Source organism: Dipteris shenzhenensis, chromosome 18 (genome assembly GCF_047967505.1).
Source record: "Dipteris shenzhenensis isolate YYH24624 ecotype China chromosome 18, Dip_SZ_1.0, whole genome shotgun sequence".
NCBI classification, from domain to species: domain Eukaryota; kingdom Viridiplantae; phylum Streptophyta; class Polypodiopsida; order Gleicheniales; family Dipteridaceae; genus Dipteris; species Dipteris shenzhenensis.
Genome location: NC_141613.1, coordinates 10,483,853 through 10,555,941, shown reverse-complemented (window position 1 = coordinate 10,555,941; position 72,089 = coordinate 10,483,853). Strand labels below are relative to the sequence as shown.

Below are 72,089 nucleotides of genomic sequence, written 5' to 3'. Positions count from 1 at the left end.
CCTTTGGATTCTTCAATACGGTCATCTTTAGGATCTGCTTCATGTCTAGTTGCTACTCTCCACCTCTCTGTTTCCTTATGGATGATACATTGTGGCCATATCATGAACTACCATATGCACATTTGTTAATTGCTTCACCATCGCATTGAGAAAGTGAGTGCCCTGATTCGACACCAATTCAATCGGGCAATCAGACCTTGTGATGATATTCCAGAATATGAACTTTGATAGCCTAGCCATTGTATTATTCCTTGGCGCATGTGCTTCGACCCATCTAGTTGAATAATCAGTGGCCATCACCACATAATTTTTGCCTGTGTATTGTACTACTGGCTTAAATGGACCCATGAAGTCTAGTCCCCTTTTTTGGAATGGCTCCATAGGAAGAAATAGATTTAGATGCACCATGTTTGTGTTCTCTGGATGACCATCTCTCCGACAATACGAGCACTACTTTGCAAATTCATGTGCATCTTTCATGATAGTTGGCCACCACAACTCTCAGCTTGGAAAACTTTCTTTTATGTGATGTCTCCTACAAAGTGTCCATCGGATATACCCTAATGTGCCTCTATCACCGCATTTTGTTTATGCTCTGGTACACATCGCCTTATCACCTAATTTTCTCCTCTACAATACAACATGCCAGCAACCACCATGGAAGTTCATCTCTTCAATGCCATCCTTTTCTTTGATCCAATGTTATCTCCTTCGGGAAAACCCCATCTATCAGAAATCGATCATACCAATAGATACCCCAAATAGGTTCTACCTCAAACAATTTTGCATTTGGTAGGTCTTCCGAAATGCCCTCTAAAGGTGCTTCTGTTGGTTGCACTTTATTCACCAAGTATAGCATTGCTTGGTGATCCACATGGAACACAATCTTATTTCTCAGTAAATAGTGCCAGAATTCTCCCAAGGAGTAGATCATTTCTAGACCTTCCATCACTGATTAATTTTTTTCTACAATGATGAGTGTCCAACTTGCATAATACACCAGTCGTGATACTAGCCCTTCTACCATTTATGCATCAGCATTGTGCCAATTGCAATATCCGACGCATCCACAAACACCTGGAAATCCAAACTCCAATCCGATGGTTGTAGTACTGGGGCGACTACCAAGATATTTTTTAGCAATCGGAATTCTTTTTCTTGTTCCTCCCCCCAAATGTACGAAGCATTCTTCTTTGTCAACTTGGTAAGGGGATGGCAAACATATGATAAGTAGCACACGAACCAGTTGTGCCATTTCACTTGGCCCACAAACCTTTGCAAGTCCTTGACATTATGGGGAAACTTAGCCTTCTAGATGGCTTCTACCTTTTGGGGATCAATTGCCATTCCCTCTTCCGAAATGATGTTTGTTGATGTTCAGTTTCCTCATCTGATGAACTCAAAAAGGGGCTTGATGAAAACCCAACCCGATGTTGTGCTCGGTGAAGATGCTGACTCTTGTAGTCCTAAGGTAGATGTGCTAGGGTGCTAAAAAAAGATGCCAACATATATACACTCAGAGGTCAGGGTTAGCTATCATAGGATAATCATGTGATGATGGAAAAATATCAAGTCGTATACACACTTGAAACAATTAGAATGGAGTACAAACAATAGAGTTGAATAGGCAACCAACATTCGCTTCTACTGAATTAAACCGACCTAATTACAACCAAGATACCTCAGCTTGTAGTTAACACTCCCTATCCTAGCAAGCTCAGGTCAGCAGAGGGAGAGAAATCAGCACACTGCTCTCTTGTTCTCTTCTCTACCCATTACAACCATTTCACTACCTAAGGAACCGCCTTTCAAAAAGACATGCCCTCAACGTACATACCTCCATCTGTTGATTGGTCATGACACTACGATTGGGAACAAAACTATGTTGCTAGGCCAACTCCATCGCTTCTATCCAAGGTCGGCACACGGTGATCATGCACAGCTCCAAGTTAGCCTTAACCTAGGGCTAACATCTCACCTCGACTACCCTTGGCCGTGTCCTCATGGACTAGCAGGGATGATCTTCTAATCAAATGGAAAAGCTCTAGGGTTGAAGTCTCATGGTCATCGATGATGCATTTGACAGAGGGTAGCGACTAATTGTCGAGAGGGACCAGCCTCATCAGTGGTAGAAGCACGAGGAGGGGAACGGGGTGGCTCAGCTTCAATTGGCACCCCCTAGTAGGTGGCCAAGGATAGATTTCATTAATGTACATGGGAGGCTACTCAGGGTTGGTGATCCACTCCATTGTCTGAGATTCGACTGCTAGGTCTTAGGATGGCTCGTGAATGTCCAATACCATTGCAAAATTTGTCTTATAGTGCTGGACCTAGTTGACTTACTCCTACCACTTTGTGCTAGAATCCTTACATAGGTCACATATATTGTCACACATGGACTTAGCTTCTGTCACATGGCTTCTTATTAGCTTCTTCAACTCCCACAAAAGATAGCTTGCGGCTTTGGCACCTAGCATACACTGGCGAGAATCAACCTGCACTCAATTTTGAAGATATTGTGTTGGTGTAGAGTGCATTATTCAACAAAATGGTTGAACTCCCTTATTTCACTGGATCTTCTACTATTACTATATGAATCTCCATGATGGGTTGTTTCCCTTCTAAAACACTTCTTCCACATCTATCTCAAACAGTGGAACCACCTACATATTCGCATCTAGGAACTTTTACTCATCATCATCAAGTTCTGTCACCATGTTCACCCCTTGGGCCATGATAGTGTTAGATATCAATGCCCCACTCTCGTGTAACTATGCGGGAACCAGCTAACTCTACTTGTAAGCCCCCCATATGAGGAGAAGGCATTTGAGTAGCTCGGTTATCCGGTAGGTCCTGGTTTAGACACCAGATGGGGGCCATGTGTGGCCTGATGGCTGGACGGCTTCAGATAGAGTTGGCACACCGCCAACTAGGCTACATGCAAGTGCAGGAAGGCATCCCTTGACTGACCGCACTGAGGGTAGATGGAGCATTTCTCGGGGCAGCCCACTCTCGGGTTGCGGGGCCCATTTGGACCCTCAGATGATCCCGGATGGCTCTGGGCCGAACGGTGTCCATAGGTTAGTTGCTCTGTTTTGCGCATCAGTTCTATCGTATGGTCGGTGGCCTATTTTGGGACTGACCCCTAGTCGACCGTTTTGGGCAGACTGGGTCGGTCACCCAATTGAGCCTAACCGACCACCTGGTGGCTATATAAGAGCAAGCCCGTGAAGCCCATTTCATCACTGGCTATAGCAACCCTGATTCCTTACCATCCAGCCTCCGTCTTCTACTGTTTCCAGCATGCCATCAAAGCTTCTTTCACAGGAGTGCACAGTTGGGAGGCAGCACCATCTATTGTATCAGTTCTACAGTAATCAAATTTTTTATTCTCCATACTATCTGGTTTTCTCTCTTGCGTACGAGATCCTATTATCTGTTGGGCACAGACGTATTATTTTCTTACATGGTATCAGAGCCTGGACTCTAGCAAGAAGATTTAGTAGTGTGTTTTCTCTTTGCGAGCAGATTGTGAGAGATGGCCCAGCCCGCAAGACTGCGAATCCCACCGTTCGGCAAAAGTGAAAAGTTGGACGACTCTAACTATCCACTCTGGAAGTTCAAGATGAAGACCATCCTAAGCGCATACGAGCTTTGGGACATTGCTACTAGGGTGGACGTGAGGCCGGCCGGATCCAGCCAATGCAGGACAACAGATAGTACCAACTGCGGATGAGATTCTCACGTGGATAAGAAGAAATGCAGATGCATTGTGTTCTATTGTTTGCAGTGTTAGTGATTCTGTCATGGCGTTAATTCAACATGTCACCACAGCAGAGGAGGCATGGACGATCTTGAAAAATCAGTACGAGACCACAAATCAGATGCGGATTCAGAATCTGGAGACTCAACTCGCGAACAAGAAGTTCTCTGAGTTTGAAGCGGTAGAGAAGCAAAGAATGTTGAGGACATCTTCACAAAGGCTCTTGGAAGAGACTTGCTGGAGAGGCATCTTCATCACTTGGCATTGGGCCGAAAAAGTAAGTTCACTTGCGGGTGGACATTGAGGGGGGGTGTTAGATATCAATGCTCCACTCTCGTGTAACTATGCGGGAACTAGCTGGAGAGAGACTTGCTGGAGAGGCATCTTCATCACTTGGCATTGGGCCGAAAAAGTAAGTTCACTTGCGGGTGGACATTGAGGGGGGGTGTTAGATATCAATGCTCCACTCTCGTGTAACTATGCGGGAACTAGCTAACTCTACTTATAAGCCCCCCATATGAGGAGAAGGCATTTGAGTAGCTCGGTTATCCGGTAGGTCCTGGTTTGGACACCAGATGGTCGGTTATCCGGTAGGTCCTGGTTTGGACACCAGATGGGGGCCATGTGTGGCCTGATGGCTGGACGGCTTCAGATAGAGTTGGCACACTGCCAACTAGGCTACATGCAAGTGCGGGAAGGCATCCCTTGACTGACCGCACTAAGGGTAGACGGAGCATTTTCAGGGGCAGCCACTCTCGGGTTGCAGGGCCCATTTGGAGCCTCAGATGATCCCGGATGGCTCTGGGCGGAACGGTGACAGTAGGTTAGTTGGTCTGTTTTGCGCACCGGTTCTATCATATGGTCGATGGCCTATTTCGAGACCGACCCCCAGTCGACCGTTTTGGGTGGACTGGGTCGGTCACCCAATTAAGCCTAACCGACTACGCCTGGTGGCTATATAAGAGCAAGCCCGTGAAGCCCATTTCATCACTGGCTACAGCAACCCTGATTCCTTAGCATCCAGCCTCCGTCTTCTACTATTTTTAGCACGCCATCGAAGCTTCTTTCACAGGAGCGCACGGTTGGGAGGCAGCGCCATCTATTGTACCAGTTCTACAGTAATCAAATTTTTGATTCTCTATACTATCTGGTTTTCTCTCTTGCGTACGAGATCCTATTATCTGTTGAGCACAGACATTGCATTATTTTCTTACAGATAGATCACTCTTTCTTCTTCAGAGTTATACTCAGGATCATTTTCATTTTAAGTTTCTTCTTACCATTTTGTATTGTGATCATAGATGAATCCCAATCCTACTTCACTCTAGTGGCTTTAAGCCAAGGCCTATCCAAGAACATGGGATAGCACACATCTTCTTCCTCCAATTGCAAGACTATAAAATTTCTGCAAAATACCATGCCCTGCATGCAAATTAACTGATTACAAATTATGCCAATTGTTTGAATTCTCCTTTGATCTGCCATGCAAACCTCAAACAGGATAGGCTCCAAACCAAAAAGTCGCAATCTCCTAAACATGTATTGCGGTAGGTGTTCACTCCCAAACCTCCATTCAGTAACTCCTACCAAGTTTTGACCCTGGTACTGCACTTTTACCACCGACACCAACATATAGTCCACATCTTCGGGTTCTACTTAACATATCATTGGTATGTCTCTATGCAATTGAGTTGGTGGTATGAAGTCTGGGGGTTGAAACTTTGGGTGAGGCCACATCAGATCCACCACTAGCCTTTTCTTGACGTTGAGGACCATTTGTAACAGGTGCTCGACTTGGATCTTCACTTTTACCTTTTTCAAGCAGCCCTTTTGAAATTTTTTAGAATTTAGCTTTTCATTTCATTGCTTTTTTCCCAAATCCTTATGTATATCTAGATGCAAGCTCATCCTCTAAAAACAAAACACAGTGTGTACTTTCAATCTCATGATAGTTATTCATAAGATTGAAATCAACTCCATCACGCATAGCAAGGCCTAACTACTATGGCATCCCCACACCGATGTCATCAATGCCAATGGTGGGTGTAGACCCTAGTATAAACATATGCTCTCACACATACAAATCCACACACCCACACATACTTGAGCATCCATTTATACAAAGGTCTTCAAACTAAGTTTTTGTCGACACTCTAGAGGTGAAGGGTAGACTCAACTCTGACAAAGGCTAGCACAAAAGGAGAAGGCTAATCAAAAAGTAGTCCGCATTCTCTTCATACAAGCTACAACTACTTCTAAACATTATACGATTTCATTTTAATTCTCTCAAATGAGCATCTAAGCAAAGAAATGCTTAGACAATCTAGCTAATAGGGCAATGCACCATTTAAGACAAATAGAATTTATCACAATAGCAACATGAACGAAAACTCCACAAGGTAAAATTTGCATGTCCACTAATCCAAGAAGACATATATCTAGATGAATCTAGGAACATGCTTAAACTCATCCTCTAAAAACTGAACACATTGTGCAGTTTCAATCTCATGATAGTCACTCATAAGGTTGAAAACCATAAACTCCATCACACATAGCAAGGACGAGCTACTATGACATCCCCACCAACATCATCAGTGCCCAATAATGGGTAGACCATAGGATAAACATATGCCCTCACACATACAAATCCACACACCCACACATACTAGAGCATCCATTTATACAAAGGTCTACAAAGTTTCTGTCGGCACTCCAGAGGTGAAGGGCAAACTCAACCTCGTGACAAAGGCTAGCACCAAAGGAGAAGGCTAATCAAAAGTTCATCCAAATTCTCTTAATTCAAGCTACAACTACTCATGAAGACTATACGATTTCATTTTAGTCTCCCAAATGAGCATCTAAGCAAAAACATGCTTAGACAATCTAGCTGATACAGCAACGCACCACTTAAGATAGAAGAAAGAATTCATCGCAATATCAACAAGCTCCAACATGCATGAAAACTTCACAAGGTGAAATTTGCATGTCCGCTAATACAATGGGAACATATATCTAGATGAATCCAGGAACATGCCCACCAAAGTCATCCTCCAAAAACAAAACACAGTGTGTGATTTCAATCACTCGTACGGTTGAAAACCATGGACTCCATCACGCATAGCAAGGACTACATCTTATGACATCCCCACCAATGTCACCAATACCCAACAGTAGGTGCAGACCATAGCATAAACAAATGCTCTCACACATACAAACCCACACATCCACTCATACAACGGTCTTCGTACAAAGTTTCTGTCAGCACTCTAGAGGTCAAGAGCAGATTCAGCCATGACAGGCTAGCACTAAAGAAGTCGTCTAATAAAAAAGTAGTCCAAATTCCCTTCATTCAAGCTACAACTTCTTGTGAAGACTATATGATTTCATTTTAGTCTCTCCAAAAGAGCATTTGAGCAAAGAAATGCTTAGACAATCTAGCTCATAGGGCAATATCAGATCCATCAGCCCCTCCTAGCAGCCCTCCAGAGGATTTTCAGCAGCGGATATATGCCAGAGGATTTTCAACAGCGGATATATCGCAACAGCAAGCCACAATATAGACAAAAACTCCACAAGGGGAAATTCGCATGCCCGCTAATACAGCGGGAACATATATCTAGCTGAATTTAGGAACATGCCCAAACTCATCCTCTAAAAACATAGCACATAGTGTAGTTTCAATCTCATGACAGTCACTCATAAGGTTGAAAACCATAAACTCCATCACGCATAGCAGAGACTAGCTACTATAACATCCCCACAAACGTCAGCACCCAACGTGGGTATAGAACATAGTATAAATTGTTAGATATGCTCAATGCCCCACCCTCCTGGTAACCACCAGTGGTCCAAGGTGCTCAAGTTGTAAGGCCCCCATATGAGGAGAAGCCATGTGTGAGCCTGGGACACTTGGATGGATCTTGACTTGCATGTCAGATGAGGTCTATGAGACTATTGATGGTAGAAAGGTGATTGTGTGGGAGCCCCTTATTCTTGCTAGGGCCTGGGGGCCAGCTGGCCTCCAACTGGGGGGTCCCAGGGGGGCTAGTAGCCCCCCTGGTAGGGGTTCGAGGACGAGAGCCCCCGAGGTGACGGTATAGGAAATACTCCCTGAATATTCCATGGACGACTAGTCGGTTCCACCGACTAGGTTGACTGGTCAGCTCTACCAACCAGGTCGACTGGTCAACTCCACCAACTACGTTGATCCAACTACCGCCCTCATAGCTATAAAGAGGTGACCTTCCATTGTATCAGATCAATTTAGATCATATCAGATCAGCCTTCACCGAAGGCAAGCTAGATGGTACGAACTACACTCTGTGGAAGTTTAAAATTACTGCTATTCTGGATTCATATGAGCTTCTGGAGACAGTACTGGGGACTGACTCAGAACCAAAACCACAAGGAACCCCTGACCTAGCAAATCCGGGGAGTATGATACCTCCTAATGCAGACCTTCTACAAGCTTGGAAACGCAGGAACACAAATGCTTTGTGTGCCCTGGTTACAAGTACTACTGATAGTGTTTTGACCTTGATTCATCAGCACACATCTAAGGCAACTGTGGCCTGGAACATATTGAAGAGTCAGTATGAGATGCGGAATCAGACAAGGATCCAGAACCTGGAGAATCAGCTCGCAGCTGAGAAGTTTAACGAAGGAGAGACAACAGAGGTGTTCATAACCCGAATCAAAAATCTGCGTGACCAGATGGTTGGTGCTGGGATACAAAAGACTAGCGAAGAGCTAGCTCGACGGTGTCTCCAGATATGTCCACCAAGGTTTTATGGACTGGTAACTGCGCTTAACACTCAGGTGAGACCCCAACCATTATCATTTGAGGAGTTCTATGCTTTACTTATGGAGAAGGAATTGAGGCTTAAAGCTTGAGATGGAGGCGGCAATGGGGATGCTGCTTTCTCTGCCACTGCGAAAGGCAAAGGTGGTTCCTCCACCAAAGGTGAGTCCTCTACTAGTGATGACAAAAAGAAGAAGGGTGGCAAGAAGAAGTTTCAGGGAAAATGCTTCTACTGCAAAAAGAAGGGCCATATGATTGCAGATTGTCGGGTTAAGAAAGCAGATGAAAAGAATGGTATCCTGAAGAAGACAGATAAGGGGAAAGAGACAGCTAACACAGCGGAAACAGAGTTGGATCTATTTCTGGCCATTGACGAAGAGTGTTTCTCAGTTCAAGAAGCTTCAACCACTGATTCATGGGTGTTGGATAGTGGTGCCTCTCGTCACATGACCTGCAAGAAGGGTCTATATTGTTCCATGCAGCCTCTACAGAACCCATCACCGTGACGGTTGGTAATAACGCAAAATGCCCTGTTGAGGATACAGGTACGGTTTCATTTGTTTCTGTAAATGGAGATGTTAAGAAACTATCTAATGTGCTGTATGTTCCACAAATCAAGAGAAATTTGCTATCAGTTGCTTCCATAACTGACCTTGACCATGAGGTGAGGTTCAACAAGATAGGAGCAAAAATTATGGATAGTGCAGGCAATCTTGTTGGCACAGGAGTAAGGAGGAACAACTTGTATGAGCTAAGTGCTCTTACAGCCACCGCTGGAGTGGGCACAAGCAAACTTTGGCATGAAAGATTCGGCCACATCGGATTTGCAGTGTTGCAGGAGATGCAGAAGCAAGGTATGGTTGCTCACTTACCTGCAGTCACAGAAATGAAAGAACCGTGTGAAGCTTGCATGATGGGCAAGCAACAAAGAAAGACATTCCCACAAGAAAGCAAGAATAGAGCAAACGCTCCCCTAGAGTTGGTGCATGTTGACTTGTGCGGTAAGATGCCTACACAGGCCTTGGGGGGATCTTCCTATTTTTCATTAATTTTCGACAACTATAGTAGGAAGATGTGGGTGTACTTTCTTCGCGAAAAGGCTCAAGCTTTTGGTAAATTTAAAGAATGGCTACAGCTTATTGAAAATGAAATAGGGAGAAAAGTGAAGAAAATCAGATCGGATGGTGGTGGTGAGTTTGTTTCTACAGAGTTTGGACATTTTTGCAAGAGCAAAGGGATCAAGCGACAAACGACGACATCACATATGCCTCAGCAAAATTTGGTTGTTGAACGCTAAATGCGGACCATGGTGGAGATGGGGAGGTATATGTTGAAAGGTGCTGAACTACCAAACCACTTTTGGGCTGAGGTTGTCAATACTGCGGTTTACATCCTTAATCGCATCTATACAAAGACACTCAAAGATAAAACACCACATGAGGCTTACATCGGTAAGAAGCCATCTATCTCCCACTTCAGAATGTTTGGGTGTGAATGCTATGCGCATGTACCAAACAAAGAGAGAAACAAGCTACAACCAAAAAGCACAAACGTATCTTCTTAGGCTATTGTGATGAGAAGAAAGCCTATAAGTTGTATGACCAAGAGGCAAAGAAGATCATAGCGAGCCGCGATGTGGTGTTCAGGGAGCAGCCGCATACAATGGAGGCAGAGAAGAGCTCTTCCACTTTATCATCAAGCGAAGAGGTAATTCACTATGGACCTGTCCTAAGAGCTATAGAGGAGGAGGAAATATCAGATGATGAAGGTATAAGTCACCAACCTGTTGTTACACCAGCGGAAAAGTCATTGCCGCGATGGGTAAGGCAGCTCTACGACCATGATAACCAGATGCCTATGCCTGTTGAGTAGCATGCAAATGGACCAAGGCGATCTCAGAGAATCGAGGAGCAAAGGATGGCTTCTGCTCACATAGTCAATATGACCTTGATGGCTGAGATTATTGCAGAAGTAAAGGAGCCTGCGAGTTTGGAGGAAGCACTTGCAGACCAAGATTGAAAAATGCTATGCAAGTAGAATATGACAACATCATGAAGAATGAAACTTGGGAGCTGGTAGATTGACCACCTAACAGAAAGGTTATTGGCACTAAGTGGGTTTGAAAGGTAAAGTACAAGGCCGATGGGACTTTGAAAAAGTACAAAGCCAAATTGGTTGCACAAGGATTTTCGCATATTGAAGGGTTTAATTTTCAAGAATCTTTCACTCCGACTGCCAGAATGACCACTATTCGCACAATACTATCAGTGGCTGCTCATAAAAAGTGGCTAATTTATCAAATGGATGTTAAATCAACATTCTTAAATGGTGACCTCAAGGAGGAGGTGTACGTGGCTCAACCACCTAGGTTTGAGGCCCCCCATTTTGAGAACAAGGTATGTAAGCTAAAGAAGGCTCTGTACGGGTTGAAACAGGCCCCAAGAGCATGGTACCAACGGATAGATAAATTCTTTCATAATTAAACTTCAAAAGATGCGCCTCAGATGCTAACTTGTATATGTGTACAGGAAAGGTGAAAAAACTGATGTTATTGTTCTATATGTGGATGATCTCCTTATTACAGGTGACTATGAAGACATGATCCAGCAGACTAGAAAGGCGTTAAGCATGAAGTTTGAGATGACAGACTTAGGCTTGATGCACTACTGTTTGGGGATTGAAGTCTGGCAAGAGCCAGGCAAGATCATCTCTCAGCAAAAATATGCAAGGGAGATCTTGAAGGCATTTGGTATGTCCGAGTGCAAGGAGATAGCTACACCTATGGAAATAAATGTGAGGTTGTCTATGGAGGATGCCTCACCACCAACAGACATCGGGAGGTACATGAAGTTGGTCGGCAATCTCATCTATCTGTGCAACACTAAACCGGACATCAGTTTTGCTATTGGCGTTTTAAGCAGGTTCTCCAATAAGCCCCGAGAGAATCATTGGAATGCAGGAATGCGGGTGCTCAAGTATGTGAAGGACACTCTTGATTATGGCATCACCTATGGTACGAGCACTTCCTTGACTGATCATTGTGACTCAGATTGGGCTAGAGATGTTGATTCCAAGAAATCAGTTTCTGAATATTGTTTCTTTTTAGGTTCAGGTATCTTCTCTTGGATCAGTAAGAAACAACCAACAGTGACATTGTCTTCTGCTGAGGCTGAGTACAAGGCAGCATGTTTTGTTGCATGTAAAGCAGTGTGACTGAGGAGGATCTTATGGCACATGAGAGTGCAAGAGGATGAGGTGCGACAATCAAAGTTGCATGGCCATTGCTAAAAATCCAGTGTTTCATGCACACACAAAACATAGAGATCCAGTATCACTATGTGCGTGATTTGATCGAGGACGGGATAGTGAAATTGGACCAAAATGGAGCAGATATCTTCACCAAGGCACTCGAGAAGGATCAACTTCATAATCATCTTCAGAGACTCCCGAGAAGGTAGTTCACCTACGAATGAACATTGAGGGAGGGTGTTAGATATGCTTAATGCCCCATCCTCCTAGTAACCACCAGTGATCCAAGGTGCTCAAGTTATAAGGCTTCCATATGAGGACAAGCCATGTGTGAGCCCGAGACACTTGGATGGATCCTGACTTGCATGTCAGATGAGGTCTATCAAAGAGACTGTTGATGGTAGAAAGGTAATTATGTGAAAACCCCTTATTCTTGCTAAGGCCTAGGGGCCAACTGGCCCCTAGCTGGGGGCCCCCGAGGCGACGGTATACGAAATATTCCCTGAATATTTCATGAACGACTAGTCGGTTCCACCGACTAGGTTGACTGGTCGGCTCCATCGACTAGGTCGACTGATCGGCTCCACCGACTACGTTGATCCGACTACCGCCCTCATAGCTATAAAGAAACGACCTCCCCAATCCATTGTATCAGATCAGTTTAGATCAGATCAGATCTTCAGCTAGTAGCTCTTCACCTAGTATCTGTCTAGATCGCCATCTAAGCTCCACTGTGGGAGTGCACGGGTGAACAAAGCCATCATCTGTACTACATCAGTATTGAAGGAAAAGTTTGTTCCTCTCCAGTTTGCTGTGTACTCTCTATTCTTTGTTCAATTTTTGTTCCGCTGCGATGTGTAATTTAGCATAAACAAGTGCTCTCACACATACAAATCCACTAGCAACACACATCTTAAGCATCCATTTATACAAAGGTCTTCATATGAGTTTCTATCGGCACTTCGGAGGTGAAGGGCAAACTCAGCTGTGACAAGGGCTAGCACTAAAGAAGGCTAATAAAAAAGTAGTCCACATTCTCTTCATTCCATTGTGAAGACTAGACAATTCCATTTTAGTCGCTCCCAGACAAGCATCTAAGCCTGTTTATAGATAGCCACATGGCTTCAATAGAGACCAAGGATCCTTTTAATTCCTCTAGGGAGCCTTGTGTAGCAAACGGAAAAGGAATAGAAATGGAAAAAGAACTTCTCTTACATCGTCATGATTTTGGTTATGCCTCTCCACTCATCATGAGTTTCATGAGCTTTTCTTGTTCTTTTCTCAATGTATGGTAAAGTCTCTAAATGGAGGACCACATTTAGAGACCAACTGCTTCTTAAGTCCCAGCTCAGAGGTCATGTGCATTTCTATTCTCAATGTTAACCTGTCATAGAGTCATGCGCATCACCTATGTCCCCCATCCACCTTGCCACGAAATTTTATAAAGAAACAACAAAATGTACACCTCTAACAACTAGTACAACCCTCGGACTCACCATGATTAAGACTATGTCAGAAGGCAAAATATTTTATTTATTTTAAAAAATATATATCACAGTGTGGTCTGGCAGCAGCTTACACAAAGTATTGGAAAATATAAGTCTCCACGTCCACTAATATGGAACACTCTATACCAGGAAAGAATATGCATACAGCATTTCAAGAATCAATAAGTGGGCAATACAACTATTTGTTTATGCAAACAACTCCCCACATACAGTACAAATCATAACCTGCTACACAGCTTTTCAACCTACAGGATTTGCAAAATTGTGAATCATGATCACAGCTGCCAAACTGGCCCCCACACATGTATACTTCCGTTGAGTAATCCTTCCTTTGAGAACATAGGTCAATTTACTTACCCAGCTTCTGTTTTGGCAGTGGGACCAGACCATATTGTAGCGATGTAATCACAGCCACCAATGTCCTCTCATATCAATGTTGACAATTAAATAGCCTATTTGTTACTGATGGAAGCTGCTGGTTATCGCACAAATATGGTTTACTGGTATGAAGGTGAAGGGATACATGTGTCACCACCCTCTGTTTAATGGAGTACCCATATCGGTGTTGTGCTCCAACACTCAAGTATGTTCTCTTGAACTAGGCCTGATGCAAACTAGGTCATCCAGCTTGTTGCCATCCAGTTTGTATAGTGTAACACCCTGCAAAGCTTTATGATGAGCACGTGCTTCAAGTCTCAACTCATTCATATCCAATAGTTCCCATCTGCTGTAGTTGGAGTTCCTGCGTGCATCGCTCATGTCAGGTGAGCCTGAAAGAGGGCCTCCTTTAGGTTTTGCAGTTGCCCAAACCTTGCAAGCACTAAAAGGTCCAACACTCTCTGGATTCGTGGAAGGTGTCCTACGCAGACTATAAGCAGCCCCATGTGCATCATGTACCATTCGTCTGGTAGGTACAACAGACCAGTTCTGCTTTTTTGTTTGTCGCATTGGTGAGTGGATACGTATTATCTGCATACACACTCTCAAATTGTTATTTCCCATGAAATGTAAGTTCCCTACTGACAGATTGAAAAGTTGTAGGTGGGACCCCTTTTTCCTGGTTTCTGCTTTTATTATTTCCTCTAGGATCTGAAACTGATACCTCAAGACACTCGGGCAATTAGCCATGGCCGTGAAATGCATAACAGGAAACAGGGTAGAGAATCTAGATCTGAGTGTGTTTGGCATTCAACAGATGCAGCAAAATGACAGACAACACTGCCACCTATACCACCGCAAATACCATTAACAAACCTTAAGTGATTCTGGCTGAAGAAGACAGGCAACTTGCAGATGCATCCAAATATAAGGTGTGAAGGGCCAACTCACCCCAAGGCACTCCAGTAGTTGATAGTATGCACGTCCTTGCAATGGATTATGACCCTTGCGAGGAGTCGAGAAATACCGCGTCCTGCAAAAAGTCTCATATAAAGCATTCAAAATAAGCATTTCTCACCATAATCCTGATATTCTATGCAGACAGGTAATTTATGTGAACGTGCATATGCATTAAGTTGGAGATGCCAGGGAGGAAACCATTCCCAAGAAAAAAGGAAGCTCCATTTTACATATCAGATGTACTTTGGAACACAAAAAGTTTGGTCCACACCCTAGACTCCCATTCATACATTGGAGGATGATACAGATGATTCCTTACTAGAGGACATTGGGGAAGCAATTGGTCCTTCGCAAGCGCATGCAATGCTACAATTGTTGTTGGTTTTTATAAATTATGCTTTAATTCCAATAGCTATTAATATTGTCCTAGTTAAGGTTAGAACACAATAATAAAATTCAAAATTTAAACAGTTCTGATGACTAGAAATGTTAGGGCGGCGAGCAATCTAGTACAATGTTAGTAAATCTATGTGTTAGTAAGAGAATCATCGCATGCTAGGTAGCCATGTTAGTAAATCTCATGCAAGAAATTAGGAGTGTTAATGCCTTAAAGGCAGCAGTGGGTAGTCACCCAATGACTCGGGGTGAGGATTCAAGGTGGACCAAAGTTTATGGTGACATGATAGTGTGGTGATGCTCTCTCGCTCTCTTGGAGTCGACTCTATTCAGTTCCAAGGTCATTGTGGGTCATAACCGGACATGCCCTGTGAAAGGTGTTCCAAGGTCATTGTGGGGGATAACCGGACATGCCCTGTGAAAGGCGTTGGTAGTATTCCATTCATCACAACTGCAGGAAACGAGGAGCTGATTTCTGGTGTACTGTATGTACCAAATTTGTGCAAGAACCTTTTGCCTGTCAGTCAAATGGATGAGCACAACATGTCGGTCTTATTCGACAAAACGGCAAAGTCACTGTCGCATCCAAGACAAATGGAAAGGTGGTGGCTCAAGGAGTCACGGAGCATGGGCTATATTGGCTCAACGCTCTGTTGGTGCACGAGGACCATGGCAAATCCAAATTGTGGCATGAGCGGTTCGGTCACGTCAATTATGGCACTCTCACCAAGATGCAAAAGTCAAAGATGGTGGATGGACTTCCACCAATTGCAAGCAATGATCGTGTTTGCAAGGCTTGCTTGGAGGGCAAGCAACACAAGAACAAGTTTCCATAGGAGGCCTCATCATGGGCCAAGAAGCCGCTCGAGTTGGTTCATTCCGACATCTGCGGCCCAATGTCAACAAATTCATTCGCAAGTCCGGATTTTAGTCGCATGACTTGGGTACTCTGCCTGGCCAAGAAGTCTCAAGCTTATGAGAAATTCAAAGAATAGAAGGCCCAGGTAGAGAAGGAGAGTGGGGAGGTAATCAAAACCTTTCGCACAGACAGAGGGGGGGAGTTCACTTCTACCGAGTTCAATGGATTTTGCAAGAAGCACGGGATCAAGAGACAGCTCACACATCTCGGCAGAATGGAGTTGCTGAGAGAAAGCACAGGACCGTCAAAGAGAAGTCTCAAGCTTATGAGAAATTCAAAGAATAGAAGGCCCAGGTAGAGAAGGAGAGTGGGGAGGTAATCAAAACCTTTCGCACAGACAGAGGGGGGGAGTTCACTTCTACCGAGTTCAATGGATTTTGCAAGAAGCACGGGATCAAGAGACAGCTCACACATCTCGGCAGAATGGAGTTGCTGAGAGAAAGCACAGGACCGTCAAAGAGACACATTTGAAAATGTTGCGAGGGAGAAATCTTTCGAAAGCTTACTAGGGTGAAGCCATAAACACTCATGTTCACATCCTCAACAGAACCAAGACCAAGGCTGTTGATGACTAGACCCCATATGAAGCTTACTATGGTTGAAGCCAACAATATCTCATTTGTAGATTTTGGGTTCTAATGCATTTGTTCATGTGCATAAGGATGAGCGGACGAAACTTGATTCCCATAGCCAAAGATGTATCTTTGTGGGATACAGTGAAGAATGCAAGGCCTATCGTCTTTTCGATCCGGACAAGAAGCAGATCCTTATCAACAGAGACGTGATCTTTGAGGAGTTAGAGCCACAGCCTGCAGAAGAGGTCCGTGAACTTCCTTCATTACCTCCACCCAAGGTCACCATCCAAGAGGTGGAGATGACTGAAGAACCTGAGGAGGAGGAGGAGCATGATGTTCCAAAACCAAGGCAACTCCAGCAAAGGCACCTCCATCAGAGAAGAAGCTACCTCAGTGGTATTTGAAGACTTTAACAGACTCACGGGTCACGGACATTCCCGAGAGCAGTCCGGAGTGCGACGGTCGCAATGCAACATGAAGACTCACTCCGTGAACTACGCTATGGTGGCTCAACTTGAGGAGCCCCGTTCCTTGAAGGAAGCGAAGGATATTCCAGAATGGCAAGAAGCCATGCAAGCAGAGATGGATGCCATTCTGAAAAATGACACCTCAGATTTAGTGCCCAAACCAACCAAGCGGAAGATAATTGGGACTAAATGGATGTACAAGCTTAAGTTCAAGTCAGATGGGAGCTTGGACAAGTACAAAGCAAGATTGGTGGTGAAAGGCTATGCACAGTCAAAAGGACTTAACTTCGACGAGACCTTCCCCCCACAGCCAGGATGGTGACCATTCGCACAGTCATTGCCTTGGCTGCTCACAGATGGCCTATTTTTCAGATGGACGTCAAATCTGCATTTTTGAATGGAACCCTAGAGAAGGAGGTATATGTGGCACAGCCACCAGGATTTCAGATTCCAGGATCTCCATCAAAAGTATGCAAACTGAAGAAGGCCTTATACAGGCTGAAACAAGCCCCCAGAGCATGGTACCAACGGATAGTTGTTTTCTTTCAGAAGATCGGGCTTCCGCAGAGTCCATCAGAAGCAAATCTTTATCTCGACACAGAGGGGGATTTGCAGCTGGTATTGATCATGTATGTGGATGACCTCATCATTACAAGGGATCATACGAAGAAGATTTCTCAGGTCAAGAGACTATCTCGCAGGAGAAATATTGCAGAAAGCTACTCAAACGCTTTCAGATGGAAGATTGCAAAACAGCAATCACTCCGATGGTCTGAAGAAGAGTGTACATGATCCATCTCAGCCGGTTGATTATTACTGTATCGATGCATGGTGGGAAGTTTGCTTTACCTCACCAATACCAGACCCGATATTTCCTTCTCGGTTGGATTGCTCTATCAGTTCTCTCCCACACCCAAGAAGGCCCATTGGGACGTAGGTATGAGGGTGCTGAGGTACTTGAAAGGTACCTGCACCTAGGGCATCACTAACACAAGAGGCATTGAGTTGGGAGGTTTCTGCGATAGTGATTGGGCAGGTGATAGTGACACTCAAAGATCGAGACCTCTGGATACTGTTTCTTACTCTAATCACAACCTACTGTCACCCTTTCATCTACACAGAGAGAGTACGGGACTGCTTGTACAGCGGCATGCGAAACATTGTGGCTCGAGTAGATCTTGGAGGACATGAACGTGGCCCAAGAAGATGCGACGGTGATTATGTGCGACAACCAGAGTTGCATAGCAATCGCCAACAACCCCGTGTTTCATGCACTGACGAAGCACATCGAGGTCCACTACCACTTTGTTCATGAACTCATCAACGAAGGTGTCATAGAGTTGATGTACTGCCCGACCAACGACAACATCTCGGATGTCTTCACGAAGGTGCTTCCCAAGGAGCAGATGGAACACCTCATTCGATGCATGGGGATCAGCCTCGGATCAGCCCACACTTGTGTCATCGAGAGGCGGTATTAGAAATGTCACTGCCCACACCTGTGAGCCCCCGATTTGAGGGGACAAGGGGGCAAGAGACTATAGGGGGATGGGAGCTGAGTGTACCTTGCTGTCTGAGGGCAGCACCCTGCATGGAACAGTGCGCCAGCCGGGCCCATGCAGGGGCATCTGCAGCACGTGTACCAGCCAGCAGCAGCCAAAAAGGCCCAGCATATAGGGCCTTATATAGGCCAAAGGGCTGGCCTAGAAACCGACCAGAAGTCGGCCATTTAGGCCCTTCTGGAAGGCGGTGCAGCAGACTGGAACTGACTGGAAAGTCGGCCAGTTTAGGGGGCTTGCTCCCCCCACACTGTTCTTCATCACCAGCACTGACAGCCCTTGAACCCAGGCAAGCGTGCAGGGAGAGGAATAGACTCAGTCTATTGTATCAGCATCTCTTTGCTGCTTGGTGCTCACCTTTTGAGCTTTTGTCAGCCCATTGTTAGTGGAAGAATACATCTGAGTTTTGTCTCTCTCTCTCTATCTCTCTTTGAGTGTTGTTTGAGCTGCGATCGGGAGTGAGATGAGTGAGTGATTCTATCCTATACTTCCCAACACAAGGCATAGGCATCTTAGAGGGATTTTGAAGTTGGGCCCAAGGACAACCAACGTTGTCCTTGGTATGGTGGTTAGGAATTTAATGAAGGACCAAGTGGCATGCATACAAATGCATGTGCTTCCCCCAACCTACCATCTCTCTCCCTCACCCTCCTGGAGCATCCTAAGTTTTGCAGAAGCCCTTGGAGCTGTTTCCGTTGCATCTTTTTGCTCTCCCTGCCTGTTTCTGCTACTCTTGCACCTGTTCCTCCTGCTGTGACGCCTGCTCTAGCTCCTGCACGCAAGCCGATGCTACCCAGCTGTTGTACGGCCCTTGGGTGCAATTTTCAAGGGAGTCAAGGCTGTTGTACACCTGCTGTACAAGCTGTACGGACACTTTGGCACGGGATTTGAGGCAGCTGTACGGATTCTAGGTGCGGATCCCGAGGTGATCACCGCAGGGCACGGATTCTCCTGCCCATTTGGGGCACATCTGTGGACCCTAGCCTATCCAACTCTTTGCTTGCCCTCCTTCCACCTTCTATCTTTTCTCTCTCTTCTCCCAGAGGCTGGAAGACACCTGCACCTTGCTGGGAGCCTAGCCAAAGGATAGGCGCGAGGACTGAGCTCGCCCCTCTGCCACGAACAACGGGTATTTGGTTATTGTCTTCATGTTGATTGTCATTTCTTATTTTGGAAGTTATCTGCGGTGTATTTCTTGTGTTTGGAGTCCTTTCTGGTCCCCACAGGCTTAAGCAAGCACTCAAAAGCGAAGGGTGTGCCTAGGGAAAGACCTAGGGCCAGTGTGTTGCATGTAAAAGCCTTGAGGCTGCTTGAGCACAGTTTGCTAGTGGATTGGATGCTTGCCATTTAGTTGGGTCATGGCACAAGTGGATGCCTAAGATTTCCTTGCCATATGGATTTTAGTGGTGCACTTGGATTAGATGCCCAAAAGATAGTCAAAGGATATGCAGAGAGGAACAGTACAGAGGTGAGCCCCTGGTGTAAAGCATTTCCATTCAAAAGCATTAAATAAATACCGAAAGGGGCACCAAGGCATTTGGGGCCAATGGGTGTATTGTGTACTATTTTCACTGAGCAGGGGCTTTCTAGCCTCCCCATTGTTGTTGAAGTTTTTTCTCAAGTATTGTTAAGCGGTTGAAGTGATTGAAGCTTGCATTGTGGTTGTTTATGAGGTTTATGACTGAGTAGACGACGATTACTACCCTTTAGTTTCTTACTACCCTTTAGTTTCTTGAAGGCCGGTTACACGGGTGGATGGGGGGGACTGGTGCCATAACAGGAGGCATGGGAGGCCAAGGAGAGAGCAAGGGAAGATTGGCGAGGGTAGGAGGAAGAGGGGGCGGAGGCAAGGCTGGATCTCCCTGCTGTCCCAGTGAACCAGAGCTCTAGGCCTCCTCCTTTGCTACCATGGCCAAGCGCTCAATCGAGGCCTCGATCATCCATACGTCAGGAGATTGCTATTGGCGCACATGAGGCCGCGGGCCCTGGACCTCAACTCTTGTGGGATCCCTTGGAGGAGCCTGGGCCCCAGCCCCCAAAGGGGGTGGACCGCCTAGAGGGGGTCCCCTTGCTGGTCCTCCATGGATGCCTTTCGCTCTCTCCCTGCGCCGAGCATGCTGTTTGTGGCGCTTACGAGCCCACTTGCTAGGCTTTTTCTTGACCACCTTGGTCCACTCTCCCTCTAACGGTGTCACCCAAGGGGTCTAGGACTCATGCTGCTCCTGTAGCGGCAGCGGCCTGCTAGGCTGCTAGTTCTTGTTCTCCTAGGGCTCCCGTTGTTGGCTCTGTCGAACCCATGGGGGGGTCTGAGACTACTGTTGCTGCTGCTGCTGCCGGCGAGGGAGGCTCGACCTTTCCGCCTGCAGTATCCGCTGTGATCTTGCTGAGGGGGGGACCGTCACTGACCGTGAGAATAGCAGTCCCTAGCCAAATGTCCCCACTCTCTGCATCGAATGCATCAAGGGCACTGACTTGGTAAACCTGATACCTCAAGCCTCACACGGAACTCAGCCCCTTCAAGGGTCTGAAGGAGGATCCACTCGGGGAAGGACTCAGGGTCCTCTACCACCAATCCTTGGGGAGCCCTCGGAAGCGGATCGTCACCGCCGGAAAGTGAGGCACATGATGTGCTCACTCCATGTCCTCTATTGTGAAGCCATGGTACCAAGGAAAAAGATAAACAAGGTGTGGGCCAAGGTAGATGGGGCTCTGCTCTACCAATGCCAAGGTCGTGACGGGTGAGCAAAGCTGGAGAAGAAAGACTCCTCGTCCATAGATGGTAACCTCTTGCATATGTCTCCCTCTAGCGCTATATTTGCCTGTAACCAATCTCTGATCTGACTCTTGGAAGGTGTGATCCCTACTATCTGACCCACTACTGCCTTGTCCATGAGGACCTGAACTGCATTCTTAACCTGTTGTTTGTCCTGAGGAGAGAGTAAAACCTTAACTGCCGGGGGAGTCGAAGGTGTTGCCATTGAGCCCTTCTGGCCAAATAAGTGTCATAGCCAAGGTTTCTTTCTCCGAGGCGTCAACAATTAACCCAAAGCTGCGTGAAGAGGAGGGGCGGCGAAAAGGAAAAAGAAGGCTCCAAAGAGAGTGAGGCAGGAAGGCGAGGGGAGGATATGGAGGCAAGGGGGAAAAGGGGGGGGGGAGAGATAGAGCCAGAGGGGAAGGGGGCGGGGGAGATGGAGACGGGGAAGAAAGAGGCGGGTGGAGGCGAGAGGAGGAGAAGGGGGCGGAAGAGAAGGCGGGAGGAGGAGATGGCGATGGAAGAAGAGCTGGAGGCAAGCGGAGAGAATGGCGGGGGGAAGAGAGGTGAGAGGTGGAGGGATGGAGGCAAAGGAAGGAGGCGGGGGGAGGAAGAGGAGATGGTGGGAGGTGGAGGAAGAGAAGGTGGGGAGCAAAGATGGCATGAGGCAAAGGAGATGGCGGAAGGCAAGGGGGCTGTAGGCGGAGGAAGAAGGCAGGAGGAAGAGACGGCTACGAAGCAGCTCCGAAGCAGGGTTCATGACACTCAATTGAGTTTCAGGATTTGCAATCTGCTGTAGTAAAGTTGAAGGTGGATGGCACGGGGTTCGTGGCACGCGTCAGCCCGTGTATGTACTTGTTGACCTAGCCCTTTGTGGGTGGTAAATTTGATTGCCAGTCTGGCCCTATGTGGGTGGTCAAATCTCATACCAGCCTCATACTTGGTGCGTGGCCCATGGGCAAGCGCTGGAATATGTGGGGCAATTCCTTGATCTGGCATCGTAATTGAAAGAGGGGCTTGTGATATGTGGCATTGGGGGGGATTAAATAGTCCCATATACAATCATGTTCCTTGGATAATCCTAGCCGGCTCTTATGGGGATGTGAGGAGGCATTCATGGCAATGGGGCTGAGATTGGGACCCCTGGACCTAGTGCTCCCTGGGCGAGCCACGTAATGCGCCAACAAGACATGAGTTGCGCTAGTAGGGCTCCTAACAAAGGCGGCCAAGAATTAAACAGCCCTAGGCCCCAATTTTTTCCCTGGTAGCTTCTCTCACAAGTCATCATATAGAGCAATGTTCCTTATTCTATCAAGTACAACATGGCACCCTGATGTGTTTTGCATTGGTTTGCTTGTACAAGAGAAAAGCACAATTCCGTAGGTCTTATGATTCCTTGCTACTCTAAGTAACTTGATATCTTTTTCAAAACCTTTATGAAATAAACTGGATTAACATGTGCAAAAGGTCTAAACAACATATGCAAACCAAAAGGGCATCATAAAGTCAAACACTGAAGAAATAAGACTAGAATATCAATGATGGCAGGGGCTATCCACAAAAAAAGTGTCTGTCCTTTTTAATAGGCACGTGTTGGGAAAGGAACAATAGGACCGTTGGGGGAGAGAAGAGAGAGAGACAGAGAGAGACCATTCAGTATATCCCGGGTCAACAGTGAAGCCATATATGTCCACTTGATCACACATAGACAGTGCCAACTCTATGGACTTTACTCCAGTCCCCTTTGCACCACGGCGAAACACTACTCCTTGGAAAAGGTAACAAGGATTGGGAAGATCCTGCACAAGGCATATGTATATATTTGTGTTAGAGAAACCACACATGGGCTAGCTAACGCAGTAGAAGAACTTTGAGCCAAAGGGAACAAAACAAGTAGGCCCAACTTCAAGTGATACAAGTGCACAAAAGAACACTCAGAATCAAACATAGTATTATAAATACAAGCCAAGAGCTATGTTCATGGGTGTCCTAGGAGGAGTTCCCAATGACATAGGACCTGTAGGCCTCAACTATTCCCTATGATACTAACAAGTGGATGGATTTTGACGCAAGGTTACGACCCGATAGTTGAGGGCTTTACGAAAAATGATTTTTTCATATGAGAAAATCTTTGGTTTCGAACGTGAGAAAGTTACTCATTAAAACCGAAGGTCAAGGGAGACACTAAATTGGAAATAGAATACCTTGATCATGGTGCTGAAATCTTTGTGAATCAAACTTTTGATGATTAAAACCTCGTCCACTGCCAAGCCATAAACCAAACATCAGTCCTTGCAAATTGGTTTCAAAGCAACGCAAGCCTTGCACTACAAAATTTCCTTGCAATGGCAACCTTGACAAAAAAGAGATGGATTGTCTAGAATCAAAATCATACAATTCAAAAAACAAAACAGCAAGAGAGCATCAAAGCAAGAAAAACTCAATTTGATCTGATCCGCCCATGCACAAGGTACATAGAGTAGAGGGTATAATGAATGCACAACCATTTAGATTATCCATGCGGTAGTGCAGCCATGTTTGTCCATCTGTTGACCTACCAAACAATCACATAGTTTGCTAAGTCTAAGCTGTAATGAAAGGTCGGATCACACTTTGATTAAATGTAAAATGGTAATTCCATGTAAACATGGAGACCAAACCAGCTTTGAAGGGTGGTCCACCACACCCATAACAAACTAGATGGCCAAACAACATTGACTACGCACATCTGACTCCTGCTCACTAGCCAGTCAATGCTACATCACGAAGCCTAGTATTTAGCATCATCATGCATTGAAGAGCAGTCTGCAATCCAAGATAGTGACTACCTCAAAAGATTGCATGCACTTTAATTGATCAAATTCTCCCATGAACTCGTTCTAATTTGCATGTCTAACAACATACATGTGTTTACACACCACTCATTAAAGACAATACTTTAGAAAGTCAACTCTATATTTACTCAAAAGGTTGAGCTTATATTAACATGATCAAACAATCAGCCCAATAGTTTGTCAATGGTCGCAACCTTATAGGTCTTATTGAAGGCAACATTAGCGTTTGCCCAAAAGGATATCATAAAAAATACAATTTGTTCCCCATCAAGGAGCCCATGTCAGAATGCCCCTTTTGAAATATTATATAATTTGCATTCCTTTCATGGAAACTAAAAATGTACCATGCTAAACTGTAGGAAGGAGTGAGCAACTGCAAAGATGGGCAATTGAGCATTGCTCATGGCCTTTGAGCCTATCTCTAGATGAATCCACGAACATGGCCTTTGAACCTCTTGAATTGTGTGTCTATCCAATCAAAACTTCTAAACAACATTAAAACATTATTTCCAACGTTCTTTAAATCAACCTTCAAACATTGTTCCAACCCCATCCCTATGGCAAGTTGAAAATGTAGAATATCTTAAACACATACCTTATAAAGACATGAATTATGTTGACCCATTTACTTACAACAAGCCAACCAAGAATAGACTAGCTATTTAGAATCAAAATACAAGTGCTAATTACACAAGTCTATCAAGCTAGACTCGCCAACCTAGATCAATTGATGTATTGCCTTCACTTAGAAAATCCATGAAAGTGTGCAAGTATACATGTACATGCACACATACATACATACATACATACATATGTATCTATGTATCTATGTATCTATGTATGTTGTACAAAAACCACACACACAACTCTGCCTCTCTCTCTCTCTTTTTGTAAAGCAAATATTTCATTTAGAAGAATGTACATTCATAGCTGTCCAAAGTGGAACAGCTACTACTCAAACTAGGAACAGTAATAGAAGACTTCTAACTAGGCCAGAGGAAGGTCTCCAAGAGAATGAGGGTCATGGAGGCCTTGGTGGCCAACCAAGTCCTCCTCGCCACAACCTAGTACATAGCCTCTTGCTAGTGCTTTCATAGGGATTGTATGGGTCAACTTAGGCACTTGGTGCACAACTTTTTATGGGCAGGTTCCGATGGTACGCAGCAATTACTACCACATGCAAAAGGAGGGTTGGGAATCATTGATTTGGAGATGCAGAGCAAAGCCTTGCTGGCCCACTAGTGGTCTGAGGCCTCATCCCAAGATCAAAACCCTAGAAGCTCTTACTTTGGCAAGGGCTCGTTCGGACTACACCTCTTCTAGGAGACCGGTGGCAGTAGTCTCACAAGTGGATCTTTTCAAAGGCCCCCTCACAGGGAAGGGCTCCCCCTGATGAGAAATCTCCAAGTGTTTAGCAACACTTGTCTGAAGGACTCATTTGGGCCAATCCTACATGTCTAGAGGAGTTTAAGCGGCAATCGTTTATTTGGCATCTGAAGGGTCGGGACCAAGAGGGTCTCATGTTGGGACAACGGATCCACATCATCTTACCGCAGTGGGACAATGATCTCGTCATATCAAACCTGGAGACGGAGGCACGCGTGCAAGCCCTCTCACATCTAAGAGGGGCAGGCACATGGATGTTAGAGATTGATGCGGCGATTTGTGTTTCGTGGTGGGAGAGCCAGCATAGCTCCCCAGCTCCTCATCATTGGTATGGACAGTTCTCGAGGATAGGGGTGTCTCTCAAGATTCAGTTCTTGGATCCTTCCACCGTAGATACTACAGAGTGGAGCCAAGGGGATCCTTTCACTCTGTAGATACTACAGAGTGGAGCCAAGGGGCCTCCTTCAGCCCGAGATGGTGGGAGACCTCCAGGATGACGAGGCTTTAAGCTTGCTAGAGTGGCAGAGGGTCAAGCTTGTGGGCTGCTTAGGCAGAAAGTGGATTACAGACCCCGACATAGTCTTGGCACAACAGGAGGGCACATTGTGGTGGCTCTAGTTATGGGAGGGCCAGCCTCTTCCGAAGATTCAATGCAACCCGAATGAGTGGTTCTGGCCCGCTCAGGTACGGCACTCAGACAGGATTGAGAAGCTGCCCTTCTTTCCATGCACCACCCATAATGGCCAACGTCTTCAGCTGGAGGCAACAGCATGGACCCCCTCAAGGGCACATTGGGTAGAGCAGGAGGTTCCCAAGGAGATCATCTTTGGCTTCTGATCGCGTCTCTGGACTAGTTGCAAACCATGGAAGATTTCTTACTTCTTCTAAATGGTCACGCATGGAGACTTGCTCATTGGCCCCTGGCTGGAGCAGATGTGGGTGGATGGTAGCTGCCATTGCTGTGCAGGCAAAGTGTTGGAGACGATCCCCCACTGTCTATGGGGATGCCCAACAACACAAAGGATCTGGTCAATAGCTCTCAGGATTGTAGCCAGCATGCACCGGACGTAGCAGGCTTTACTTGGGAAATGGCTGCGTGGCTTAAGAAGGGGGGCATGCATTCTCGATTGATCGTGCCTCTCTAGCTTACTGGATTCAGGGCCAGCATGTGGTTAGGATTGAGACATATGATGTGACATCTCCTTCCCATCCATCAAACAACTGATCATAATGCCTTGCAGACTCCCCATCCTCTGCATACTAGTCCTTCATTGCATCCAACTCAGGACTCAACACATATTCTTCTCAGACAAGCTAGTATAAGCGAGGAAAATATCTCAAGGTCTGATGATCTATCTGCACAGTGAAATCAGCCCCTAGCATGTAATGCTCCCAAGCAGAGAGAGTAAGAGCCACAGCGAGCAACTCTTTCTCATATACTTGCAAATTTCTTTCAGCATCCTGCAACATTCTACTCTCGTAGGCAACAACCCATCCATTCTGCATGAGGATTGCACCAATGCTGTTCCCACATACATCCTAGTGGACAACAAAAGTTTGACCAACATTGCCATTACCCATAGCAGGGTTTGCTATACCAACCCCAGTGCCCTGCATACCAAGCATGCCTACAGGAGCTCCCATAATGCCACGCATTCCACTTTGCATCCCTGGCTGCGTGCCAGTGTTTCCATTCATGACTCTCTACATCCGACTTGCATACCCCCAAGCATAGACCCTTGCATACCTTGCATTCCAGGCTGAAAACCAACAGGTGATTTTCAAGCATCCCTTGACCATTCCCAACTTGGCCAGCCATTGCTTGAAACACAGAACCACCATGAAAATATCCAGGATGGACTAAGGGATGCGGAATGACTTGCTGTCCCTGATTTGCATGCTGAAAACCATTACCTTGACCATGCAAATCCACACCAGGACTATGAATAGATTGCCCATCTTGGGCAGACTCTCACTCCCTATCCCAATACTCATCACTATGTGACATACTTGCTGAATTCTCCTTGCTCCAACTCAATTACAGCAAACAATACTTGCACCAGAGACAACCACAGACTCACCTCCTTAAAGAAGATGGTGATGTCTCCTCACCAAAGCAACCATGGACTCACACCCTTAAGAAAGTTGGTGAGGTTCCAGCGACGGAACCATGAAACCAGCCTTCAATAAAATCAAAGGGCAGTAAAACTAACAAGTAACCAGTCAACACTGTTACATTAACAATTCAGCAAAAGCATTACCAACACACTAGGAGCTACAGTGCCCCTGCACCAAGACAAAGACACAGATTGGCCCCAAACCTTGGTGCCACTTTCAGTATTTCTTTAATTAACTGAGAGAGCCAGAATTCCATGCTACATAAAGGATACATTCCTTCTTACAACTGGGACATTCCACATCCCATTGTGCATCCACATACCCTGCATAACCTTTACTCTTCACTGCTCTCACCACTCCTCGCAGTAGGTTTCCATCCCTAGTCCACGAAGCTTGCACACAGCCTGGAACTGTTACTAGTAATCACACTTGGCCACACAGTTCCCCATAGCTGTTACGAGTGCCCAATTAACCACCTAGCTGCTCAAAGCGGAAAAGGAAAATTATTGTTCACTGCTCTCACCACTCCTGGCAGTAGGTCTCCATCCCTAGTCCAGGAAGCTTGCACACAGCCCAGAACTGTCACTAGTGACCACACTTAGCCAAACAGTTCCCCAGAGCTGTCACTAGTGCCCAAAAAGTTAACTATCTGCTCAAAGAAGAAAAAGAAAGCACACACAAGCTTTCTCCTCTGACCAGGACTGCCATGGCCAATAGTCTCTCACCCTATGGGTTGCGCATATCCTGATACATCAACTTGTTTCCCATAAGAGATCTAGCATCACAACACAGCAAACACTGGCAGTCACACCTGTACCATCCCTCTCGGGTTTCTAGGGATACTTCCCATTCCAAGCATGGATTCCCGACCCCTGCCTACTCAGCAACAAGGCTGTACTCAAGATGTGCCATCCACCTAGCAACCATTGCCTGCATGTGACCCATCTCCTAGAGAAACCAAAAACATATTTCCACATGGAGCATGTTACCATCCAAAGCCAGCAAATATGATACACAATGAATTCAATCCCACTCATAGTAGGCATCAGTATCACAACACATTAGCCTTGCGGGGCTCTGCTCTCACACCCATGTGACCCTAGGCATCCATTTTCAGTGCAAACACCTGCATTTAACCTGGAAGCAGTTACTAGCAGCCCAAACAAGGCCACAAGCTCCCTAGACAACCACAAGTGTCCACTGACTCACTGGAATACCCAAACAATGGGTGAAAGCATAACTGAACTACCCACAATGCTCAAAAGCACGAACAACCTCAGCAAGCATTCATTGTAAACCATCCTACCAAGCAAGTCTCTTCAAAACCACAGCCCAATGCTCACGGGCAATCATTAGAAGGGATGGGTGCGCCCTTCACCAGTAGCGCCCTCTTGAGCATAGGCACAGAACCAATGATCAACTGTAGAGAGGCCAATCTCAGCATGTCAACATCTTATACAAGCAGCCTGTAGGTTGACCATGACCAACAATGAGGCATCCGTACAGATTGTACATCATCTGTACATTCAGGTACTTGCAGCCGTACTCACAGCCATACGCATGGCAACCTGCTCATGTGGCAGTCTGTACCTATGACAGCCCGTACAACAGGCGTACGGCAGTCCGTACACAGGCGCTGACAGTTCTACTCTAGCAGCCGTGATTGATCCGTCCACCCAGCCCACTGTAACAGTCCATACACACAAGCCGACGTAGGCACTGTACTTGCAGTCCATACCACCCTGTACGTATCCTTTGTATCACCAGCCATACCTGACCTGCATCCATCTGCCATACGGGATCCATACTACGAGACCTTGCCCTTCATGTAGAGTCCATACCACTCTCCATGCCAGCCACAGCTTCCAAAAAAAAACTACGTCGATCCCTCTCCGTCCTCGTAATTGCCTCTCCATCCAAGCTTCTCTACCTTACATTCCAAATGGGGAGAAAGGGGGGCAATTGCCACGTGGCAATTTCCCCACGTAATAAAATTTGGGGCTTTTTGCCCCTTGAGGCCCCTACAAGGCTATTTGCCCCCAATGAGGGTACCAAGGCCCAACTTTGGGCCTATTGACCCCCATAGGCCCCTTAAATGGCCTTTTAATCCCTCACATTGAACCAAGGCACTAGTTTACCCCCAAGGCACCAATCCCTAGGGGAAATCTTACACACCCACATCCTGTGACCTCGCCACTTGATTCCCAGGGTCAGGCCCACATGCAAGTACAGAACTCAAACCCTCGTGACAAGATCAAGGCCAGCTTGGCATTAGATGGAGACCACATCTAGGAGGTCATCGTCTACAAACGAGGTGTGTTTCTCCTCTAGCTTGGCTCGCCAGATACTGCTCTGGCTCTCGTGGAGAGGAGCCCTATTCTCCTGGGCCCACATTTATCCCTTGGTATCACGGATTAACTGTGGAGGACATGGACTCAGCTCACCATGTTTTCCGCTTCCTACCTTCGACTTCAATAGCCATAGATCCACCATAGCCTCCTCCTCTGCCTCCACCGGACCCCTCACCCTTCCCCCCTCGGACCCACCTACTCCCTCTTTGCCTCGCCCCGCCTGCCCCTCCACTTGCTCCCCATGCTGTGATTTGACAAAATATGAAGAGGGGAGAGGAGAAGAGTGGAGATGAGCAGAGAGGGCACAGCTAGAGAGCACACCACAAATGAATAACTATACACTAGATTTAGTTGAAAAAATAGAATATATACAAACCCATTTAGGGTTAGGGTTAGGGGATCTAACCCTTTCCTTTATAGCACTCTATTAGGTTAGTGCTATGCACACGTGATCACATGATGTTGAGCGTGAACTCTCAACACCTTCCCTCAAGATCAACATCATGAAGTAGGCCTTCCCTCAAGATGATGATTCTGGGGAATCGAAGAAGAACTGAGCATTACATTCCATCACACCCCTTTAATGGGAATGTCCTTCCTCTGTGTCAAACCAAGAGCTAGTCGGTGTTTCTCGAATAGCTCTTTATCGAGTGGTTTGGTAAAGATGTCTGCAACATTCTCTTCGCTATCATAATGATGCAGTATGATGTCACCAAGTAACACTCGTTCTCTGATGAAGTGCTCTCTGACATCAATGTGCTTTGTCCTAGAGTGATATACTGGATTCTTGGCCAATGCTTGAGCTCACAATATATTGTTGTTGGCTTTGACTCATCAAAGTCATCTGTTTCAAACAATAGTCTTCTGAGCCGTATAGACTCACATGCATCTGTAGTGAGTGCTCTATATTCTGCTTCAATTGAAGACAAAGAAAGAGTTGGCTATTTGTTTGATAACCATGATATAGCACCTTGACCAAGGAAAAATGCATATCCCTATGTCAATCTCCTGGTCTCATGATCTCTGACATAGTCACTGTTACAGTATCCATGCAATCGTGGATGACTTCCTCTGTATTCTATCCCAAACTATCTTGTACCTCTGATGTATCTCAAGACTCTTTTGACTGCATTCCAGTGAAACTGTTTTGGATTTGCCATAAACTGTGCTAGTGAGCTTACTGAATAACAAATATCTAGCCGAGTGATAGTCAGATATATAAGAGATCCGATGAGCTGCATGTATTACCTGTCATTGACTGTAGGCTTTTCTGAATCTTTAGTAAGTTTCAAACTCTGTTCCATGGGAGTGACTCCAATCTTGCAATCTGCCATATGAAACTTCTTCAGGAGATTGTCAACATACTTGAGCTAACTCATGAATGTGCTATCTGAATCTCTCCAGAACTCAATTCCAAGACAATAGTGCATATCTGATGAAGCTATCCTTGCTTCCTGTCACAATCAGATCATCTACGTACAAAAGTGCAATAGTAATGTCTTCCCCTTGAACTTTGTAGTAGAGAGTATGATCTGCATTGGACTTCATGTATCCCAGATTAGCAAAATACTTGTCAATTCTATTGTACCAACTTCTGGGTGCTTGCTTTAAGCCGTAGAGACTTTTCTTGAGATAGCAAACCTTATTCTCCTTTACTGGTTCAACATAACCTGCTGGTTGTTACATGTAGACTTCCTCGCCTAGGTAACCATTGAGAAATGCATTCTTGACATCGAGCTGATACATATTCCATCTGCTGAGTGTCGCTAGTAATATCAAGAACCATATGGAATCCATCTTTGCTACTGGAGCATAAGTCTCATCATAATCTTGACCATATTGCTGTGCAAATCCTTTTGCAACTAGTCTGGCTTTGTATCTTTGAATACTACCATCTGGATTATACTTCACTTTGTATACCCATTTGTTTGCTTTGGCCTTCTTTCCTAGTGGAAGGTCGCATAATTCCGAAGTATTATTCTTATACAAAGCATCCATTTCTTCATTCATAGCAGTTTGCCATTCTGGCTTGTCTACTGCGTCTTCAAAGTACACTGGCTCTTCTGTAGCCATGATGGTAGTCATAAGAGCATAGTTCGTGGTTTCCACCTGAATTGCTTTGCCTTTCTGAGCATATGTCAATCTGACTGGAGATTTGCTTTCCCTAGTAGACTGTTTGAGCTGCTATGGCTCTACTTGGGGTGTTGCTGGCAATTCTTGCTCTTCTTCATCAACCTGTTCTATAGATGACTGTGAAGTCGATGCTTCTATCTCCGAGGTTTTTTTTTGGAAAAGAGTGATATATTCCATTCAAAACAAATCATACAGCAGGTGGGAGAGAAAGTACTCTATCCCTAGCCTCAACAATGTGGCAAAAAAGCCATGGAGGTGGTCTAAAATGCCACGACATCCCAAAAGGGGTCAAATGAAAAAATAATGAGCAGTCCCATGTCCTCATGAAGGATATAAGTCTCCCACGAGCTGCCAAAGAGGTGCATGTACACCGCTCCCACTGACTCCTGAGAGCGAAGATAATCTCCGCCCAAATGGAAGCGAGAGTGTCAGCCTCCGTGCATAAATGGCCCCCAAGGACAAAAGAACATCGCGAACACCATATCCGCCATACGGTAATGCTGGAAATCACCTCCCAAGCTGACCCTGCAGCTGAAGTAGGCATGGTTTTCCATTCTGATTTCTCATCAAAGATTACATCTCTGGAGATAATGACCTTGCGGTTGATGGGATCATACAATTTATATGCTTTGCTTTCTTCACTGTAGCCAACCATGATGCACTTGCGTGACTTCGCATCCAATTTCCTGCGATGATCATCATGTATGTGGGCATATGCTATGCAACCAAATATGCGGAGATGCCCAATGTGTGGCTTGTGTCCACTGAATGCTTCATAAGGAGGCATACTCTATAACGGTTCGGTAGGAAGCCGATTAAGCAAGTAGTTTGTTGTAGCTATTGCTTCTGCCCAATACTGATTCGGAAGATACTTTTCACTAAGCATTGCTTTTCACTAAGCCGAATAGGCTTTACAATGGCGACGTGTGTGTGAAATCAAATGCTATCTGCCCACTGAAACAATCTGCAATGCCTCTGTACTCTCTGAAATATGCTCACTGAACTGATGAGCGTAAGGTTTCAGGTAATGTAATGATGTGAAACCGTATGTGAGCGTATGAACTGACTCCGAGTAGGTACTAGTCGAGCATTTCGGGCACGACTTAGATTAGCAACTTGGGAAAATTCAAAGCATCCCCTCTATGGCGATCTAGTCTACTCTGATCTAGATCTATACCAACCGTCGATCGATGCAAGAACAACAAATAATTCATTTTCTTTTGTTCTTTTTAGGTTCTGGGTCAAATGCGTCAGTGTAGAGGCGAATGTGCATGAAGGAAGTGGTTTTGTCGGCGAGGCTCAAATGTGAGTGTAACTTGCACCAAAATGTGCGCGTGATGTGACGAGCACGTAGAGCATGAAAAAACGAGCGACTTTCCTTTTTAAAGCGCCCTCAAATTCTTCCTGGATCAAGAGATACGACTTGATCTAGGTGGAGGAGCAAAAGGAGTGCAAATGGTGCTCAATGATGATTTGTCACTGTGGGTCACATACAGTGATGATGTGACACTGTGCCTAGCAAGAGATGTGCCAGTGGAGCCCTGTACTGAGGTGACACGAGTGGTCACATGCAGTGACTGTGGAGCACTGTGTGGGCCTACAAAGGTCCAATGTGCTGACTGGACAACTGAGCTGGCACTGCTGAGGTGGCACAAATGATGATGTCAGCAAATGACGTGACAGATGACATGGCAAGGTGATGTGGACTGCTGATGTGGCAAATAAGATGCTGACGTGGCAACAGGATAGGGTTTGCTGACGTGGCACAAGGATAGGGGTGACACGTGGCAGGTAAGGTATGATGACACGTGGCACGAGGATAAGATGACGTGGCACAAGGCGAGGGCTGCTGACATGGCAGACAGAATGACACATGGCGTGGACGAAACGATGACGTGGTTGATAGAATCTCAAAGATGCCGATGGAATCTTCGAGATTCCGTCGTCTTCTCCGTTACTGTCAACGAAAATCGATGATTTGTTGAAGATCGTTGGCGTTCAATGGTAGCCGTGCTCGAGGTTGCAACTACGTGGAGAGTTTCGCTGTCGTTGCAAAAGCCATGTTGGAGGTCGACACTGGAACTACCCGTGAGTTGCGTTGGAGGCATCGACGCGATTCTTGAGCTCGGTGGTCTGTGCGGGTTATGGACGTGTTGCCAACCGAAGGAGGCCGTTTCGAGCTCGAGGATGACGAATGTTGGAGCTGAAGCAAGGCTGTGTAGAAGCCCGTGTGTCTTGATTTGGAGCGGCTCGTGAGCCCTTTGCGCTAGTGAAGCTATGGAGAAGCTATCGTCGTTTGGAGGAGCCCGTTGTCGTTGGAGACGAGCCTTAGTTACAGAGCTGGCTTTTGGAGTTGTTGTAGCAGCATGGGCATTGGAGACCTGTTTATCCGTGTTGTTGTTCGTCGACGCTAGTTGGAGGGGACCCTTGGAAACAATTTGGAGCTGGTATCCAAAACTCTACAGGTGGAGCATAAGCTTTTCTATTTTGATTTAAAGGAGAACCCTCGCGGTCGGTACTTGAAGATCTCGGAGAAGACCTCTAGATCCAGGTCTAATCTCGAAAGCAAAGAGGTCGTTTTCTGAAGGTTTCCGAGGCTTCTGTCACTTGAAGTCGCAGTACTATCATTGTGCCTTGCAAGGCCGTGTCAATGGAGATGCTCATGAGCGGCCGGGCTGAGTAGTTGTTTGGAGCCGTCGTCGAGCAGCAGGGTAGTTTGTTGGAGGAGTGCTTGAGCACTATATTGTTGATGGCGCAACGTTGGAAGCTGCTGTGCTTTGCTGTTGCAGGAGCTTTAGACGACCTTCGTCTACTGTAGGAGAGGCGATGGAGCGTATGCGCTCCAAGCACAAGAGTCTTTGTTGCAAGCCGATGGTGGCTGGAGCAAGGAACCCGTAGTCGGCTGTGTTGTCGCAATGGACTAAGGAAGGCCAAGCCTTTTTGTTTAAGCAGTCATTGCAGCATGGGCTGCGCCTCAAGAGCTGCCTTGTGTAGAGAGCCTTAGAGCTGCTGGAGATAGCTAATTGCCTTATGCAGCAGTAGATAGGTTGTAGATAGGCTCTCGGTCAAAGGAGCTTTATTGGAGCCATGAGCTTGCAGATAGGCTGTCGATAGCCTCTCAATCAACAGAAATCTCTTTCTCTCTCAAAAGATTATGAAGAACTCTCCCTATCTTTCTCACAAACACTTGAAGAAGATCACTCTCTCTCGCTTTCAATCAAAGAACTCTCGCAGTGGAGTTGAATGGACGGAAATCTTTCCAATGTACGGAAATTATCTACGGAAGTGAACTCTCACAAGAACACTCGAGAACTCTCAATCTCACAATCTCTCTCACACTCTCAAGAATCGCAATGCCTCAATGGAAGGCAAGGGAGCTCTGATACCATGACAAAATATGAAGAGGGGAGAGGAGAAAAGTGGAGATGAGGAGAGAGGGCACAGCTAGAAAGCACACCACAAATGACTAACTGTACACTAGATTTAGTTGAAAAAATAGAATATATACAAACCCATTTAGGGTTAGGGTTAGGGGATCTAACCCTTTCCTTTATAGCACTCTATTGGGTTAGTGCTATGCACATATAATCACATGATGGTGCTATGCACACGTGATCACATGATGTTGAGCGTGAACTCTCAACATGATTACCCTCACCACCCGCCCCCTCCCCCTTGCCCCCCCTGGCCCCAACCCCCCAAATAGCAGTAGCCTCACCCGAGGCCTCTTCCTCACGCACCTCTCTTGGATTTGATGCGGCCCCTACATCATTAGGGGCGGCAAAGGCCACATCCCCAACCTCTCCTGAGAAATAGGTCAACTCTTTGGGCACGCGTGATTCAACTTCTTCTTCTCAGTCCTCCAGGGAGGGGCGTGCAGATGCTCAGTCCTCAAGCCTTTGCATGCGTGTTGGACGGCCTCTGCCGAGAGAGTTCTCGAGGTTGGGACCGTCGAGCTATTTGGAAATCCCACACACGTACCCCATGCCCTTGGAACTGACCATTTTCATCTTGTAGCCCCAAAAAGGGGTCATTAGCACAGTAGGATTTCGCACCACCCAGTTCGGGTCCTTTTGGTTTGCCTCCACAGGGGTGAAGTGGACTCCACAACTTTTCGACACAATGATGGAGCATCAGGTAATGGGGCCACAAGGCATGGGTCTATGGCTCACTCACGGTGCTTCCGCGTATTTTCAGCTTGGCTTCTTCCCAACGAAGCCACGATCAGGCTTGGCAATAGCAGTGATTCGCCTGCCACCAGAGGTTGTACATACTCAGCCCCATTACTGGACGCTCCAACAGTGTGCCGATCTATTCAGCGTAGATGTTTCCTTCATGCAGTATTTGGCACGGAGGGTAGGGATTGAGCCAGTGGCGACCTTGGTTCGCTCGGCGCACGGATATAGATTACTCTCCCTTCAAATTTCTAGTGAAATCGCTGAAATCCGCTTTCCTAGAGCAGGCTCCCGCGCACAAGCAAGCCTTGTTCGCTTCTGCCCCATCCCATGAGCTTGACTGTGGTGAGTTGGAACGTGCATGGGCTTCATGACCGTGCGCGTAGTCAACCGCAATATCTGATTCTCCTTCAAGAATTGCAACGGGCTTTAGTAGGTCGGCCAGTTGACTTCCTCTTGATTCAAGAGCATGTCGACCCCATCTCCTCTCGAGAGGGGCCCAGAGGTTTGGTCTCCCGCAGTCGGTAGGAGCGGTAGTGTATGCATATCACACTCCTAGGCAGTGGCCTCAGAGATATTTGCACAAGGGGAGCTCACGTCAGGTCGCGCAGTGTGGATGGGTGTGGATGGGTCTCTAGGCAAGCGAGCCCCGGATTGGTATTCTAAATGTGTACGCACCCGCTTGCAGACAGCACCGTCCAGCGTTTTGACGACGGCTCACATAATGCCTCCCAGAGGTTGACTTGTGCATTGTTGGAGTTGACTTCAACAACCTAGAGTTCATGGAGCATGGGTGGCTGAGATGATTCAGCGGAGCAAGCAAGAGCTCCATTCTCTGGCTCTTAGACAGAGAGTTGCTCTTCAGGAGCGGGAGAGAGCACTTCGTCGTGACCTTGAATCCATAGAGAGACTCAGGGAGTAGAATCCGGGGTCCCAATGGCTCAGAGACCGCTTGGAGTGTGCACACTTGGAGTTACAGGACTTGGAGGTTCGTAGAGTAGAGTTCTTGTACCATTCTTCCTGGGCTAGATGGGTCCAGCAAGGGGACAAGATGACCAGGTAGTTCTTTCGGACTAGAGCACCACAGTCTGCACGGATCTTGCTCTAGCAACTCAGAGACTCGCATGGACATACACACGGACCCGCAAAAGATCTTCGAGATGACCACAGTCTTCTAATGTCAGCTTTTTCAGCCGCAAGGGGATCGCCCACGACTCGCCTGGAGGGAGGTGGTATGGGAGCAGGTGCCCTGAGTTGTTATGTAGAGTTTGAGTAGATGTTTGGAGGCGCCTTTCACAGACGAGGAGCTTTGGGGGGCCTTCCAAGCCCTACCAGCTCAAAAGTGCCCAAAAGAGGACGGCTTGACTCCGAGCTTCTTTAGGTGCTTCTAAGAGCATATCTCCACTCCGCTCATGTTAGCGTGCCAAGAGAGATCTTTGACTCCGTATCCCTCCCACATTCTTTGAGTAGAGGCTAGATATGTTTGATTCCAGATATTCACCAGCGGAGGCCAATCACCCTTCTTGACAAGGCTTACAAGATCTTGGCCAAGGTCTTGAGCCTGTGTTTGAGACCACACCTACCAGACATCATCCATGAGATGCAAAGGGGCCTTGTCCAAGAGCCGAACATCCTGGATAATATCTTCACCTTCTGGGAGGCAACGGACTGGTCCAGGGAGGAGTCGTAGCCTCTCGCCATCCTTCTTTTGGATTTTGAGAAGGCATATGATAGAGTAGAGTGGCCTTCTTTGGAGGCTACCATGCAGAGACTTGGCTTCTCAGAGAGAGATCAAAGGGGTTTCAGCTCTTTATGCGGGCAGCTCCAACCACGTGATTATTAGGAGGCACACGAGAGGCCTTTCCTCTTTCCGTTCAGTGAGACAAGGCTGTCCTCTGGCCCACTACCTGTTTCTTTTTGTAGCAGAGGCCCTAGGTTACTTTTTGCACTCTCGGGCACTTGGCCTTACGGGGATGAGGCTTCCGATCCGGCGGCAGGAGGGGTTCCTAGACTCGGAGTTTGCAGATGATACAGCTCTTTATGTGGAGGGCTCAGCATCCAGGCTAGAGAGGGTCAAGGGAGCCCTGTCCATTTATTGCAAGGCTTCTGGAGCCCACATAAATTGGACAAAATCTGCTGCATAGGTCCAGAGGAGATCCAGGAGGTAGGTCCAAAACCCTGGAAGCTCCTCCTCCAACGGGGGCTGCTAGGGAACACTCCTCGTTACAGGAGGTCAGTGGTGGCAGTCATATAGGTGGATCTTCTCTAAGGCTCCTTTGACAGGGAAGAGCTCTCCATGGGTTTCTACACGGTGTAGCAGAGATTGGCAAGGGGACTCATTTGGGCCAAGCCGTCATGCAGAGAGGAGTTTGAGTGACAACCACTTATATGGCACCCGGAGTTCAGAGACTCGAAGGGACGCATGCTTGATCAGAGGACTCATATTGAATGGGAACAATGGGACAATGGACCAGCTAGATCCTTTGGGGCTTGAAGGCGGCTTCATAGAGAGGCAGAGGCCCTTAGGCAAGCCCTCTCTCATCTGAGAGGGGCAGGTATCCGGATGTTGGAGATCGAGACATCGATCAATGATTTGTGGTGGGACAGATTACGGAGCCCTTGGACCCCGCATTGCTAGTCAAGATAGTTCTTGCAGATAGGGGTACCCCTCAGGATACGTTTCTTTCGGGAGTCTCTTGGATCTGCCATTCCCAGTTTTATAGGGTGGGACCGGGAGGCTTGTTGCAAGCAAAGACAGAGGTGGATGATAAGTCAGAGGCGGCCCTGGAGGGTCCAGAGTGACAGAGGGTCAGGATAGTGAGCTCTTTAGGCAGGACCTAGTACATTGCCCCAACATAGCCTTGTCGACTCCAAAGGGAGCAGTGTGGTGCATGTGCTTTGGGAGGGCAAACCCCTATGCGACATTCAATGGGATCCAAGAGAGTGGTTTTGGCCAGCCCGCAGAGGGCAATCAAATCGAGTGGAGGAGGTCCCTTTCTTTTCTTACACGACTGCATTGGGCGTCGCTTACAGCTCGAGGCAGCAGCATGGACTCCCTCAAGGGAATGCCATTGGCTGGAGCATGACGACTTGAGAGAGGTTATTTCCCGATTCTAGCCTAGCCTTTGGACGATCCAGTCTCACCGGCATACAAGATACATGGACAGCAGGTCTCTCGGATTGAGATTCATGACGCGTCTCTACCCACCCGATCCCGCCCACCACACAAACCGGAGGATAGCGCTTGACTGACAGTCTCCAGCATTACTATTTGGAACATCTGGGTTGCTCGGTGCAACCAGGTGATGGGAGGCCAATTAGTCTCCCCGATGGCTACCCTAGTAGCCATCTGGCAAGACATCATTTTCCCCTTGCACACCATTTGGGAGCACGGTACTCTAGATTCGAGAGCAACCACCAAAAGACGGGAGCGTTTCTACAAGGCAGCCTCTTCCGCAAAGGGTATTCGCTGATGTATAGACCACCACCATGGTTGTTAGCTCCCATTTCGGAATCTCTCTAGGTAGTGAGCCGTGAGATCCGAAAACAGGCTGGCTTCCCTATAGCTGGCAACCATTTTGTATTTCATCTACAGCTCCTTTCGGAAGCTGTCTGTATGGTTTTTTCAAGCATTAATAGAATTCTCATTTTCTCTAGAAAAAAAAAGAAAAGAAAAAAAGAGCGACCGCCGAACTTTCTGCAAGGCTTGGCCTACAAGCATATTTTTATATCCTCCCCGCAAGAGATATTCGCTGGATGCTTAGTTAGCCCCTGTTCCCAGGATTCCCTAGGCAGTGAGCTGGTTCTCCGGAAACACACTGGTTTTTCTTTCTGACAACCAAGTTTGTTTTTCTTATCTTCCCATGTTCTCTGGGGAAAAAAATGATGCTCAAAGTAACAGTGTCCCTCTTTGGAAGTGTTGTAGCTCTTTGTGAAATGTTGTGCCTCATGGGAAGTTTGCCTACAAAGGACATATTCTTTCAAAAGTGTCCATCAATCCAACCATCCATAATCTAAGGTTGAGGAAAGTAGTGCGCCACAAATCGTGACAGGACTTGCTTGACCTTTCAGAAACAACCCATCAACCAATTGGGCAAATCAGCACGGATTTTGTTAATGGATCTCCTCTAGTTGCAATCAATCACGAAAACACAATTTGTCTTACCATTGTCAACAGGACAAGCAAGTTTGTGATGCTGATTACATGCAAGGGCCAGAAAATGACAAAGTGGTTTATATGGTACTAGTCTCCACTGTGGGCATCCCCACAGACCATTACTTCAAAAAAACTCCGAGCTGACAAGCTACTTTGGAGAGCTTTGTTGGACAATCTTGGCATGATGCTGAGTATCTCTAGTAGTTTTTATGTAGAGTGAGACATGAAGACAGAAATTTATAACCAGCTTGCATTTGATGTGCTCAAGTGTTATGCTCAGCAAGTGGGAGCAGCACCTTCCCTTGGTTCAGGGCAGCTTCAATGACACCGCAGCATCCCAGCTCAAAGAAGATACTATACAAAACCGCTTTTGGGAAAAAGTTTAAGTAACTCCACACAAACAATTGAAAAGGTTTAAGAGGCCAGCATAGCTTTCAAAGCCCTGCAAGCAGGTGATAGACAATCAATGACTAATTGCAAAAGCTCAGATGTTGTGTCAGAGGCAGGCCAAGCTCAGAACTACTCAAGAATGGATGGAAATAAAGGCCTGTTTATATGGATGTGCACATACAGATCAGTGAATAAACGAGACCTGTATTAAATGTTTTTTAAAAAGACATTCAGATGATACAAGGCAAATACCAGATCCACGGACTACTTCCTTCATGTTTCTTGCCACTCCTCTGGCCATGATACGGAAGTCCCTTTTTAGACCAACATGCTTGGCATATTTCTGCAGTGCACGGATGTAGTCAATCTCTTCACAAGGGATACTAAAAAGCAGTTTCAGGAAACAGCTTGGCATCGCAAAGGACGTAGCAAAGAAATCACTTACAGCGCTCACAGGAGCTTCATTGTCACGTATCACAGCATCATGATCATCAATTTCTTTGCCAAACTCCGTCTTCAGTAGGTCTCCTGAGTTGCCAACCACAGCACAACTCGCAAACTGGCGTGGCCTGAAAGGTGGCCTGGAAGGGAGGACCATCTGCAATTCCTCTTCACACTTTGACAAGTTATAGCACTTATCTGATCCTCTGAGAAGTACCACATAAAAACAGCTTACTAGCGCACAAAAAGACCCAAAACATTTTAACATAAAGAATGAAATCAATATAATCCAAGGGGCAAGAAGTGGTACAGTTGGGCTATTCTTTGGGCAGCATACTGGAGCCATCCATCTGGGCGAGCATCCAGGTACTCTCTTGTTAAAATAGTGGTGACATTTCGGTACTGACGGCGTAAAGAGAGGACAAATTAGGACCACCTGTACTGTTATAGAGATCCATTTTACATTACATAAAGCCAGTTAGGCATGCATCATTGGATACCCCCACCTGTTCCCATAGCAAAAGTGCTTCGCATACGTCAAAACGATACTCCAATGGCTCATATATTTTAAACTGCTGGTTAAACTGCAGGAAAGGGCAAAAGTTAGAGACAACGTTACAGGCAAACGTCTTTCTGAAACTTCACGATCAGAGAACAGATAAGTCAATTATCTCCTCACCCATGAGCTATTCGTGCCATCAGGATATTTGAGTACCATTTCGCAATGATCAACTGGATATGCAGCTAGTCCTAAGCCATTTGTTTCCTGTTAATGTCATCGTGAAAGCAGGTTACAAATCGAAACACATCAGAATTCAGTTTCAAGGAAGACCTTGATCCGAGTTTGATGACTGACATGCTTTAAAAGGACACGAGAATACAATTTTTAGACTCTATACATGTTTGAAGATATTTTTAAAATGTTCAGCTAACCAAGCTACTATACTTCTTAAATTACTTGACACGTTAACTAACATGTTTAAACTACTGGACACATTAACTATCGTGTTTTCTGTAACTTGATGCTTAAACCCATTCATATATGTATGGTGTGTGAAGCAACAGAAAGTCCTCGTAGCAGAATTTGCAAATCTTGAGAGTCCCAGATAGTTTCTTCAAAAGAGGGAGCACTTCGTCATAGGCTGAAATGGAAACTAACGACTCACCACGCATTGTTGAACTTGTTGCTGGAATTTATTCAACGTAGCGTGGTCTCCTTCCAGATTCACCTTCTTGGCACCTGTGAATAGTGGAGAAAACAAAGATCCGATCCCAAGGTAAGCACTCTACGAAAGTGCGCATTTCTACCTTACTGGCACGAAGATGACAGAAAAAGGGCAAAGAATAGATGCCTGGAAAGAAGACCCATTGGGCAGCAAGCAAAGCCAATGCCACCAGGAAGACCCAGAAGGTGAGAAAGACAGGACGAGTATGTTTGGAGCTCTTGGGCTTCATGCTGCAGCTGCAGCGTAGTTGTGCAAGGTGCCTAATTCAAAAGCTGGTGTAGTACTACTAACAATTGAAATTAAACAAATTCTTTTTACTTGGCCAGCACTAGGACGATTTTCAGAAATCTCAAATCCTAGGCAGCCAAGTGGCTTCAAAGGAACCGTGAGATGTAGGAAGCCTTTAATAGATGTGCTTTTCTTAATTTGTTGTTTGCCATTAAAATAGCCTCCCCCTCTGCCCATAGATTTCTGCAACGTGCATGTGGTATCATCGCTTCCCAGGTACTTTGTTGTTTTTTATTGCTTTCCACATCTGTTCCGTTATATCTGTTACTCTGGTGATGCCCTCCTCCTCGTCTCCCCTAACTCTGTCCAATTCATTACAGGCTGCCAGATTCAAAAGGGAAATCGGCGTGATTGCAACTGGAGCTACTGCTTCTTCTTGAGGGTAAGCTCCTCAAATCTGTTCCGATTTGATTCATGAACATTGTCTGCACGAATTTATCGTCCTCTCTATGCTTCTCGGGTCAGCATATGGATTCTGAAATCCCAACGCACCAAGGATCACGCAACGGAATCTCTTACTAAGGATGCGGAAACTTTACAGCTTGCGTAGAAGCCTAACACGGTTTCGGCTGCGCTTTGCAAATGAAGACAAAGGATCTCCAACAGACGTAAGGGGCAAAGAGGGATTGTAAAGCGACTCACTATGAAATCTGGTACTGTTGCTCCCGAATGTTTTGGTGCTGTTCGTTCGTCTCCTTTCGTTTATAAGGGGATTCAATCGGTCTAGATTCAGAAGCTGGAATTTGGCCTCTACCAGCCATTACTTCGTTAAGACCATGAATGCGAGCGATCCCATCTCCGACTTGGAGTACGGTGCCGGTATTGACAACCTCTACTTCTGGAACATATCCCTCAATTTGTTTGCGAATAATACTGCTAATTTCGCCGGGTCGAATACGGAAGCTAATCAGCTGCGTTTTCCATGGCCCGGAATAGGCCAATGTGATAACAAATGCTTTAGCTTAACCCATTGATGGCAGAGGCCAAATTCCAGCATGCGCAAATGCAATTCGCCATCTAAACGACTATTCGGACTCTCCGGAGCTCTTTCTGAGGCAAGGCGAGAGACTTGCTGCCGAACCTGTTCAATTGCCCATTGTTTTTCAAAACGAATAGTATAATTTTTACTATCCTCCAATCTTTTTGGATCTTCATCAGCCGCATCAACGAGATCCCGCTTCTCCCCCTCCAATTTGCGTGAGTCCATTCACGCGGATCTCATCCGCTTTCACTTTTGCTTGTTGCAAACGAGTCCGAGCCTGCTTGAGTTTTTCGGTAGCCTCTTTATAACGTTCCTCCGCGTCACGAATAGTACTCAAGATTGTTCCCTTACAATTCTCCAGTAGATTGGTCAATGAAAGTAGATTATATATCTCCGGTTCCCAGAGATCTGTGGTCCCTTCCCAAACCGAACATGGATCTTTCGATTCATTCGGCTTTCCCGCCCGTACCTCTCGATAGGATAAGAAAATCCAATATCTTCACGGACCTGCCATCCCTATGAATGTAGTCCACAGGTGGAAATCAAATTGCTGAAACTTGAAAATCATCGAGGGCTCTTCTGGACGATACTCCTCCTACCAGCGAAGTCGTTTCCTCTGAGGAGAGCGACCAACAATGTACACACGAGCCACTTCCTTCCAATTGATTTTGGGTAATGCAACTCTTTCATGAAGCCATTGCTGGACTACTTGGCATCCATTGGGTCTGTTCTCATGATCAACGCTTACCCTTACCTGGCGTACACTGCTGATCCAGCCACATTGCCCCTGGACTACGCTCTTTTTGAGTTCAAATCGCTTGTGGTTGATCCCAATACAAACTTGCAATATACTAGTCTTTTTGGTGCACAGTTGGATGCCCTCTACTTTGCCATGGAAGGGAGTGGGCACCTGGAACTGAGTGTGATCGTTAGTGAGACTGCCTGGCCCACAAAGGGTGATGCCAATGAACCAGGTGCAAGGGGATACATGGCCCACAAAGGGTGATGCCAATGAACCAGGTGCAAGGGGCTTAAATCCTCCATTCTCATTTTTAAGCCCTCTTCAGAATTGTCCAAGGGGATACATGGGCGACTCGGGCTTTCGAGCGCATCGCCGGGCACTGCACCGGAGCCCGTGGAACTAATCTGGATCCTGATCCACGAAAGTCCGGCGAGTATCAACTTATTATGATCTGTGTCAAACATGAACGGAAGATGCCATGGCCGCTCATCAATTATTGATGGGTGCATACTAATAAAGTAGCTACATGTGATCACTCGACTATCCAAGAACCAATTATGCATGCATAGCATGACTGACAGAGAGAGGATTTGCAAGAACGTCGAGTCGTGTAAATTGTTGTCCTAAGCTCCATAGGTCGTCGCAAAGACACATGTCGCAGCTTTTTCTTACATGTCCTTTATTTTGTTATGTACTGAAACTTGTCCTTGAAATTTTTTACTCTATCCAATCGCTCCCGTCCATTGGAATTGTTCGATCGCTTTCGTCTCGCGGATGAGCTTCAGAAAAACCACAAACAAATATTTTTTTTTTTCTCAGATTCCTATTGCGAGATGTACTTCATCTCAATGAATTAATATTGACTAATCATGATTGTTTTTCAGATTCCAACATTCCAACAAAGAAATAGGTGACTTCTCCTCGAGTTGTTGACGTCACAAAGGATACTCCACGTAAGTAGCATGTACGGTCATTTCAATTCTGAAACATATCTGCGCCATTTGTTGCTATGGTCCGCATTAATGCGCTACACCTCCAACACTGGAGGTGACTATTCGAAACGGGGGGATGGCACGTTCCCCTATGATATAAAATTTTTGGAGAGACATGTGCCGGCTCTCCACCATACATTACGTATGGTTTTTTTTTTTTTACTCCTCATCTTGAGCACGCACACTTCTTCGCACATTCTGTTTCCGCAAGGGAACATTACATTTGCTTGGTTCGACCAACATACTAATCATGTCTGCAACACTTTTGTTTTCGAGATGTTTGCAGCCTCCAAACGAGTCTCTTCTCCTAAAGGTACGCACAACAAAATGTATTTGCTTGATTCAATTTATTTTATCAATTCTTTCACCTTCTAAGGATAGAGGTTCAGTCCATTTTGTTTTTCCTGTTGCATTTAGACAAAACCACGTGAGTGAAATTGTAGCATGCTTGATTCAATTTATTTTATCAATTCTTTCACCTTCTAAAGATAGATGTTCAGTCCATTTTGTTTTTCCTGTTGCGTTTAGACAAAACCACGTGAGTGAAATTGTAGCAAAGTTTCGGATGGTTTTTATTATTAATCCATGTAGGTGTTTAAACCCGAACATAAGACATCGATTCATGTCACGATGTAGAAATGACCACCGGAAACTCCTTCGAACATGACCATTCGTCTACACTCAGAGCAGCCAGAGATCGAGCTATTCAACTTGATATAACATCAAGAAAGATGTCCTTGAGGCCAGCTACGTCATCGTGGTTGACCATCGCAGATAGATACAAGCAATGGGTTAGTAATTGCGCGGCTATTTTCTCTAGCCTTCAAATCTGCAGTGTCTGTGGCATAACCACGCTAGTGTCTGCAAACCAAAGGATCGTTTCTTCGCAAGGCATAGGGATCTCAAGCCACACCGCCGCACTCGGAAACATGATACTTTTGGATGCCTGCGAGAATATGGGCATGCAAGTGACTTACTGGAAATGCCAAAGCTGCACACGAGATGCCCAACGGAGCAGATACATTGTGCGGCTGATGCCACAGTACTCTCGGCAGTTGCTTAAAACAAACCACCTCCACACGCAACTGCTAAGCATCATAGATGTATCCATTTCAGTTACCACGACTGCAAATGCGATTGCTCGTGGCACACTCGATCGAAGGTCACTTCTAGACAATCCTCTGATATCTTGGCGAAACGTCCCACTAAGCTCGGCTCAAGAAATCGTGACGAACGAGCTGTCAGGTGTGCTCGCATACAACATCGAGAACAATCCAATATTGCGCAAGTACAATTCTTTAGCAGAGCGTGCGGACATCAAGATGGGTATGTGCATCTTGAGTCCTCAAACCATTGCAGGTATCTTGGAACTACACGATGAGACAGCTCCCTTCGAGTTAATGTCAATAGCGGAATCTCAGCCTGAGCTCCTGCTTTTGCAAAACATGGTGGACCCCGCGAACCGTCGCGCCTTTGATGCAAGGGACAAGCATGAGTTTGCCTCCATACAGCTACGGGGTACAGAAATGCTTTCAGAGAGGGTCGCTTTATTCCACGTCGACGGAGTAGCAGCAGCTGGCAGTGCGTGCGTTGACATAACCATGGAGTCAGCAGTGTTCCCATTCCTGTTCCCTTTCGGACGGGGCTACTATGATGGCTGCATACAGTTCAGCAACTATGTGAAAATGAGAATATGCACCTTATTCTCTATCTACACGCTCTACAAGCCGTACCTGTTGATCATGTTCCAGTTAAAACAGGCAGTGATGATTGCCAATTCAAGCAACTCTACATGCTTGCAACGAGACATCGACCAATATAGGAAAGCCAACCCTGCCACGACCGATGAAGACGCAATGAGACACGTGCTTCGCTACAGCATGCCATCAACAATGCCGGGGTCCCCATCGTGGCATCGACGGCAACTGAAGGACCTCATAACGATGGTCGATGCTTGGGGCCTCCCAGATTTCTTTCTGACATTCACTGCAGACGAGGTCACCGATACACGGTGGCAAGAAATTAATGTGATCGAGAGCATCGCAACGCATTATAATGCGCAATTCACTTGGAAGGACTGTCCTGTTGAATGCGTGGCACTTTTCCACGCACGCTTCCACATGTTCATGCGCAAGCATTTGCTTTCATCCGACGGTCTGCTTGGCCGAATACAACACCATGTCGTTCGTTATGAGATACAAAACAGGGGCTCCCTACACGCCCATGTCATATTGTGGGTCCACCATGATGATCGTCGGCGAATTGCAAATGAGATTGCAGCTTACGTCCCCAGGGACGAGTCCCTGGATCCTCGAAACACAAGGCTGCGAGAACTAGTTCTCAGAAAGCAATCGCACGTATGCAGGAAAGCGTGCTATGTCGGACCGTCACACCACAGTTGCAAGCACGGCTTCCCTTTCGCAACACAGCCAGAATATGAACCCATCCTCGACCCTCTGACGCAACGTTGGTTGTATTACCGGCCGGGACATGCGCACCGAAACATCGTCCCCTACCACCCTTCCGTGTTACTGTTGTGGGGTGCGCACATGAACATACAGCGGGTGACAAACTCTTCAATCTCTCACTACCTCCTCAAGTACGCGATGAAATCTGAACCAATGGGCAAACTGAACATCCGTTCAGAAGACGCCTCACGTTTGGGATTGCAACATCTCGACGAAGTAAAGCTGAAACTCATCGCCGCGAGCCTCCTATCAAAACCAACCTCTCCAACAGAGGCCGCGCTAAACTGCATGCAGATACCAATAATCACAAGGAGCGAGACCGTTCACTATGTCGACTCCTCGCCACCATCTCTAAGACAACGCATCGTCTCGCGAAACAACAACGTCACCCTGCACCCGGTCGACATATACTGCGGGAGACCGAGCGTCATCGAGGAGAGCACGTTCTACGATTACCATAGGCAATATGTGATACGAAAGCCCAAGGAAACGCAACGTGGAACGGTCGGTCTTGACCTCTTCGGCAACAGGATCGCAAAATGTGAGCGAGTAGTCAGATTCACTGACTACCACCCTGGACATCAACCAGAGGGGTACTTTTACAACGTGCTCTTGCGAAAACTCAGCTTCAGGAATGAAACGGAGCTCATATCACCTGCCAACACAGCTGGATCCTACTTTGTCGAATGCCAAATGCGCGGCCTCATATTGAGCAACGAGGACCTCGAGATGTATGTGACCGAATACACGCAAAGGAACTTGCTAGCGACTGACCACACGGACCAGTTGATCAATATGATATTGCAAAAGGTTGCGATCATCCGAGACTGCCCGATGGAAGCGCCTAACATCGACCAGCAAACCGTCGAAGGGCCAACACGCGCGAGGATGTTGCAAAAAATGGCCGAGTTTCGCACCGTCGCCAATGCCGCATTGACAGTAGAACAACAAAGAGTCTTCGAAAGCTTGGCTTCAACAAGCTCGGGGCTACACGTTGTCTGTGGAACACCAGGTAGCGGCAAAAGCTTCTTGATACGATACTATGTTTCGCATCTGGTAGCGCAAAACAAAACGGCAATACTCTGTGCATCAACAGGGGCGGCTGCAACGCGGCTGAGCGGGATTGCAACCACTGTACACTACCAATTCAAGATCCCTGTGCGCAGCAGTCAATACCCACTGAACATCCATGAGACGGATGAACGACACCTCGCAATCAAGGAAGCCAACGCGATCATCATTGACGAGATGTCCATGCTAACAAGGATGACTTTCGATCTCGTGGTAAGACAAATCGTCAATGTCACGAATGGCACATTGCATGAGCCATTCAAACACAAAATGCTGATAATTTTTGGAGACCTGGCACAATTACCGCCAGTCTGCAAACACCGCGAGGATCTCTGCGAGCCGTGCCACATCACGTCCTCCGCGCACTGGCCTGCAGCGAAAATGTACCACATGCAATTCTCGGTGCGACATGCACGAGACATGCCGTTCCTGGCATTCTTGCATACCATAAGACTCAGGACGCCCACAACTGACGAGATTTCCGACTGTTTGGGACAGTGCATTGTCGACAAGGAAGGTGCATGCCACTTCATCGATGCCGAAACAACCATCATTTGCACACACAGAGTCGATGTCGCTACCTTCAACGATGAGCTTCTGGAGAAATTCAACACTCCCGAGACGATTGTGCATGTTCAAATACACAGTAACGCCGCGAGCAAACCAGCTCTCAAAGAATGGTTGGAGGACAAAAGCTTCAACGAGATAGGAAAAATTTGCGTGGGGGCGAAGGCAATGATAACGGAAAACATCGACCTCGCAATAGGTGCCGCAAATGGAGCAATGTGCAAAATCAAGAGCATCAATGCAACTAGCAGGGGAGAAATCAACGGTATCACTGTCGTCGTGGACACAACAGCGGCCGTGCTCACATTACGACGCTCGAAGCATCAGCGAAAGGCAATAAATGGAAAATGGTTCCACAAGTCCACATTTCCACTGACCCTAGCATACGCTATCACGGGACACAAATCCCAAGGCGCAACCATATCCAACAAAGCGCTGCTCATATTCCGAGGAGTGTTTGCCCCTGGCCTAGCATACGTGATGTTGTCCAGAGTGACTGAGAGAACGAGGCTGCGCATACTACATTACCCACATCCAGACATATTTAGACCAATTCCACGAGAGTTCTCACAGCCGACAACACAACCACGCGCATAAAGGTATTCACTACCAGAGATTGAAAAAGGCAGAGGCAAGTCATGAATATGTTGCGTCAAACATGCGTGCAAGGAAAATGGTTTTAATATCTTGTCTGTTGTCGAGAACAGGTGCAGAGAATCATAAAGCTCGGGACATTGCAGCATAAGACATGGACGCAGACAAGGTAAATTCCACCAGCGTGAAAGAATCTTTTTTTCTTGAAGATTTAAAAAGACGGCTCATTTGAAAAGACGGTGTAATAAGTCGTGCCTGCAAGCAGCTATTTGCGCTATACAAAAGCAACGCGAAGGCAACAAAACCTCCAGCAGCAAAGAGGAGGTTCTTCCTAACCACAAAGCAATTCCGGCTAGCAAACAATGCAGGAGAACGTCCGGGAGCTTACATCAACGGCTTCAACACGTATGCAGAACTACGCGACTTCATTGACAACTGCAATAGGCGTTTGCCAGCTAAAAGAGAGCCGGGAGGCTTGAGATTCGCAAATGGTGCGTAATGCTTCCGAAAATTTAAAAAAAACACAACAATTGAGAAAAAGAATTAACGAGTTGCAAGAACAACAAAACTCATCATCGATTGCACTTCTCCTGCAGGACTCCTCAAAGAGATCCTTGTCGAGCTTGACATTGAGTTCGATGAGACCGATAGGATGATGGAAAGTTTGGAGGGGCAGAAGCTACTAGACACGAAGACGAAAGGGATCACAGCGTATGCGTGCGAGCTGCTGCATTACGGGTACAACGTATCCTTGGAGTTGCTGAGGGACACGACGCGCGATCAAGCAACAGCTATACTCGAACAATTCATGGAACAATTTGGAGGGACGCACGACGCGACGCACCCGGTGACGACAATGGAGAAGCTAACGTATATTTTCGACAGGGACTTATACGAGGAGCGTTTCGGGATTGGAAACGATCCTTTCACGGCAACAGAGAAAAACCAGGGCAAGTAAATAAATGCATTCTATTATGGACGTCAAATGAAAAAAAAAGACCGAAAACCTCGATGACTAACGTAATTGTCAATGTTTTCGCAGGTACGACATTGAAAGACGCGAGCCTCGAGATGAAGGAGGAGCCTCCACTGAAGCGCCCGCGCAAGGGAATCGCGCGAGCCTCGTCGTCTACTGCATCACGTGCAAGCCCAACAACAGAAAGTACATAGGGAGCACGACGGACCTGCCGCAGAGGATCAAACAGCACAATAAAAAACCACCGGCGAAAATGAAAGAGGACTTGCAACGTTACAAGCCCTTTGAAGAAAATTTCGAAATCAAAGTTTTGGAAACAACAGACACCGTAGACAAAGCACGAACTTTAGAGCAGTACTACATAAGGAGCCACAACACAGTAGGTCCATTAGGTTACAACACGCTCGAGGGCCATCCGGCCAGAGCGCGGAAGTACTATTTCCTAAAGCGTAGGAACATAATTTGACCCAAAAAATATACATTTGTGCCTTCGAAAAAAGGGATCCAATGAAGTTGCAAATGGTCTTGGAACTTTTGTCATACATGCAATGCAGCTTTGGGTTTGGATTTTTCCTGTCACACTTGCATGCTTCTGGCTCAATTTCGTTTAGATTTATTATTTATACATTTCTGAAATACATCTCCTCGTTGTTCGCTCGAAGTGGAATGACAATAGATTTGCTTACAATGCAAAGAATAGGAATTTGTCTTTCTCCGAACAACATCTCTAAAAAAGGTTACATGCAATTGAACAAGATAGCAAAAAACAAGATAGCCCAGCTGGACAAGCACTCTAGTTAGTGCTTAATAAATTTGTTTCTTTGTCCTTTCTCGGAAAGATTAGTTTTTGCTGATCACGTCCATCCCACTTCTTCACTTCATTTGGTCAATTTGACCACGGTCCATCCCACTTCTTCCCCTTCATTTGGTCAATTTCACAAGCTTAAGTTTTGGTTTACTGGTTGTTTAAGGCTTCCTAATGTGTTGTAGGGTCAAGTTTTTGTCCTCTTGTGGAGATCCTAAATGCTTTTGTCTTTTGTTGGGTATTTATGTCCAGAAATAGAGGCTCTCTTTGTCTCTTGTATGACACCGCTCTTGCCAAAATAGCCACGTCCCTACTTTTATTTAATGTTCCATCTACCACACACATACACACACACACCCCTCTTTTCTCTCGTCTCTTTAACTCAAGGTAGATAAAAATCCTAGGGAGGCTTAAAGGGAAACAACATGACAAGATAGAAGGTGAAAGACAAGCGATACCATTCCATTAACGGTTGCTTTCTTAAATAGGCAAGTACAAGATCAAGATCATCTTTTCCTAGTACACATGCCATCACTCCATTGATGCTTTCTACTCTACAAATCACATAATTTCTCTCCATACCACTCTTCTCACATCACTCTAGTACTCTATGGCGCCACATTTCTCAACACCCCCCCTTTTTATCAAGTTACTTTACACTTATAATGGCATTCCAAAAGACAAAGCCTTAGTGGGATCCCCACCTTGTTTCTCTAAGGACAATGGTTGCACTGTCAACCAACTTTGGTGGCATGAGAACTTGCATAGTTTTGCTCAAAATTTTGCATACATTTGCTTCTCCATTACAACTCAAAGAGTATATAGTAGTGGTTGGAGTTATTGATATTGAGAGGGCATGCAAATTCTACAATAGATAAATATTTAGATATACCACCATCAAAAATGGACATCAGGTGGACATCCTTTCTCCTTGGAATGACTAAGAAAGTCATGAGGACAGTATGGTTGGAGTGGGTCCAGGGAGTATTATATATCAATGGGTTTATGAGTGGAGATCATGCTTTTTCTCTTCTTCATTTAATATGTTGTGGTGGATAGTCTTGTTCTTATTTTAAATCTCATAAGGTCACACTAGGATCTAATATTAGATGGTCAATTAGGTGCTAAAATATGCTAAAAAGGCCAAAACACTACAATAAGAGGATACCAAAATGGCTTTTATGCCCTTCTAAAAGCCATTGTGACCATGATGATCCATTTGTCGTTCCAAGCACTGCTCAATAAGACTACATGCCAATCCTTGTGGAAGGCCCATCTTTCAAGATCTAGGTGCTAACAAAGCCAAAGAGGGAAATAAGGGGGGAATTATTACCAAAATCAAATACTACAAAACAAATTAGGAGAGTTATGATGATCAAAAAGTATAAGAAGAAGAGAATCAAAAGGGTAATGAAGAAGATGCCAATCATTATTGAAATCATATAGGAGAAGAAGCGCACTTGCATGAACAATGACAATCATGCCAGTGATGCTATATGTGATGAGGAATTGCAAACGTTAATGAGGTCAAACAGATTTCATGTGATACATTCTTGGTCTTGATTGTGTAGAATAGCTAAAATTGTGATAGGATGAGGTTAAGACCTGCATGATAGCTAGTATTGAATGTAAAGCACGATATTGTGTAATCACATTTACTAATGCACACTCATTTCTCATAAAGGAGAGTTTATTTTATGGTTTGATATTCAATACTTCTTTAAAAGGTTTGAATTCTCACTAGTGCTGAGAGTGGAAAGAAGATCAAGACATGCACCTATGTATTATGTGTGACCCTAATGTCTACATAGTCAAACATGTTTTCCCATAAATTTACCATAAAATTTTGGATCAAGACAAGGCCACCCATGCATTATGCACGACCCCAAGGTCTACATAGTCAAACATAGGAAATCACTATATGCACCCATGCATTATGCACGACCCCAAGGTCTACATAGTCAGACATTTTTTCCCATAAACTTACCTTGAAATTTTGGATCAAGACAAGGCCAACATTGTTGCAGAGGACTCAATAATCACTTTAAGGTTATAATGCCTTTAAGACAAACTTGTGTACCAGTAAAAGTCATCATAGATTGAAAGGGAGATGAGTCTGGTGGAGGCCAATTTAGGGTGGGGCTAGATCTTATTTGATAAAGGTTTGCTTAGCATTGTAATATCTTTTACAATTATTAATATGTGGTTATGTGATAAATGCAACGTACTATAAACAAAATGCAAATTGTTGTGTGCCAAATTCAAATTATGATGGGAAACATTCAAATTTCTTTGTGATAAATGAAAATTGAAACGAACTCAAGGAAGAGCACCTTCCTTGGTATTCTAGTTTTTGAAGAGGAAGTGTGCTATCTCTCCCCCCATACAAATATGTGGTTATGTGCCAAACGCAAAGGACTCTGTGCAAATGCAAATATGCGTTGAATGCAAGGTGCTATGTGCTAAATTCAAATATCTATGTGGAAATTTTAATTTTCTAAGAGCAACACGTGTGGTTATATGCTAAAATGACAAAATCAAAATAAAACATATTCTCTATCAATATATTTACCTACCCATATCTAGTTCCTTATATGTTCCCCTTTTTTTATACTTTTTATCCAATTGATGGAATTAATTGTATGGATCAATTATTGATGGGACTTTTTAACCTACACACACACACACACACACACACACACACACACACACATGCACGCACGCATGCACACATACACACACACACACACATATCCCCTTGGGGATCCATCAATATTGAGGAGCTATTTGCCACCTATGTGTTCGGTCCTCTGTACATTATTTAAGGGAACAAGGCAACTAAGCAATGGACCATGTCATAAATAGCATTAATGGACAATGGATCTGGTGAAGGATGACATTGTTGAGGGGTGAAACCAATGATAGGACAATGTTGGTGGTCATCCTGGGTAGCCCATGCCCTACACTCCTCCTCTTTGGCCATTGAGAAATAGCTTGTTTCTTGTTAGCACTCTTGTCATCTGTCTCCCAAAGTCCAAGAGTAAATAGGAGATATCTCTAGTTCTCATGTGTGTGTTAACATAATGGTGTCGTGTTACACTCTCTAGGTATCAACTACATTGTCTACACCATGACATCTACTCCACATCATCCAAATCCAATAGCTTGTTGCCTAGTTGGTACAACTATCACTCTTGTCATGTGTCTTCCAAAGTCCAAGAGTAGATAGAGGATATCTCTAGTTCTCATGTGTGTATTAACATGATGGTGTCGTGTCACACTCTCTGGGTCTCAACTACATCGTCTACCCCATTATGTCTACTTCGTGTCATCCAACTTGGAAAAACTAGTTGGGCTCCATTGAGACAATTGATCTCATCTTTGCAGTCTAGGAGGTCGATCTCAATGTCATTGGGCATCATGTAGGAAATTCACCAAACATTTGTGATCAGGGTGGACCAATGAAGCTAAGAGTGGTGGTGTCTCATAGTACATGAGGAATCTAAAGGTGAAGTTGTTACATCCTTGTTGTCAATAAGTAGCCCTAAGACTGTCGGGTTGTAATTTCACAACATAATCTCTATTTATCAGGAAAATAATCTCAATTTATTAGAAACAAAAATGCATTCTAGAACTAAAATGTAGTGGTTGTTGAAGACATTGATAATTGCTTAGAGGAATTTAGTGGCATGAGTACAAGTAGACCTATGATTAGAATAGTGGATTCCATGGGCCGATAAATAGGTAGCCTATGGTCTTTATTTCAAGAGCAATAAAGCTCTTACCTAGAGTCGTAGAGCTTTGGAGATTTTCTACACATGATGTGAGACCTCAGCTTGAGCATAGGTAGCCAAGACCTAGCCTAAAGGTCAATATATAGGCATAAGCCATCAATGCATGGAGTATGCGGGCTACAGTCACACCAATGGTAGTGTGACATGAAGTTGGGGGTAATGAAACTTTACGCACCTCTTAGCTTCTTGCTTCTTCCAAACTCATTGATAGAGATCTTCATCACTTGAATAGACGGATGAAACATACACTTTTATGAAAATAACATATGTATCTTCTTTCCTTGCTTCCCTTAGATCATAATGAATATGCTAACATCCCGAGTGTAGCATAGGGAGAAGAAAGGGATTAGGGGACGCCATGGTCTCACCAAGCCGATCTGCACCAAAGAGAAGGGCAATGCACGGCTGAAAGAAGATCTTGTGGCTCAATATGCAATGAGCTGATATGTATCGAGGGGAATGAAGGGGCTGATTTGATTGGATGGGTAAATTCCAGTGAAACGTTGCCTCTTCTTCATAGAAGTCTCTTGACATAGTCTAAAACCATTCTGCAAACTATAATTAGACATGAGGCCTATAACTTTCACAAAATATCAAATCAATGGATAAATTCCATATATGTATGCGCTTCGAAATGGGCTTCACGTTGATATAAGTTTTGTAGAAAGTAGAGGAGTGCTTGAAGACTTATGGGTAGTTTACTAGAAGGGGGTAAAAACTATCATAAAAATAAACTCACACACAGAGACTCATAACTCAAACTTCTTAAGTTTGGTATTATAAATAAACATATAGAAAGATGCTGCTTGAAGAGAGATTCGTATGATATAAGCTTCATGAAAATCGGACCATAGAGTAGAAAGTTATGAGCAAAATGCTGATAGGGGTCAAACTATCATCTAAATTGCCCTTCTCTCATGCTGATTTTGCCTGAGAAAAAGGCACGTGCAAGTCTCCTCCTTTCTCAACAATCCAACACCCCCAGAGTTAAAAGGGAGTAACCAACTTCCTTTGTGTCTCAAGAAATGGATGAAACATGTGTGCACAATGAGTGGCCAAATAAGAAGCACTTTAAAGAGTTTAAAGGAATTAAGGAATGGGAGGAATGGGACAGAGACTCAGGAAATGTAATAAGACGCGGAATTCATTGAAATAGAGTGATACTATATTTCAGTGAAATGTAATAAGACATGGAGTTCACTGATAGTCTAGCCAAATGCTACTCAACATACTATACTCAAGGGAGGAGAAGATATTTCATAATACAATGGAGAGCGGAAGCTCTAAGGCTACTTATGGAGGAGAATGAGACCTGATATTGCATCACCAAGTTTCTCATCCAACAATTTATCTCCACATCCAAGTGAATAGAATCAAGGAACCATTCCTTGTGTGTTCGCGTCAATGGGTTACAAGACTTTGATACCATCCAAACTCCACTTGAATAATGTGTGACATGCACCTCCTTGTTGACATTTTCATAGTTAACAATAGCAAGGCCACTAGATTCTTCATTTAGCTGGACAACACCAAAAGGATAAGGCATAATGCAAGCGTCTTCAAGCTCAAGCATTCAAGGACCCTTGCATCAGTGCTACATAGTCCTACTTCCAAGTCAGCATCCTTTATAAGTATCAATGTTTCAAGAGCTTCAATAGCATTAGGATCAGTGCTACAAACTTCTTCCTTATGGCCTATGTTGCTTGCTTTATCAATGGAAAATGTGGATTGCTTGCCCTCAATCTTAATAACATCTAAAAGATCAACACTTACATGGCCACATGGTTCAAAATCTTCACATGGATTTTCAATCAAGCATGAAACTCCAAGCATATGATCTAAGCTATCACCTTCTTTATCTATATGATTTGCTGCACTGGGCTACGAATGAGAAAGAAACATTTTCAATCTTTCCTTTTTCATATTTTACCTCACATTCATATGCGTCGACCATCAAGATTTCATTATCACTACATGAGTCCTCAACAAACAATCCAAATAATCCTTCACAAGGCTTGCCAAACACATGTTTCGAGGAGGAAGAGAAACATCACCTGATGGAATGGAGGTAGTTGTATCATTACCCACGCATGGAAATGAATGTGTTTTTTATTTCCCCTAGTTTGAGGTTGCATTAAGAAGTTCAAGACAAGAGGATCCAAACCTAATTTAGGATTCATCTTGTGCTTAGATGGCTTTCACAACTGTGGGTGGCTCAATGATCTCTTCTCCAAAACACATTATATCATCCTCTTTCAAAGGTGTTATTTCCCTCTAAGGAGTGGAAGACACATCTTTATTATGTTTTGCTTCAAGATTCAAGACCTTAACTTGTAAATCATTTGCTTTCTCCTGTTCTCTTCCTCTTATTATAATACTTTTTGCTTTGTCTTGTAAGGAAATTTCTTCCATCATTGCTAATGTCTTTTCTTCTTTTTGCTTCATCCTAGGACACTCAGTGCGATAGTGCCCCTTTTCACTGCATTCATAGCATGTTATCTCAATTATATTTTTAGAACTCTCCTCACTTCTAGGACCTCTAGCTAGTCGTGCATTAAGTAGATGCAATTTCAAATCGACAACCTCATCCAACAGCTTGGAGATATTATGATCTAACTCAAAAGATTTTGGTATCTGAGGAGTTGAACTCACCTAATAGACTTGGACGCTCTGAGTCACTATCATGAAGATAACAACAAGTTAGATTCTATCATGCTGGATATAGTATGAAACAAGAATGACGCATTGGATGTCGAGCTCCTCGTACCTAGCTGCACCCCCCACTTGGAGGAACGGGACATGCAAAGACCTGAAGGCTTTGAGGCACTGAGAAGATTACTAAAAAAGTTCAGGATCTCACCTAATAGCTTTCCCTCATTCTGCCAAGATTCAAGTAGAATAGAAAACGCCAAGGCCATCTCTTTTGTAGCGCCCAAGCAAACTCGTCAGCCGAATGGACCAGCTGGACAAAACGCAGTGCAACAGACGCCGAGACGGGGAGACCAATGTAAGACATGCCACGAGGCACCTATGTTGGCGCACTTCAAAGAGGTGGAAGAACCTTGTTCAAGGCTCCCTAAGCCCCGAAACAATCGGCTTGGGAGTAGCTCATGCCAAAAGCCAGACGTATCTTCAGCAAACCCAACAACACCATAGTATAGCTGAGGCAAACGAGCCGACTGGGAAAGACTCTAGAGCAGATGGAAGCGTTCTCAAAGGTAAGCTCCCAACTGTAAAAGTGTGCAATAGTATCGTCAACAACAAGACCAAGTGGCTATGTTCATGCGCAATAGTGGGATATATTCATGGCCCCCGGCCCCCTGCTATGTTCCTAGAAGGATGGGTAAGAAATTTCTGGACACGTAAAGGTCTAAACGTGACAAGTATCCAATTCTTGAGGAATGGATACATTGTTTTTTATCTCAAAAAGCTAGAAATGGTGACTGAGGTAGTACAAAAAGGCACTTGGACGATACGAAGTCAACCGCTCTCAGTCCAACTATGGGAGCCTTCCTTTAGTCCAGACTTGTCACCGCCCTCAAAAGTCCCTATTTGGGTGGAATTCCCTGATCTCCCTTTATCACTTTTCCCTCAACTTGAAGCCCTTTGTCTCCCTCTAGACAGTTTCTAGGACTAGAAACTGAGAGGTTTATTAGTCCCAAGGGTAACCGTCAAGCTTGCGTACTTATGGATTTGGCTGTGGAGCCTCCAAATGCTATTCGCGTTTTAGATGGGGATGGAGCTAAGTTAATCCAAAAAGTTTTGTACAAGAATATTCCCAATTCCTATTTCCTGTGTGGATTAGGTGGACATTTCATTACGGCCTACCCTTCTAGAGCCAATCGTAGAAAGGAGACTCCAGTAGAGTCAAATCAGGCACCTCAACAATCAGAAAAGGTAGAAATAGAGGTCCCGACAGAATCTAGTCAACAAAAAGAGAAAGAAGAAAACATAGCAGAATGACAGAGAGATTCAGGAAAACAAATAGTGGAAGAAGGAGCTTTGATCGGTGAGGAAAACATGGATGAAAGCTCAGGAGATGAGGATTTTGTGGCCAATGCACAAAACTTTGAAACTCAACGAGAGTAGGTGGAGCACACGGCTCTCTCACAGCAGGATGAGCAAGAATTCAAAGTGGTTAAAGGGAGACAAACAATACAGTAGGAAAAAATACTCCTACTCTAGAACTCAACAAGCTCCTCAAAGAAGATCTTGGCTGAGAGAGATAAAAGGAGGATGTCCACGGGATTTCTCTTATCACCTCAAGCCAACCCAATGAATTCCACAAAATCGAGAAATAAAAACTCCACCCAATGATGATCAACAAAACACAATAAAATTTTTATTTTCTTAGCATAAATGTTCAGGGGATCTCCAACAATCTTATGCCTCTAGTAGTAAAAAGATGGCTGAGAACTAATATTCTTAAGCTTGACTTCTTAGCCCTTCAAGAAGTCAAGATAGGAGGTGCAAAGTTAAGGTGGCAGTTAAATCAGATAGACGACAACAAAAAGTGGATCATAAAAAACCATGAAGAAGGAAGAGGGGGCACAGCTTTGGGTATTGTAAATCACTTAGCCCAAGTTGTTGGTAACATTAACACAATTTTTGGTAGCTACAAAGTAGGTGTTGACTTCACCATCCAAATATCTCCTATCAAGTGTTTTCCATCTACACTCCTAACTCCTTGAGAGACAGAACTTTACTATGGGATAGAGCTCTTCTACCGCGAATAATGCCATTCTACTAGGTGATTTTAACATGGTAGAAAGTAGGAGAGACAGATAGATTGGATTAGGTAATGTTCTAAGAGGGTGCGAACTTGTAGCTTGGAATTGACTTAAAGATTGGGCAGCTCTTGTTGATATCACAGAAGACACTTCCTTCACTTGGACTACAAACCAAATAGGAGTGTTACATAAGAAAGCTCGTCTTGATAGAGCTTACTGCTCTAGAAAGGTTATGGATGAGACACTCTACTTCAAAAGAAGTGCTTTAGCCATGCTTCCACTCTTAGACCATAAACCCATATGGGTTGAGCTGGATAAAGGTGAAGAGAAGATAACTAGATCTTGGTTCAAGGCCAACCCCTTCTTTTTTCAACTTCCTTACATTAAGGAGAAGGTAGTAAGGATTTGGAACAAAGCTTTTGGGGGCACAACAAAAATAATAGAAAAATGGATTAGGGCTACGGATAGAACAAAGATATTTTTGAAGGCAATAAAGCACAGGGCAGAAAAAGCAAGAGCGGCAAGAAGACAAAAATTGGAAGACCATATCAGCTCTTTGGAGGGAGACTTCTCTGAGAAGGGTCAAACATTGTTGAGAAAAGCTAGAGATAATTTAAAAGCAAAAGCGGAGATCTCAGCCAAGTAAGCAAAAACCTACACTCGCGAGTGGTGGGCAGGGAGAGCTAACAGAGGTAATGAGGATATGTTCAAAAGCCTCAGGAAGAAACATGCCAAAGAGTCCTTAGATGCATTATGGGTAGAAGGAAAACTGGTTCAAGATCATGAAGAAATCATACAAGTAGTTTACGCCCATTTCCAAAATTTACTGGGAGAGATAGAAGGTTAGAGCTCGAGAGCTATGTAGATGGGTCAGGGAAAAAAAAGTCTCCAAATTTGATAGTAATTTTGTGGACAGGGACCTCTCACTAGAAGAGCTAAAAGGGGCAGTTGACCAAATGGGAAAAGGTAAGATGCCAGGTGAGGATTGATTACCAGTAGAATTTTATCAAAATTTTTGGGATACTATGGGGCCCTTTCTACTAATGCTCTGGAAAGAATCTAAAGAAAATGGTTTCTTGGACCCAAGGATCAACACAGGATTGATAAAATTAGTACCCAAAGGGGGTCCAAAGGATGAACTCAAGAACTGGAGACCACTGACAATGCTGAATTGTTACAAAATTTTTGCCAAAGCACTCACCATTAGACTTCTGTCAAAGATGTAGGCATGGATTAGAGAGGAACAAAAGGGATTCATACAAGGTAGACATATTCTAGAAGCCATCCTGACTATTTGGGAAGGACTCAAACTTGCAGAAGAAAGTCAGCAAGACATCTGTTTCCTAAAAGTGGACTTTGATAAAGCCTATGATAGGATGGAATGGGGATTTATTATGTCATCATCACTAAAGGACTTGGGGGTTGGTCCTATCTTTACCTCATTTGTAGATCTCCTACTGTGTCAGGCCAGAGGGGAAATAGAGATCAATGGTAAAGTCTCTCCTTCCTTCTCTCTAAAGAGATCTATCAAACAAATTTTCCCTCTAGCTCCGCTTCTCTTTGCTATAGTGGCACACGCTTTGGGATGGTTGGTAAATGATGGGCTGGTCACGGGTAACATCAAAGGGATTCAAGAAGAAGAGGGTAGACAAATCATTTGTCAACAATTTGCAGATGACACTAATCTAACACCTAGTAATGATGAGCACTCTATTAGAAACACTTTGGAATGCCTCAATGTTTTCTGTCTAGCCTCAGGGTCTAGAATCAACCATGAAAAAATTGGCATTTTTGGTACGAGGAGCCCACCACCTCACTTCTTGGTCAGTAAAGGCTACAAAGAAATAAAAAAAGGAGAAGTATTCAAACTCTTAGGTAGATCAAACAACTCCATCTACAAGTGCAAGAGTGCTTCAAGAAGGAGGAAAAGTTGGCTAAAGACAAAGCTATACTTCTAGCACAGATGCAATCCATGGTGGACAAGGAGACACCAGAGGATGAGGTGCCTAATCGTGTGCTCCAACAACTACTTCAAGTAGCCACCATCCAGACACGCATAGCTAATTTGCCCCCCCATCCCCATAGCTTCTCTCAGATTCTCCCCGTGGCATTTGCCTCCTCTCCTACTTTGAATCCAACTCCTTCTACTCAGCAGACTTTCAAAAGACCCCGGTGTCCAGGTCTGACCCATCAAGCGCCACTTACAAGGTTCTACATGAAGAGATGACTTGTCGTGCATTTCTAAACGCAGAACAAAGAACACTTGCCCCTATCCTTTCATCCCAAGTATGATTGTTCTCAAGGTTACTTCACACTTCATGCCAAAAGAGGAGCCTCTGGAAGAGGCAAATTGATTCTTCTTAACTGCTCAGTTCTCCCTCATATGTCTATCTTGCTACAAGTTTACTGCTTCAGATTTTTCTTATACATTGTTCCTACTTCTGCAATAGTTTCCCTGATGGTTTTGTTAGCTATAGTAGTTCATCTAACAAGTTGTAGCTTTTTAGTACTCAGACAATTCTTTTGGATATCTTGTTAAGTATACCCTCCATTGTATTTCATAAGGGTATGGTTTTGTTAGCTACAGTAGTTTATTTGACATGCTGTAGCTTTTTAGTACTCAGACAATGCTTCTGGATATCTTGTTAAGTATACCCTCCATTGTATTTCACAAGGGTATGTTCCCAGAAGAAGTATAACTTGACAAATTGGTATAGTATTAATACAAAACCCTCATTTTCGGAAAATAAAATAAAATTGCAAAACATGTCCCATGATTGTAACGGATGGGTTGTCAAGTTTGTGGTCTTGATGAGAAGCAAAAAAGAAGAGATTCTTGTGTAGTCTAAGTGAGTCTCTAAGTCATCTAGCATTAATAGATCATGATTATGGTGAATTTTCTAAAATATTCATTAATTATTAATTAATTGTGTTTTATTTTTTTTTTCAAAGAAGCTCATTACTATAAAAATATTTTTTTCTTGAAAGAGTGTGTATTTTTTTATATTACATGTCTCATAGATTTTATTCTAGAAGAGTTGAGTTCAAGAATATCTCTCTCTCTAGATTGCTACATACAACCAAATGAATATTTGCTTGTTGGACATCTTAGATCTATTGGACACTAAGTTCTTAAATAGGTTTCCTAACCTAACCCATTTCAAAGCAGATTTATAATATGACCATTGCAGTCTCTCCCTTGTTGCCATCCATAGTGTCTACATCCTCCTATTCTTGTTGAATTTAGGTGTGGAATCCTTGTAGTGCAACTCAACTATTTCCAAGCAATTAAAAAGCTCATCTCATCAATTCTTTAAAAATGTTGAAGCCATCCTTGAACAATTGTGGATATATATGACCTCTTGAAGTATAATAGTAAAGATTAAAAATATTATTTTCATAATCATCAAAAGTACATCATGCTTGAAACTCCTTATATCTCAACAAGAAGTTGTTACACAGGATGTAGAGAAAAATGCTACTATTGTAGTAGCCCATTGTTTAGGTGAAACTATAGATGATGCTTTAATTTATGTTAAAAAGCATATCATAGAAGATTCCCCAAATTTTGAGTCAATTTGTAAATAGAACTAGTATTTAAGAAAATTGTTTGTGTGCATTATATCCATTATATGATTTATTCGAATAACAAAGTTTATGTGCTCTGGTGAGTTTTGATTGGCCTTTAGGCTCAATGTATCCAACAGTTATCATTTTACAATTCTTAACTCTCCAGTATTTCTGAAACAAAAGTAGCAATGCTACATGAATGTCATTTATGGAGTGACTGGTGTGATTGGCTTAGCTTGGATTCTATAGTGCACTTTGTATGTACCATAAAGGATGAAATTCAATCTATGTGTTTCAATGTGTATGTGTCCTCATTTGCTCATGATCATACAATCTTAAAGAAGGGTCGAATATATATTGTGTACTCGTTCATATTCCTTTCCAAGTCCATTTAATGAAATTTGTACTACCCTTTATGCTTGACTTGTTGACTAATAGATGCAATGTGATTTGCATTATCCTTTGATCTAACACAATAGTGACATTATCTCCACGTTGTATTTGTTTCTAAGTATCTTCTTGTCTCTAATAAAAAGAATAAGCACATATTTCATAATGAAGTACATTATTTGTGTGCAAGTCTAGTTCTTTCATCCCATTCGCTTTGTTTTTGCAAAAAAACTGCATCTTAAAAGTAGTTTAATGGAATTTTGTGAGCTAAAAAGCATTGAACATAGCCATAATAGTTATTATGGGTTCCTCTCCTCAACCCAATAAAGTAACCTTTGGAGTCTAGGCTATGCTAGTAGTAAGCATATCTAGGGGTAGTGTTCCTTGGTTCATGTGCTTACTAGCTTCTTTTAGAAGGATATCTAAGAGAGGTAGGGTAGTAAGCACATGAATCAAAGTCATTCTACCCTTGCAACATCCATCCTTTGACCTACCCGTGATAACATCTGAGGGGAAAATGGTTGACATGATTATATGTATTACCTCCTATTTGTCTTCTTCTAAATGCCACTCCACATTGAATACTCCTACACCATTACCTCGAGTGTCTGGCCTATATTCAGTGATTCAATGATACACTTAATAGTGGTTTGATTGAATACCCACTTTAAGACATTGTGTATTTCATCACGTACTTGAAGCCACCATGTGTCAACAAGTTCACTATATGCACTAAAGTGTTGTGAATGCTGGGACATCATCATATGCTCAGAATGACATGAGTTCATGAGTTCTCCATAGTTTTATTCTAGAAGTTTTCAAAATCTTGAATTTTTAAGTCACAAATTACAAATTTAAAAAATCCATACTTTGGCTTTAGTTATAATAAATTTTAAAACATGGCATGGATAAACAATAATGACATGCTAATTCTCATGCACATACAGCCACCACTCATCTACCCTTAACTTGGCATATGGTCCAATATAAGCCTACTCTCTTCCTAGCATATGGATGACCATTAAGCCTAGTATCTACTGTGATGCCAAAAATTGATATTTTTTATTTGACATTGGTATTGTTTTCTTCTATGTTTGATAAGAGTTTGAGTATCAAGTGATAGCCTAGCGACTCTCACTTATTTCTATTTTCTAAGATATTGTATGGGATTGAGAGGATGAGTGGAATGGATCATTGTAAATACCATAGGTATGAACTATAAATACCTTGGTATTGGGTGAGAGTTATTTGTGTATGGGATATTATGGGGTTTTTAGAAAATAGGAAGAGTGAGTCATATAAAGAGGTGGGCTCATGTCCATGTGTTCCAATAATATAAGAGAGGCCACATGCCAAGCGTGTGGAAGGCATGTGGAGGAGTGTGGAGTCAAGAGGAATCCTTCTAGAATTCCCATGTGGAATAAGGAGGATGTGGACTTATTGAAAAGAGAGGGTCCCTATGGGCTCCATGTGGGGAGACCCTTGACTTTCTCAATATTTTAAGAGTCTTGAGCATCTTTTGATGGGACACATGGCAAGAGTAACAAAAAAGGACATGGATGGTGACATACGGGCTTATGTGATTGATGGGGAAAAGAATCTACATGCAACAATTGTAAATGGGTGAAGGAGGGTGACAAAATCTCTATAAAAGGAGCCCTCCTCTCCCTTGTTCATCATCTCTTCCACCATTACGCTGTTGAGAGTTCACGCTCAACATCATGTGATCATGTGTGCATAGCACCATCACGTGATCATATGTGCATAGCACTAACCTTATAGATTGCTATAAAGGAAAGGGTTAGATCCCCTAACCCTAACCCTAAAAGGGTTTGTATATATTCTATTTTTTCAACTAAATCTACTGTACAGTTAGTCATTTTGTAGTGTGCTCTCTAGCTGCCCTCTCTCCTCATCTCCACTCTTCTCCTCTCCCCTCGTCATATTTTGTCATGGTATCAGAGCATGGTTCAGCCTTCCGCTGAGGCGCCATCCTTCTTGTGAGAGTGATTGAGAGATCGAGAGATCGAGAGAGATTGAGTGTTCTCTTCTGTGAGAGACTTTCGTTCATGTGATAGAAAATTTCCGTCATTTGTTTCCGTCCATACATTTCATGAGAGACTCGTGAGTGATTTCTTTGTGAGGACTTGAGAAATCTTTGAGAGAGTTTTCGTCGAATTCTACTCATGTTCCATTCTGTTACGAGAGTTCATACTTTGAGAAGTTTTCATTTCGAGATAGGGAGAGTCCTTAGAGTGTTCATTCCTTTGACAGCCTTGAGAAGGAACTACGACCTTTAAGTGAAGGACTGCACTGCCACGACCTCCATCACGTGCACCTTTAGCCAACGATCAACTCCAACAGTCGTTGCAAGATGTGCAGCCCGGCTCTCTCCATTCGGCCCGGATCCTGCATACAAGTCTCTAAGGCTAGAGCCCACCTCTAAGGAAGCTTTCACAGCGCTCCTCCACACCATCTACTACGACAAGGCTCCAACAAGACCTACCCAAAGGCCACCATACGACTTGCAGCTCTAGTGAAGGTCCTCTCCAACGACAACCAACCGCCCCGAAGCTTAACAAAGGCTTCGAGCCTCACGAGCTTCAGTGTCAACACTTTTCCCAAATGCCTCACGACCACGAGCTAACAGCCCATGATAGAGCAAGGCTCCCAGGCTGGAAACCGAGCCCTGTGTGTCTCCAGTGGATGACTTGGAATAGCCACAACCGCCTCGACCTCCAATAGTCTTTTGCAAGTTCGCACTCCAATGACCCGCATGCTCGGCTCCTTACAGCATACTCCTACGCACCAAGCTTCTCCAAACAGAACTGCAACAATAGCTCCGTCTCCAGCATAGTGCCATCTGTCAGAGCCCACGTAGCTATACCACCAACGCGATCGGAAGGAGTAGAGCATCTAGCCTCTATGACAGTGAGTTGCCAAAGCCTTGCTCCCGCCAAGCTTTAATAGCACTTCATAGAGACCTGTTGCCCATCGAGCTATCCACCGGCGACACTCAACAGCGCACCTTCCTCAACGAGCCTACTAGCTATAACAAAATCATCAATTTCTGTCGATAATAACGCAGAAGACGATGGAATCTCAAAGATTTTGTCAGCATCTTCGAGATTCTATCATGCCACATCATCTTCCATTTGCCATGTCAGCAAGCCCTGCCTAGTGCCACATCACCTTATCCACGTGCCACGTGTCATCACACATTAGCTACCACATGTCATCCCTTTCCATCTGCCACATGTCAAACCCTATCCTCTTGCCATGTCATCACCTTATCTACCATGTCATCTGCCATGGTGGCAGCCACATCAACTGACACATCATCAGCCACATCATCTGGCCACGTCAGTAGTCCACATCACCTATGCCACATCATCAAGACACATCATCTTGCCATGTCATCAGTGCCGTGTCATCATAGCCACATCATCATTGCCATGTCACCTTACTGACATCATCATCTGTGCCACCTCAGCAGTCCAATCAGCACTGACCTCTACAGGCACACACATTGCTTCACAATCACTTCATGTGACCACTCCTGCCACCTCAGCACAGGTTCCACTGGCACATCTCTTGCTAGGCACAGTGCCACATCATCACTGCATGTGACCCACAGTGACACATCATCATTGAGCACCATTTGCACTCCTTTTGCCCCTCCACCTAGATCAAGTTGTATCTCTTGAAGAATTTGAGGGTGCTCGAAAAAGGAAAGTCGCTCGTTTTTTTGTGCTCTACGTGCGGATCACATCATGCACACATTTCGGCGCAAGTTACACTCACATTTGAGCCTCGCTGACAAAACCACTTCCTTCACGCACATTTGCCTCTACATCGACGCATCTGACCCAGCACTTAAAAAGAACAAAAGAAAAGGAATTATTTGCTGTTCTTTCATCGATCGACGGTTGGTTTAGATCTAGATCAGAGTAGACTAGATTGTCATAGAGGGGATGCTTTGAATTTCCCCAAGTTGCCAATCTAAGCCATGCCTAAAATTCCCGATTAGTACCAGTCCATACGCTCACATACAGTTTCACATCATTACATTACCTGAAACCTTACGTTCATCAGTTCAGTGAGCAGATTTCAGAGTTTAGAGGCATTGCAGATTGTTTCAGTGGGCAGATAGCATTTGATTTCACACACACATGCCACCATTGTAAAGCCTATTCGACTATCTCACGACATCGTGCACATCATTTCAGCCTTGTAAAGCCTCTTGGCTATTCCTGGCATCATTGCCACAAGCCTTGTAATACAGATCAGATTTTATATACTGCAGTTCTATCTTCACCGATGGTACAGAGATTTCACTTGGCATATTCAGTGTCTTTGCAGTTGATTCATACAGAGATCTTCACGACACTTTTGAGTACATTTCTTGCACCATGTAGACTAGCAACCTCAATCTGGAGGCATTTGCTAAGTTAGAAAACTCCAATTACGGTACATGGAAATACCGAATGGAGACCATTCTTGTGCTTCAGGACAAATGGGAGTATGTCGATGGGTCTACACCTAGACCATTGGCCGATCCAGTTATGTCAAGAATGCATTTCTCAATGGTTATCTAGACAAGGAAATCTACATGCAACAACCAGTAGGTTATGTTGAACCAGGAAAGGAGAATAAGGTTTGCCATCTCAAGAAAAGTCTCTACGGCTTAAAGCAAGCACCCAGAAGTTGGTATAGCAGAATCGACAAGTATTTTGCTGATCTGGGATACATGAAGTCCAATGCAGATCATACTCTCTACTACAAAGTTCAAGGGGAAGACATTACCTGTTGCACTTTTGTATGTAGATGATCTGATTGTGACAGGAAGCAAGGATAGCTTCATCAGAAAATTGAAACAAGACTTATCTGCAGAGTTCGACATGAAAGATCTTGGACTTATGCACTATTGTCTTGGAATTGAGTTCTGGAGAGATTCAAATAGCACATTCATGAGTCAGCTCAAGTATGTTGACAGTCTCCTGAAGAAGTTTCATATGGCAGATTGCAAGATTGCAGCCACTCCCATGGAATAGAGTTTGAAACTTACTAAAGATTCAGAAAAGCCTACAGTCAATGACAGATACCATAGGCAGCTCATCGGATCTCTTATATATCTGACAATCACACGGCCAGATATTTGTTATGCAATAAGCTCACTAGCATAGTTTATGGCAAATCCAAAACACTCATTGGAATGTAGCCAAAAGAGTCTTGAGATACATCAGAGGTACAAGACAGTTTGGGATAGAATACAGAGGAAGTCATCCACGGTTGCATGGATACTGTGACAGTGACTATGCCAGCGATCATGAGACCAGGAGATCGACACAGGGATATGCATTTTTCCTTGGTCAAGGTGCTATATCATGGTTGTTAAACAAACAGCCAACTGTTTCTTTGTCTTCGACTGAAGCAAAATATAGGGCACTCACTACAGGTGCATGTGAGGCTATATGGCTCAGAACACTATTGTCAGAAACATATTACTTTGATGAGTCAAAGCCAACAACAATATACTGTGATAATCATTCGGCTCAAGCATTGGCCAAGAATCCAGTATATCACTCCAGGACAAAGCACATTGATGTCAAAGAGCACTTCATCAGAGAAAGAGTATTACTTGGTGACATCACACTGCAGCATTGTGATAGCAAAGAAAATGTTGCAGACATCTTTACCAAACCACTCGGTAAAGAGCTATTCCATTAACACTGACTAGCTCTTGGTTTGACGTAGAGGAAGGACATTCTCATTAAAGGGGTGTGATGGAATGTAATGCTCAATCCTTCTTTGATTCCCCAGAATCATCATCTTGAGGGAAGGCCTACTTCATGATGTTGATCTTGAGGGAAGATGTTGAGAGTTCACGCTCAACATCATGTGATCATGTGTGCATAGCACCATCACGTGATCATATGTGCATAGCACTAACCTTATAGAGTGCTATAAAGGAAAGGGTTAGATCCCCTAACCCTAACCCTAAAAAGGTTTGTATATATTCTATTTTTTCAACTAAATCTAGTGTACAGTTAGTCATTTTGTGGTGTGCTCTCTAGCTGTGCCCTCTCTCCTCATCTCCACTCTTCTCCTCTCCCCTCTTCATATTTTGTCATAGGCCTCATGTTGCTGTAGCTCTAGTCTCCTCAAGCCTCTTCCATGAGCCTTCTCTCCCTCTTGTAGATATTCTCTTATGTAGACTCGAGTCCATCTCTCTCTTGTTTATTCTCTCTCTATGAGTAGTCTTGGAGCTTTCGCTTCCTCTTGTACGTACGAAACCTCTTCTTCTCCCTTGTGTTTGTAGTATTTTGAGTTGCATTGGAGTGGAGTCTCACTCTATTGATAATGAAGGTCACTTCAGGTTCTCTCTCTTGAGTGTCTCTTTCCTTTTTCCATTGTTTTCTCTTCCAAAGTGCTCAAAAGTGTTGTCTATTCGGCCGCTCATTGCGCATACATTGTTTATCTATTTCCCAAGCCACAAAGGGAGCTCTTCCTTCCCTCCTAGGTGACCTCTATGGGACTTGGATCGTTGATGAAGTTTAAGCATGGAGGTACTATTCTCCCAAGTCAGCACCAGTAGAAGGAGTAGGTGTTTTTCATGATAGTTTGACCCCCTGTCAGTATTTTGCTCATAACATTTTGCTCCATCGTCCGATTTGGACAAGACTTATATCACAGTGAAGCTCTCTTCAAAGAGCATCATCTTATGTCTTCAATTATTGTATTGGATATTAGACCAAAATTTATGACTCTTTGTGTGTGATTGTTTCTTTTTCAAATAGTTTTTACCCCCGTCCAGTAAACTGCCCATAGCTTTCCGACCGCTTCTTTGTTTCTTATGAAACTTATATCAAAGCGAAGCCCATTTCAAGATGCATCTCAATATGTGTTTGAATATTTGATATCATGTCTTTGCTGAAAGTTATGGGTCTCTATGTCTTATGATATTTTGGAGAGTGTTTTCAGGTAATTATAAAGGTATCTATGAGGGAGGTGCAATGTTTCCTTGGAACCTACGCATCCGACCCAATCATCCCCTTCAAACTCCTCGATATAAATCAGTTCATGTCATGTTGAGTTGCAAGATCTTTTTTCAACAAGATATCACTCTTCTCTTTGGAACAGACCGGCTTGCTGAGATTATGGCCTCTGCTGATCCTTTCCTTCTCCCTATGCTTGAGTACAACATCACTTGGGATGTTACCATCTTCATTCTCATATAAGGGAGGATAGTATGGGGTGGTCTATTGGTATAAAAGCTTCTTTTTAACGTCCCCTTCCCAGTGATGAATATCTCTATCACTCAGTTTGAAAGCAGTAGGAAGTGAAGAGGTGCGTGAAGTTTATTACCCCCAACTTCGTGTCACATCTCTTTGGTGGAGACGCCGGGTACATTTGGTATTGGATTCATCCCACCTTACAAAATGGTCTCGGGTGTACTTGATTGCATGTTATAAAGAAGATGCCTGGAAGAACTTCATTAGAAGAGATTGCAGCCCGTTAAGAGAACTAGAAGATTGTGAAGGTGATGTTCAAGCTATTTGCATAGTCATCATGATCATATC

General features: G+C 44.6%; 1 protein-coding gene across 1 annotated transcript; it reads right to left on the bottom strand.

Moving 5' to 3' along the window:
* Positions 1-13,376: 13,376 nt before the first annotated feature.
* Positions 13,377-42,805, bottom strand: MGP2 (MALE GAMETOPHYTE DEFECTIVE 2). Its single transcript, XM_087389363.1, has 11 exons — positions 42,664-42,805; positions 42,478-42,551; positions 41,991-42,077; positions 41,818-41,895; positions 41,622-41,713; positions 41,316-41,517; positions 41,123-41,213; positions 23,532-23,590; positions 22,978-23,126; positions 14,651-14,732; positions 13,377-14,290 (listed from the first exon to the last, which is right to left on the bottom strand). Exons 1-11 carry the CDS (start codon positions 42,764-42,766, stop codon positions 13,901-13,903), a joined length of 1,407 nt encoding a protein of 468 aa, XP_087245489.1. The 5' UTR covers positions 42,767-42,805; the 3' UTR covers positions 13,377-13,900.
* Between the last annotated feature and the right edge of the window lie 29,284 nt (positions 42,806-72,089).

What these genes read in the sequence shown, in the direction of transcription:
- MGP2 (XM_087389363.1), bottom strand. Translation starts at nt 42,766, where the DNA reads ATGAAGCCCAAGAGCTCCAAACATACTCGTCCTGTCTTTCTCACCTTC. An exon ending in ATTTCAGCACCATGATCAAG is followed by an intron (nt 23,127 to 23,531) that starts GTATTCTATTTC and finishes TGCCTTGTGCAG; the next exon opens with GATCTTCCCAATCCTTGTTA. An exon ending in GACCCGGGATATACTGAATG is followed by an intron (nt 14,733 to 22,977) that starts GTCTCTCTCTGT and finishes GACTTTTTGCAG; the next exon opens with GACGCGGTATTTCTCGACTC.